Consider the following 72,089-nt stretch of genomic DNA (forward strand, 5'->3'; position numbering starts at 1 on the left):
AGGGGAGGCAGGAGAGGAGAAACGAGGGGAGGCAGGAGAGGAGAAACGAGGGGAGGCAGGAGAGGAGAAACGAGGGGAGGCAGGAGAGGAGAAACGAGGGGAGGCAGGAGAGGAGAAACGAGGGGAGGCAGGAGAGGAGAAACGAGGGGAGGCAGGAGAGGAGAAACGAGGGGAGGTAGGAGAAACGAGGGGAGGTAGGAGAAACGAGGGGAGGTAGGAGAAACGAGGGGAGGTAGGAGAAACGAGGGGAGGTAGGAGAAACGAGGGGAGGTAGGAGAAACGAGGGGAGGTAGGAGAAACGAGGGGAGGTAGGAGAAACGAGGGGAGGTAGGAGAAACGAGGGGAGGTAGGAGAAACGAGGGGAGGTAGGAGAAACGAGGGGAGGTAGGAGAAACGAGGGGAGGTAGGAGAAACGAGGGGAGGTAGGAGAAACGAGGGGAGGTAGGAGAAACGAGGGGAGGTAGGAGAAACGAGGGGAGGTAGGAGAGACGACGGAGGAGGAGGGAGAGGAGGAGGAAGAGAATGTTAATAATGCCCAACAGCCTCAAAGCCTGTGCATGCCTCGTGTTAATGAGAATGTGTTGAAAGTGGATGATGTTTTGGACCCAGACCAATATATCATTGTGTGATAGGAGAACAGCATAACATACTACAAAATGTATTGCATTAAAGTCTCGCTGAACGTTTGGCAATGAGTAAGGTCTGCCTGTACATCATTCTATAGATGCTATCGAATGAACAAAACGATGTTCATTTAAAAATTTCACGTTATCTTTTGGATTGCTGTGAAAATGACAAATTATTTGAGCAATATAATAACATGGTACAAAACACGGGTTTTTGAATACAGCCCTGAATCTAAAGGACAAAGTGCAAGTAAGACACAAAGTGCAAGTAAGACACAAAGTGCAAGTAAGACACAAAGTGCAAGTAAGACACAAAGTGCAAGTAAGACACAAAGTGCAAGTAAGACACAAAGTGCAAGTAAGACACAAAGTGCAAGTAAGACACAAAGTGCAAGTAAGACACAAAGTGCAAGTAAGACACAAAGTGCAAGTAAGACACAAAGTGCAAGTAAGACACAAAGTGCAAGTAAGACACAAAGTGCAAGTAAGACACAAAGTGCAAGTAAGACACAAAGTGCAAGTAAGACACAAAGTGCAAGTAAGACACAAAGTGCAAGTAAGACACAAAGTGCAAGTAAGACACAAAGTGCAAGTAAGACACAAAGTGCAAGTAAGACACAAAGTGCAAGTAAGACACAAAGTGCAAGTAAGACACAAAGTGCAAGTAAGACACAAAGTGCAAGTAAGACACAAAGTGCAAGTAAGACACAAAGTGCAAGTAAGACACAAAGTGCAAGTAAGACACAAAGTGCAAGTAAGACACAAAGTGCAAGTAAGACACAAAGTGCAAGTAAGACACAAAGTGCAAGTAAGACACAAAGTGCAAGTAAGACACAAAGTGCAAGTAAGACACAAAGTGCAAGTAAGACACAAAGTGCAAGTAAGACACAAAGTGCAAGTAAGACACAAAGTGCAAGTAAGACACAAAGTGCAAGTAAGACACAAAGTGCAAGTAAGACACAAAGTGCAAGTAAGACACAAACTCTTCCCTGAAGTCAAAAAAGGTAAGGATGATGAAATCCCAAGTGAAGTTGGTACTCTTCATCTTTTTCCACACCAAAGGCATTGGCCACTTGGAGTTCGTGCCACAGGGACAAACTGTCAATAGCCAATTTAGTTTGAAGTTCTTGAAAGGCTCAAAAACCAAGTGCTTCATGTCAGGAAGGATACCAATGGAAACTAGTGACTCCATCACAACAATTCACTGTCTGATACCACCTTCCTGGCCAGCTATGGTGTTGCAATGCTGCCGCAGCCACTATACAGTCTCAATCTGGTACCAGCAGACTTCTTTTTGTTTCCTTGAATAAACAGAAGCTTAAGGGACCATAAGTTTGCAATGGCAGGTGCTGTGCAAGCCACTGTGATGAGGTATCTGAAGGTGGTTCCTATCAACATGTTTCAGGTAGCTTATTAGAACTGGTAGAATCACTGAAAAAAGTGTATTGAAGCCCAAAGGTGTTATTTTTGAGGAACACAAACATCTGTACTCTTATTTCCAATAAACTGTTCTTTATGGATTTATTCAGCTTGTCCTCTGCGCACGCCCTGCATATCCTCATTTCCAAATAGGGATTTTTCTTTTAATCTTGATCTCCAGGATTTTCTTCTGGTTTTGAAAAGGTTGGAAGTAATTGCCCCAAACGGAATGATTACCTTTTCAGTTCATGTAAAGCAGAGGAGCTGTACAACAATCCAATCTCCGTTCATACCTTGACCCCACTTTCCACAAGTTGTAATCTGTTCCATACTGCTGGTTGAAACATTGCAGTAATATGGGAGAATGGTCCCACTCTTAGGCAGTTGAATTGCACTGTAATATGCTTCAGAATGAATTAGTGTGTCTTTTCTGATTCACAGTTACTCTAAATCTACATCCATTAGGACCCTATGAGTTGAATCATTCCTGCTAGAATTCAGAGCTTTGAGAAGTTATGTCACAATTGAGTAATCCCCAAGAACTTTTGTCATCTTAAACAGTTCAGTCTGGATGACATGACAGTTTCCACTGGTAATGTGCCACTCCTTAAGCACTTGACAAATGTTAGTGTGCCTGTTACAGTGTGTAACACTTCATGTACATAGAAAGGTGACACTTTTTTAGTACTTCCCTCCTGTCTTAACACTCAGAGGCACATTCTGAGACATGGTAAGTATCCTGTTCCTAAATTGAACCATAGACCTTGCCGTTGGTAGGGAGGCTTGCGTGCTTCAGTGATACAGATAGCCTTATCATAGGTGCAACCACAATGGAGGGGTATCTGTTGAGAGGCCAGACAAACATGTGGTCCTGAAGAGGGGCAGCAGCCTTTTCAGTAGTTGCAGGGGCAACAGTCAGGATGATTGACTGATCTGGCCTTGTAACACTAACCAAAATAGCTTTGCTGTGCTGGTACTGCGAACGGCTGAAAGCAAGGGGAAACTACAGCCATAATTTTCCCTGAGGGCATGCAGCTTTACTGTATGGTTAAATACAATAATGTCCTCTTGGGTAAAATATTCCGGAGGTAAAATAGTCCCCCATTCGGATCTCTGGGCGGGGACTACTCAAGTGGACATCGTTATCAGGAGAAGAAAACTGGCATTCTACGGATCGGAGCGTGGAATGTCAGATCCCTTAATTGATTAGATTAGATTAGATTAGAAAATTTAAAAAGCAAAATGGATAGGTTAAAGCTAGATATAGTGGGAATTAGTGAATTTCGGTGGCAGGAGGAACAAGACTTCTGGTCAGGTTATTACACGGTTATAAATACAAAATCAAACAGGGGTAATGCAGGAGTAGGTTTAATAATGTATAAAAAAATAGTAGTGCGGGTAAGCTACTACAAACAGCATAGTGAACTCATTATTGTGGCCAAGTTGGACACGAAGCCCACGCCTAATACAGTAGTACAAGTTTATATGCCAACTAGCTCTGCAGATGATGAAGAAATTGATCAAATGTATGATGAGATAAAAGAAATTATTCAGGTAATGAAGAGAGACGAAAATTTAATAGTAATGCATGACTGGAATTCGAGAGTAGGAAAAGGGAGAGAAGGAAACATAGTAGGTGAATATGGATTGGGGGTTAGAAATGAAAGAGGAAGCCGCCTGGTAGAATTTTGCACAGAGAATAACTTAATCATAGCTAACACTTGGTTCAAGACTCAGAAAAGGAGGTTGTATATGTGAAAGAAGCCTGGAGGTACTGACAGGTTTCAGATAGATTATATAATGGTTAAGAGAGAGATTTAGGAACCAGGTTGTAAATTTTAAGACATTTCCAGGAGCAGATGTGGACTCTGACTACAATCTATTTGTTATGAACTGTAGATTAAAACTGAAGAAACTGCAAAAAGGTGGGAATTTAAGGAGATGGGACCTGGATAAACTGACTAAACCAGAGGTTTTACAGAGTTTCAGGGAGAGTTTAAGGGGAAAATTGTTATGAATGGGGGAAAGAAATACAGTAGAAGAAGAATGGGTAGCTCTGAGGGATGAAGTAGTGAATGCAGCAGAGGATCAAGTAGGTAAAAAGAGAAGGGCTAGTAAAAATCCTTGGGTAACGGAAGAAATATTGAATTTAATTGAGGAAAGGAGAAAATATAAAAATGCAGTAAATGAAGCAGGCAAAAAGGAATACAAACGTCTCAAAAATGAGATTGACAGGAAGAGCAAAATGGCTAAGCAGGGGTGGCTAGAGGACAAATGTGAGGCTGTAGAGGCTTATCTCACTAAGGTAAGATAGATACTGCCTACAGGAAAATTAAGGATAGCTTTGGAGAAAAGAGAACCGCTTGCATGAATATCAAGAGCTCAAATGGAAACCCAGTTCTAAACAAAGAAGGGAAAGCGGAAGGGGGAAGGAGTGTATAGAGGGTCCATACAAGGGCGATTTACTTGAGGACAATATTATGGAAATGGAAGAGGATGTAGATTAAGATGAAATGGGAAATATGATGCTGCGTGAACAGTTTGACAGAGCACTGAAAGACCTGAGTCGAAACAAGGCCCCGGGAGTAGACAACATTCCATTAGAACTACTGACGGCCTTGGGAGAGCCAATCCTGACAAAACTCTACCATCTGGTGAGCAAGATGTATGAGACAGGCGAAATACCCTCATACTTCAAGAAGAATATAATAATTCCAATCCCAAAGAAAGCAGGTGTTGACAGATGTGAAAATTACCGAACTATCAGTTTAATATGTCACAGCTGCAAAATACTAATGCAAATTCTTTATAGACGAATGAAAAAACTGGTAGAAGCCGACCTCAGGGAAGATCAGTTTGGATTCTGTAGAAATGTTTGAACACATGAGGCAATACTGACCCTACGACTTATCTCAGAAAGGCAAACCTACGTTTCTAGCATTTGTAGACTTAGAGAAAACTTTTGAAAATGTTGACTGGAATACTCTCTTTCAAATTCAAAAGTTGGCAGGGGTAAAATACAGGGAGAGAAAGACCATTTACAATTTGTACAGAAACCAGATGGCAGTTATAAGAGTCGAGGGACTTGAAAGGGAAGCAGTGGTTGGGAAGTGAGTGAGACAGGGTTGTAGCCTCTCCCAGACGTTATTCAATCTGTATATTGAGCAAGTAGTAAAGTAAATAAAAGAAAACTTCAGAGTAGGTATTAAAATACATGGAGGAGAAATAAAAACTTTGAGGTTCACCGATGACATTGCAATTCTGTCCAAGGCAACAAAGGACTTGGAAGAGCAGTTGAACGGAATGGACAATGTCTTGAAAGGAGGATATAAGATGAACTTCAACAAAAGCAAAACGAAAATAGTGGAATGTAGTCGAATTAGGTCGGGTGATGCAGAGGGAATTAGATTAGGAAATGAGACAATTAAAGTAGTAAAGGAGTTTTGCTATTTGGGGAGCAAAATAACTGATGAGCTTCGAAGTAGAGAGGGTATACAATGTGGACTGGCAATGGCAAGGAATGTGTTTCTGAAAAAGAGAAATTTGTTAACATTGAGTATAGATTTAAGTGTCAGGAAGTCGTTTCTGAAACTATTTGTATGGAGTGTAGCCATGTATGGAAGTGAAACATGGACGATAAATAGTTTGGACAAGAAGAGAATAGAAGCTTTCGAAGTGTGGTGCTACAGAAGAATGCTAAAGATTAGATGGGTAGATCACATAAGTAATGAGGAAGTATTTAATAGAACTGGGGAGAAGAGGAGTTTGTGGCACAACTTGACAAGAAGAAGGGACCAGTTAGTGGGACATGTTTTGAGGCATCAAGGGATCACAAATTTAGCATTGGAGGGCAGTGTGGAGGGTATAAATTGTGGAGGGAGACCAAGAGATGAATACACGAAGCAGATTCAGAAGGATGTAGGTTGCAGTAAGTACTGGGAGATGAAGAAGTTTGCACAGGATATAGTAGCATGGAGAGCTGCATCAAACCAGTCTCAGGACTGAAGACACCAACACCAACACCAACAACAACAACAACAACAACAACAACTGGAATTATCTTAAGAGAAGTAGCTTGTGTTGGGCTTTCTGAAGCCTTTTTTGCTAACTGGGTTTTGTTATCCCCAGAGAGTACATCCATCCTGTTGGGAGCATTGCTTTGTTTTGAATGCATTTTTGTCGTTTTATGGCCAGCTATGGAAACAAGTGTCCACACAGACAGATGGTAAACCTTAAAACTGGGTTTTGGCAGGCTCCCCAGCAGTTGCTCACTGTTGTGCTTCAACAGTTATGCAACTCACTGGCATGCAGCACACCTTGAGATTTTTTTTTAAATTTTTGTATAATGGTTTGTATTATCCTTATGTTTTGGGTGGTAAACTGTGCTCCCAGTTCCCTATGACATACAATATTCCACTGATGTGCCCCATGATGCAAACTGAAGTATATGCAGAGCGTACTGTTACAGAAGGCTGGCAACACACACCAGTCCCCAGTTCAGGAAAACTGGGTTTGTCAAACCCATGCTGAGCCAATTAAGACAGATATCTCTGAGAAAGATTTGGGGAACACTTGAGGCTTTTAGAACATGACGGATGTTGCAAGCATTACCCCAGTGAGAATCTGACTTATCAGTGTGTTAATCATTTTCTACATGAGAACTGTGTGATGTGCAGTAGACAGAAGACGGGGAATCAACCTACATTTGTAGCAATACATCACCAATAGCACTTTGTGGCATGGCTAGTGTTATTTACAGAACATCTGAATGCAGCTGAAAACAATATGGATGAATCTCTCCAGTCCTATCAGCCACCACAAAAGAAAGGCTGATCACAAACAAATCAAGGATGAGGACCATTGACTGTGCAACTAAACTGATGAAGTGCCACATATATTGATCAGTCAGTCTTCAAGTAACATCCAGCTGATGGGCTCCCAGTGTAGCCAAATTACAGCCGAACTGTATCAGTGAAAAATGTGAGTAGTAAAAGTGATTTTTTACTTCCAAATAAGCAGCCAATAAATCAATTTTAAATGTGTTTCTCCATTTTTAGTCACTGTGGAGAATATAACTAAAATATGTATGCTACATTTGATGGCAATTGGGAGAACAATCAGAGAGCATGGTAGTAACAAAGGGAATATCATATTCACCATTTCATCATCAAGGAGAAAAATAATTAAAGCTGAAACACTGAGTATTGCAACCACAAATGCTCTAATTTGAGCATCGTTTCAGTGTCTATAAAAATGTCATCTTCAGAAGGATATTAGTGTCAGTTGGGTTAAATGTCACAGCAGGGGACACAAAAAACAGTCAAATGGGTCAGTATAATATAAAATTTCTAATACATGATATTAAAAATTTGCCCAATGTGGTGGTATTAATTGATTTATACTTCACCTGTGTACAGCTTACACACCAACATCACGTAAGTGACGCTTGGGCCAAGGAAAGCTTCCAGTGAAAGGGGGCACTGTTTTCAGAATTTTAAAATTCTTATCTGTACACATCTCAAAGGCTGTTTTTAAACATGACGTCTCTTTTTTTATGAAAACACAACTACTGTAATGAGCTTTCTTAAAATGCTGCAGAATTGGCTTTTTCCATAACTTCAGGAGGAATCTGATGACTTTTCCCAACAGGCTGCAGCTCCACAGCACTGGCACGACATACATACATCACGCACTACATACATACATCAGTTTCTGAATGACACACTGCCTCAACACTGGTTAGGGCACATGAAACCCCGAGACACTGTCTTGTATTCTTGGCCTCCAAGATCATCAGACATGACCTCATTAGATTTTTTCTTCACTGGATATGTGAAGGAAAGTGTGTTCATCTCCCCTTTACATTGTGACATAGAAGTAGTGAAGAACAGAACAACAGCCTCCGTAACTTCTGCAAAAGCAGGTCCATTGTGTAAAGTTTATGACAAATTTAGCTGTTGTCTAGATGTTGCCCATACTGCTGCTGGTGAACACATGGAGTATTTTTAATATCATAGCTATAACATCAAGATTTTGTGAGTATTTTGCAATTGATCCCATGTTTGTAGTATGTTATTATCAATAAATATCAAATTTTCTAATCAGACCATTCTTTTTGAATCACCCTATCTATCTACATTCAGTTTTTGGATTGCAGGCTCTTTTAATAACAAAACAAAACAAATTTGATCATTAACATTTTGCATTACATCTCATATACACCTCCACAGATTCCACATCATAAAAGACATTTTTATATTCTTGCAGAGAAGAGGATGAAACAGATGACATTTTTTTGCAAGTTCCAGATGACATGCAATTAATGTACCACTTACAGATGACTTTTTTGTGTGCCCATGTGCTCTCACTGTTCTCTCCATACAGGATGCAGGACACATTTGTTAAAAGCAATTATGATTCCACAGAGGGAATGGTTTAGAGCCACCTTAATTTGAGCTAGCTTACTTCATCACCACCTTGGTGCCCTCACTCACAGTGTGCTTCACCTGCTTACCCAGCAGCAGAAGCCACACAGCAGTCTGGATCTCATAGGATGTGATGATTAAGCAGTCACTTAGTGCACCAGGTATGATGTCTCCACTGCAGTGTGCTCAAAAATGTCATTCACGAAGCTGTTCATGATGCTTACTATCTTTGACAAGGTGCCAGTGTCAGGATGTGCCTGCTTTAGCACCTTGTAAATGTAGATGGCATAGCTCTCCTTCCTCTTTTGCTTCATCTTCTTACCTTTTGGAATGTTGTTCTACACCTTGCCAGCTTTCCCACTATTCTTTGGTAGCATGTCATAGGTACAAGCAACAGCAGCAGCTGTTCAGATTAGACAATAAACTCCTCCCTAAGTGGTGTGTGTGTGTGTGTGTGTGTCCAACACACAACACACACACAACACACACACACACACACACACACACACACACACACGCGCACACACCCCTGGTGGCTCTCTATGGTGTAAAGACCAATAAACAACATAAAATCAAATTCATCAGACAACTTGAGATCCTCAAGGCTGTTTGCGGATTCATTAGATGGTTTGGAGTGAAAGGGATTAAACTGCAAGGTCAATGGTCCTTTCATCCATTAAGTGGCAAACCAGGAGTGGTTGTCAAAGGAAGGAGGTGAAAGGCAAATCCTGGAAAGCTGAAGTGTAACTAAACAAAATTAATAAAAGAAAACATGCAGAGATAAAAGACCAGAAAAAAGACAGCAAAGGCAAGATGTTAAAAGATTAGTCAAGACAAGGCATTAAAATCAAGATATAATAAAAAGATTAGAAAGGTGGAAAGGGTAGAGACCAGGCTGGGCAACCAAGCAAGGGCCATCAAGGGACCCCAGGGGAGGGAGAGGTGGGGAAGGGAGCAGGAGAGGGGTGCCCTATCAATCTCTCAGGTGCTCAATGAGGCCACAAAGTCTTACCTTACAGTGATGAATACAAACCACCTTTGTGGGCAAAATGTAACACCAAGTCAAATGCTTTTGCATCATCTGCTAGCACCACGGGTAGCATGTCATGACTATTAATATGCCACCTCAAAGCAACCAAATTAGGGCAGAGTATGGGTAAGTGGATCAACATCATGTGAGGTCCACTTCAGCTGTGAGGGGGGATTCTCATATCACAGAATGTGGTGGACACAGATCATTCAAGGGTGGCCAATGCAGAGTTGACAGAGGACTGTGGATTCCCTGTGAGAAGCACACATGGAAAACTGCCACATGGTCATGGTCTCCTTAATTGTCCTCAGTTTGTTTTGGAAGATCAGGGCAGACCATTCTGAGTTTGAGACACCCAGTAATTGATGGCTTATAAATGACTGAAGGTTCAGTTCTCTGACCCCTATTTCCAAAATCAGCATCCAGGTGGCCAGCTTGGCCAAACAGTCAGGTCGTTTATTTCCTGAAATCCCAACATGACCGGGGGTCAAAACAAAAATGACTGGCTGTCCAGTTTGATGGTCAGAGACAAGATTCTGGATAGCCGTAACCAGTAGGTGAGGAGAGTAGCATTGGCCTATAACCTGAAGGCTGCTAAGAGTGTCACTACAGATTAGTGTACTCTTGCCACTGTAGAAATGAAAATGGCCAAGGGCTAGTTTAATGGCCATCAATTCAGCAGTGAAGACACTGCAGGCATTTGACAGAGAATAGAGTTTGCTGCACTATAAATGTGTATAGACAAAGCCTGTACATCTGTTGACTGTTGAGACATCAGTGAATACCACTTCTGAACCCAGATATGTCTCCAGGACAGAAAAGAACAGTCAACAAAAATCATGGTGTCAACAAAACTTTTTGGATCAAAGGAGACTTCAAGACAAATCTGAGGTTGTGGCATAAGCCATGGGGTCAGATGCTATGTCTCCCTGATGAGAGTTGACAGTGGGGAAGTTTCAGTTCCAGAAAGACACTGGAGATGTGCAGCAATTGTAAACTGAGCTCTGGGTCACTGTTGTGGGAGCTCGAGCTCCCTTCCAGGAAAGAGGACACGGCAGTTGGGATGTTCAGAGAAGCTACTAACACCTGTACCATAATTTAGCAGCTATTGTTGGTGCCTGATAGGTAATGGAAGGTCTCCAGCCTTGACTAGTAGGCTGTTCACAAGGCTGCTGTCACAAGTTCGACCCCACAATGATGAATGGGATCCAGTATGTGCAGTGCTAAGGGTGATGCTGAACCATATTCAAGACTCTCATAACCAAGACTTCCAAGGACAGACTCAGGGCTTTGTAGAGTCCAAAAAGATAGAGCATTTTGCACCCCAGCTAGTGTTACTCAGGCAGCAAAGTGTACTGAAGTGTCACCAGCACTTTTGATTAAGTTGGTGAAGGTGGAGAAAGTGACATCAGGTGGGAATCAAGGACCAGTCCCAAACATTTGTGTGTCAAAACTACTAGAAGTAATTGATTTTCTAGGTAAAGCTCTGGGTTTAGATGGGCAACAGAAATGCACGACATGAGTATTGGTGGCTGAAAACCAAAAGCCATGGGTGAGAGTCCATGACTGTGCCTTCTGTATGGCACCCTGTAGGTGACGCTCAGCAGTATCCATTCTAGAAGAGTAATAATAAAAGCAAAAATCGTCAGCATACAAGGAGGATGAAACCAAAAACTCCACAGTCACCACTACATCATTGATGGCCACCAGAAAGAAGGAGACACTCAGTACAGAGCCCTGTGCGACCCTGTTTTCTTGGATATGGGAGCTACTGAGTGAAGCACTCACTTGAACCCAGAATGTATGGTGTGACAGGAATTTCTTGACAAAAATGGGGAGTGGGCCCTGGAGACCCCACTCATGTAATCTAGCAAGGATGTGGCGATACCATATCTTGTCCTAAGTCTTCTATAGGTCAACAAAAACAGAAATGAGATGCTGATGATGCGCAAAGACTGTCTGGATTGTGGGCTCCAGGTGAACGAAATTTTCAGCAGTGGAATGGCCTTTGCAAGAACTCCCCTGAGATGCAACTGAAAGACCTAAGACTTAGGGAGCCAACACATGCACTTGTTCACCATGAATTCAAGCAATTTACAGAGAACATTGGTAAGGCTGATTGGGCAGTAACTGTCCATCTTTAGGGGTTCTTCCACAGTTTCAGTACCAGAACTACCATGCTTTCTCACCACTGAGATAGGAATTCATCCTCATTCCAGATCCAGTTGAAGAGGGCAAGGATATCATGCTGACAATCCACTACAAGATGTTTCACCATTTGGTTGTGGATGTGGTCTGACCCTGGGGCTGGATCAGGGCACTGGACTTGGGCAATGGATGGTTACCATTCAATTAAGGGAGCATTATATGGCTCCAAGTGCTGGGTAGTAAAAGATACATGCATTAGATCCATCCACTGTTTTACAACCTGAAAGGTGAGATGGTAGTTCTCAGACTCAAATGCATGGCCATAATGCTCAACAAAATATTCAGCAACAGCATATGGATCAGTATAAATGGCACCACCTATGGAAATACTTGGTACACCTGCAGGAGACTGGAGGCTGTAGAGGTGCCTGGTCTTTGCCTATACCTGTGATGGAGAGGTATGTGACCCAATGGTGGAAACATGTTGTTCCCAGGTTTCTTGCTATCATCACTTTAGGGGGTACTGGATGTGGGCATGGGGCCATTTAAAGGCAATCAGGTGTTCCAGTGAACTGTGCTGCTTACACCATTGGAGAGCCCGCCTATGATCTCTAATGGCCACACCAATCTGTGGGGCACACCAATGTACTGTCTTCTGACAGGAGATTCTGAGGAAGAGCGGGTGGTTCAGTTGGCTGCCAAAATAATGGTTGTGATTGTATACTGAACAGCTGCATCAATAATGGTTGTGATTGTATACTGAACAGCTACATCAATATTGCCTTGTGAAGGAGAGCTAAGGACGACAGCAGAGGTGAACCCATCCCAGTCAACATTATGGAGAAGCCAGGTGAGGGTCCAGGAGAGCAACGCTGAGGAAGGGACAGAATGATAGGAAAGTTTTTAGTTTCAATGTTCTCACCATGGCCAGTGGTTATTGTTCCCCCTCACAAAGGGTTATGGGCATTGAAGTCACTGAAGACTAGGAATGGTGGGAGGAGCTGAGAGAGCAATGCAGACAGTACATCCTCAGGCATCACATCATCAGGAGGGATACGAACATTACAGATGGTAAAATCCTGATGTGCCCTTAGCCTCCAAAGGTGTATCAAGAGAGGCCCACACACACACACACACACACACACACACACACACACACACACACACACACACACAAAAACTCCATGCAATAGCCCCTCATAGTTGGTACAAACCTCAGCAGCCACAGAGGGCCGGGGTCCGAGAGTTGCTTGAAACCACGTTTCCTGGATGACAATACAGAATGCAGGGTAAGTACTTAAAAGCTGCTGTAGCTCAGCCAGATGATGAAAAAATCAGTTACAATTCCACTGGAGTATCAGACTGACTGAATAATGTGGGTGCATGAAGTGACCATGAGGAGGGATGAGTAAGATCTAAGATCCTGCAGCACACTGCAAGGGGAGATCTGGCACCTCAGTGGCCACCGGGATCTCTACCTTGGGCACAGAAGGAATACATACAGAGTGTGGCATGGGGACCACTGGGGTTTCCATTGTCTTGAAGGACTTCCATTGTCTTAAAGGACTTCCTTTTGTCTTTCTTGTCCTCCTCCTCCGCCTCCTCCTCCTCCTCCTCAAAAGACAAGGGCTGGGAAGATTTCAGTGACGAAGGAAGAACACAAAGTTCAATGGCCAGCACCCTGTGGTTCCTTTGGCCACTGGCTGGCATCCAGCTGTGGACCAGCAGGAACTGTGGAAGGAAGAGTCCCAAGGGATGTCTTCCTAGCTAGAGAAGCTGGAGGAGGATGAGGCACCTCTGGCTGGAGAATGAGGATTTATGTCGAGCCAGTGCTCCTGAATTGGGTGCAGTGGAAGCACCAGAAGGGCCCCAGCCATTTGGGAAGGAGGGGGGAGGGGGCAGGTAATAGTTGTGGCTCTGAGGACCCCTTGTAAGACATGCAACGGAGGTAAGAACTGTCAACAGAGAAGGCAACAACATTGCGACCATAGTGCAGGATGGTGTCATTCTGGTCCAAGGTCTTATAATTCTGCATTTTCTTCTCCCACTTAAAAGTGGAGCAATCTGGTGAGCAGGAAGAGTGGAGCTTTCACCAGTTTACACGGCTGGGGGAATAGGTGCATGAATATTCGTGTGCAATGGAAGTCCACAATTCCTGCAGACAGGGGTAGCTGTGCAATGGAATGACTTACATCTGAACTTCATACACATGAACCATCTCATAGGAGGAGGAACATAGGGTTTCACATCATACCCACAATCAATCACTTTGTCCAACTCGGGCAACATACCATTCTTGAAAGCCAAGATGAAGGCCTCAGTAGCAACTTTATTTTCCCTTGGTCCCCTATGGATGTGATGGATGGAGTGCACACCCCGTTCTGTAACTGGGCCCACAGCTCAGCGTCACATTGCAGAAGAAGATCAAAGTGAAAAATTATGCCCTTGATCATATTGAGACTCTCGTGGGGAGTGAAAGTAGTGGAAATGTTACACAACTTTTCACAACAGAGGAGCACCTGTGACTGTGCAGGGGATGAATTTTTATCAGGAGGGAAATGCTCTTCATCTCAGGGGTGGCTGCAACCTCTCAATATTTGTCTTTAATGTGTTCAACAAAAAATAAAGGCTTTTGTGATTGAAAAGATGTTCTTGTCGAGCCTGGTAGACCAGGTTTTGGGGGAGGGAGGGGGGGGGGGGAGGATTTTTCTCCTTCTCTTCTGGCCCTGCATTGCTTCCATGGCATGTCCAGAGTAGGAAATGCATTGGGATCTTACTTTTTTGCATCATCCGAGTCATTTCCATTTGAAGAGGCTGCTGAGGCCATGTTATTACTAGCAGAAGTAATTTTCAGTCACTTGATGTGCAAACTATCATCCATGGTGCCACTCAATCTGATTGGGGGCTCTCCCCATGGGCACCACCCAGCCACAGCAATGGCTACCTGGCCAGTAGTCCATTGCTGGGAGTCTGTGTGCTCCATTCATGACAGGCACATGCTCCATAGCATAGTGCATATGGAGCATACAGCACAGCCACCAACAGTGTAATTCCTGCACAGCCAGGGGGCTACCACCATTCAAGTACTTGACAAGAAGTTGACAGGCAAGCCAGTGTTATGTTGAGTAACAGCATGCTAATCAAAAATAGTAGTAAACACAGCTTCTTTTGTTTTTATTCAGACCAACATATCATCAAGGTAAGAAACAGAAGGCTAGTCAGTACAGCACAGAGACATCCAGGTGAGCCACAGAAATTACCAGCCACCCCGCAAGTGTGGAGTGAGGGAGTGAAGCAAAGTGGCCAGTGCACGAGTCACTGGTGCGAACAGTGCCACCATGATGTGGGACAGGAGAAACCATAGGCATGTCCCCTGTACTCTAAGTATACTATGAAAGCTTGGGCTTCATTACATCAATTTTGACAAAATAGTGGTAACAAAGCAAGCCAATAAGGAAAAGCTATCACAAATCCAAGAAAATGCCTAAGGCTAAACAAGGATTTAAGCATCTTTTTGGTTTTGTAATCTTTTCCTTACTGTATATTTGTTTGTTGCACTACTGTGTGGGCAACGTAATTTGCTCTTGAATCTGGATTCATCATGTAGACTTTCCATACATGTGCTCATTTTGTTACTCATATTCCGTCAAGACTGATGTAATGAATCTTTAACTTTCATACTACACTTGGAATTTAGGCAGTGTGGTCTTTGTTTCTTTCATCCCATGTCATGGTGGTGCTCTTTGTCCTGACAACTTGTGTACCACACTCTTTGCTTCACCACCTCACTCCAGACTTGCTGTGCAGCCAGTAACTGCTGCAGCTCACCTGGATGGTTCTGTGTTGTAATGATTAGTTAGTAAGCCTTCTGCTCCTTGCTTCACTGATATGTTAGTTTCTCGTCCAGTGTTTCAGTCTTTGGTTATAAGTGCATCCTGGTTATATTGTGTAGGATGTTTTCAATTTCCCAACTTTTTATTCATTGACTATTCAACCTACAACACTATGGTAACCATAAAGATGAGGCATTCTATATTCTCTGCCATATTGTTTACCATGTTTTAATTTTTGCAAGTACACTTGTGCTTCTATTTATTCTCACAATTAGGTGCTTAAGGTTCTGGTATTACTTTGATGCATAGTGGTTCAGTCATAACCACTGTTTGTTTCTTGTCATTTAGATATGCACCTGATGATGTGGCTATCTGCCAGGAAACTAGTAATGCCTTAATAAAACTTCCAGAATGAGAGCGCCTGCCCGCGAAAGGCAAAGGTCTCAAGTTCAAGTCTCGGTTGAGCACACATTTTTAATCTGCCAGGAAGTTTTTTAATAGAACTTGTTCAAGATACCGCTGTTTGTGGCATTCTTGTATAAAATGTAATACCGTAGCTGGGGACATCCCAATCACAGAGTTGGTTGTGAATATGGCTGCTAATATTAGATCAGAGAAAATGGGCAGAATATACATTTCTTTAAAAAAAGAAAGATTAATCAGAAAACTCTAGTCTGCATGGTTTTCAGTGATAACATGTCAACAAATTAAATAAAATTGAGACACTCATCATTAAATATTACAACAAGTGTTTGCATTGCACCCCATTACAACTAACTTTCCTTTACATTTAAATGGTAGCTTAAGGTTATTTGTCAAACAGTAGTGAGCTAATCCCAATTATTTAAGACATTACTTGGAAGTGAAAAGAAAGGCTTACATGTACTTTTGCATCAGCTCATTTCTTAATTTTGCAATCTCATTTTCAGCTTTCATGTAGTTCAATACTTCATTTTTAGCTCCCTCCAGCTGCTGTTTGTCTCTCAGAACATTTTTATAGCTTTCCACTTTTATTTCTTCCTCTTCTTTGAGCTCCTCAACTTTCTTCTGGAGCTGTGTAATAGGTACCTGTAATAATTGAACTACAACAATTATCATTGAATGTATTTCATGATAAAAACTGATTTTGTCTTTTTTAGTGACTAGTCTGTGTGGTAATTTTGTATGAAGGAAGTGACAAACATTAGATGTTTTTCCGAGACCCTTATTTATGAATATGATTTAGTCACCTCATAACATTCAGTTTACAATTTGGCCAGCAGTAATACAATAAATGGTAGTCAATAATTTGAAAATTGTTGTAGTTCTAATGCTTCTGCTTTTTACTGTCTCTTGTCTATTTGCTGTAGCCCACAATGGCTTCCATAAAATAATTTTTCTGTAGTGGGTACTGATACTACAAACTTTTTTTTTCCAATATGAATTTTTGCTTTGAAGTTGAGTGTGTGTTGATTTGAAACCCCTGCCTGATTAAAACTGTCTGCTGGTTGGTTTTTTGAGACAGTTTAAGGGACTAAACAGCTCTGAGCTTCAAGAGATCATCCCTCTGCAGTTTGTGACATCTGCCCAAAATTTGATCAAATTGTGGTATAGAATGATGAAATTCTCTTTCATACCTTACAGGACTAGTACTCATTTCTCACAGATCTGGTAGTCCCATATGGTGCACAGGAGAAATTCTGTGAAGAAATTTTGGAAGATGAAAGAGGTGATGGTAGGAGCCAAGTTGTGTAGGTGGTTCATGAAACATGCTTTGATAACTTAGCAGCTAGAGCACTTGTCCATGAAATGTGAAAGTCTCAAGTGTGATTATCTGTCTGGCATGCAATTTTAATCTGTGTGGAAGATTCAAATCAGCCCTTATTTTCTTATGCATCTTCTTATTAGGAGGAACATGTAGTGCTTTTCACAGCTCTCAGTAATGTGTAACCACTACAAACCCATTTTCTAGAATTCCGTCATTTTCAGGTCTAAATCCTTTTAATAGTTCTGCAATATAATCACTTTTATGGACCTGTATTTTAATTTGAAACTGTGTGTGTCTGTTGTGTGAGACTGTTCTTGATCTGATAACTGGTACTGGCGTGAGCCCATGCAGAGCACAGGCAGAACATTTGATCTCTCAGACATTTCCAGCCATTCACTTAGTGTTGATTTTGGTTTCGACATGATGCGTGCTTTGGAGCAGTGACTAGCATAGTTAATGTCAGGCTATGACAAAACTAAGGCTAATGAACTCAAATCCTCATTTTATTACTGCATCATGGACATAAAGTTTATTGAATTGTGGCAACAGTAACTGATGCTGCAACTGTACATTTAGAAAGTTCAAAATATCACAGAAAGATCATCAACACTTCTTGTAACTATGTTGATGCTGTCAACACCAATCATTCTGATGTTTGGTGATTTGAAGCCAACTTTGAATGCAGATGTTCAACGGTTTCTAAATTTTTAAATGGTACTAACATTTCAGATAATCATTTACAGTCTGCTTTGTTATTCAATTCTAGAAGTAAACTATATGGGCTGCTCCACAGTCCCTGGGTCACTCTACAGTATTCAGGCTATTGTGAGGAGTATGAGCATTCTAAGAACTTAGCAGGTTGTCATTAGAAATCTTGCCTAGTTTGGTATCGTCTTATTTGAGAAGCAACCACATATAGTATCTTCTATACTACTTCCACCGAAAGTCAAAGAGTGAGTCAGTTGTATAAATCATAATCTCCTGACCTATAGTCTTTTATAATACTCGCAGTAACACAGCTTATACTTGTACTGACTGTTTAATTTATGAAGTGTTTGTCTTATTTTGTTTGGGCCAGTGTTCAGAAAGCCTGAACACAGTTTTATCAAAGTTCTTTATATAGCTTAGTCATATGATGGTCTGTCAGCTGCCTCACATGCATTCAACAATGACTAGTCAGCTGTCCAACATGCATCCACTGTTATCAATCAATTTAATTTACTGTTTTTGCATGTTCCATGGATCATACTTGCAACAACTCACCCTGTAGTTTCAAAGGAGTAAATGTACTTTCAGGCTGTTGTTAGCATGTCTAATTTTTTTAAACAGTAACTAATTTTCAATGATATACTTTTAAACAGTTGCCTACATGAACTTTTATGATGTTATCAGCATGTTTTTGTGCAATAAATACTTTTTGCAGCGTGGAATTGTCCTAGAAAATTATTCAGTATATCACCAGACTATATTTTTTTATGTTTTTATCACCAAATCAGAAACTGCACATAGAGTAAATGTTTATAATATTAAGCATTTGGAAATGTCTATAATATGTAATTTCCAAAATGAGTTCTGATCAGTACGCACACCCAGGAATTTTGGTCAGTTTTCTGTATTTCCATTCTCGCAAGCTCCATTGTTATTGATGGTGACATGTTACCTTATTATTATTATTATTATTATTATTATTATTATTATTATTACATCCAGGACAGAACAGTACAGTTATCTGAAAATTCAAAGGATATCTATAATATATATATGAGATTTTGTACATGTCGAACTGCCTTGGGAAGAACTGAATGAAATGAAATGTAACGTTTCTATTCCCTTATCTACAGGGTGATCAGATAGGTAAGTGACATTAACTACATTTCCACTTCCTAGTTCATTTAGGTAAATAAAAGATTGTTAACTTTGGTATTCAAGGCCTATAATACTTCGGTGCATGATACTAAATGCACATCCCAATTTCTCTAGTCTGGCAGTATTAGAGATTTCATTTATTTTAGTCTCTTCCAGTACTGCCCGTCTAGATGAAGAAGTTAACCTAAAAAATTACAGAAATTTTGTCATGTATGACTGTGGACCCCTTATTCTCTCGGATAACAGATCTGTCAACTATTTCTTCTCTTACTATTGACATGTATCCCAGTATCACAAACTGGGATTACTGTAATGTGAGCCCTACTTGAAGCCCACAACAACCCCACTCAATTCTCAATTAACTCACTTTATTGCTTTGTTAAAGTCTGATCATGTTGAGGGTGAACATCAATCAGACTCAACACCTTTGTTCATAGTTGCTGCTCCTAACATGTCTGTCACTAATGATACTATATGTATAATCTTGGAAAGGCTGTTACAGTTGGTGCAGGGTGGAAATTGCCTGTAAACAGCTTAATATCCTATACAATCTGCCCAAGGCTCGTACTTAGTTTCAAAATACCAGTGAGCAGGAGCTTAACATTTCCAACAACTGCTGGCCTATGCCTAATGCATGAAGGCTATCTAGCAGCAGGAATTTTCCTCTCTAATTTGATTTACAGTCCAAACAGATTTGCCTGTCCCCAGTATGCTGCAACCTGATTTCATCTACCGCTGGATGAGGCTTTTAATCTCCTACCTCAGGTAATATGTTAAGTTGTAGTCCACTGCTCAGTGTACATCCCATGCTGATGTGTCAGCTTCCAAATGTGTATCCTACATTGAGAATGACATTTGCAAATTCTGCAGTACTAGTGTACAGAAGTGCAATTCAGCGTATTAGGAATGTGGTTAGTTATTCCTAAATTGGTTTATGTAAAAATGTTAACACATATAGGACAGAAATCTGCTAATCTTATTAGTGGTAGTTATTGCACTAGTAGTATGCAACAGGTAGGAAAATGAAGGAAATTCTGTGTTGAGGGTTTCCACCAATTCAGCTGGCATGATTACCAATAGCACAAAGCTACATGTTTTGCTTACAAGAAATGTGGGCACATAGTTGCCATCTATCTATGTAGTGCAGAACCTGCACCTTGGTGCAGCATGTCCCAGGAGAGCATCAGGCCATCGAGTGTTGCTGTGGTATTAGCTGATGGTGAACTAATGATGCAACTAATTTTCAACAATTTGGGCGTCTGTTTTCATGTGGATACCCTAATTCATGCTAAAACATACTGTCATACTGGCTCATCACCTTTGGAGGCAATGAGGATTTGTCTGGTAACATACATGAATTGGGCAATTTCTTTAAAAGGACAAGTAACAGTCAATGTTATCTATAGAAATGTGTAGACTACTAACAGTTTTTGTAGTGCCTTCACCAACAGCAACTAACATTTTTGGTTTGGGTGAATGTGCTGGTTTTGTTTTTCAAATACAAAGTTCAGTTTAAATCTCTATAGTATTCTGTTTAGCGATTTATACATTTTATGCAAAGAGAACTATAATTCATTAGAATAGTACTTGGACTGTGCATTAACTTTGAAGCGTTTGATTAACAACACCACTATAAAGCTTTTTCTGAATTTCAGTCTAAAGAAACCTTTACAGTTAAGATATCAGATATATATATGAGTGTATAGCAGAAAACTCCAAACACACAAAATTCCTTACAATAATAATAAAGGAAAATATGAGTTGGGATAATGACATAGGACATGTAAGTGGGAAACTCATCTCAAACCTATTTGTGTTGCACAAACACAGCTACGTAGAAGAAAACAATATTATGAAAATGATATAGTATGCAGTAATCCATTTGATGTTTGGTTATGGATTGGAGAAGCATCTCCTGACTCCTAAAACAAACGTTAATGGACTATTCCAATTACAAAGAAGAGCAATAAGAATGATAACTGACCCTTAACCTGCAGAATCGTGTACACCAGCACTTAAAGATCTTAAGATACTAACACTATCCAGCATATACAAATACAAACTCCTACACTGGACAAAATTCAGATATGCTCTTGAAACTCCAGGTAACAAGATACAATGCAATGATGACACAAGGAAATGGAACCTCTTCCATGAGCCCATAGACAACATCGTGAAGTACAAATCAAAGCCATCCCATGCATGAAAAAAAGCCCTAGAAAAACCCCCTTTGAATTTGAAGTACATAATAAAAATATTTTCAAACCTCCCTCTAACCTTTGATAGAAAAATTTTACTACGGTGTAAATGATTTTATGAACACTAAAGTTCAATACAAATTGCAATGCAGTTGCTGCATAAAAAAAGAAATTTAACTTAAATGTACAAGTACACATCATAAGAAAAATTGTAATTAATATTAAACTGGCCTAGAATACTATAGTACAAAATCATAATGTACTAAATGCTAGTTAGTAAGGACTGTATACCTATCAGTGTATGTAATACAGTTTTACAATGGAACTTCCAGGATGGCACATAACAATATTATGAAAAGGATAGCTGCTATTCATCATATAGCTGAGATGCTGAGTTTCAGGCTGCTTAAGCCATGTGTATGCGAGTTGCATTTGTATGCATGAGTAGGGAAAACAGAATGATCATAGAAGCATCAGGTATTGTGACATGAATTACATCTAGTCATGCTCATGATTTTAATTATAAAGTCTACTGGCACAAGTTGGATTTGTGGTTATTTTAGAGCTACTATCAGTTTGCAATCTTACTTAAATTTTAATCCTCTTTTCTGTCTAGAATTATTACTGGCAAAGCTACAAGGTAACCAGCTCTGTTCCAAGATATTCCTGGATGATACTTACCTGAAAATACCATTAGACGAAGAATTAAAACATTTTATGGCAATCGATTAGATTAGATTAAATTTACATTCATTGCAATTGATCCATAGTGAGGGGGTCCTGCAGGATGTAGAACATGTCAGAAAAACAATAATACATGACAAATATTTACAACTGAAACAAATGAGGTAATGTACCTTCCACAGTTCCTAAGTGGAATGATCGTCTTTTTTTTTAATGAACATATGAAAGAATCATTTTACAAACACTAATGCACTGAATTCAAATTAAAAAAGTAGTTTTGATTTATAAGGTAATAAACATGTAATACAACTACTATAATTCTTATTTACAATGAAAACATTACTGCACTGAAATGGTGCGGAAGTTAGATTGTACTTACTTACACACACACACACACACACACACACACACACACACACACACACACACACACACACACACACACACACACACACACACACAAATCTGTGGGTTCTACTGAGAAATTCATCAATGGAGTAGAAGGAGTTGGCCACCCATAAATCCTTTAGGCTTCTCTTAAACTGAATTTCATTGGTTGTTAAGCTTTTTATGGCTGCTGGCAAGTTATTGAAAATGTGTGTTCCGGAATATCACACCTTTTTGTACAAGAGTGAGTGAGTTTAAATCCTTGTGAAGATTATTCTTATTTTAGTACTGATTCCATGAATTGAGGTGTTGGTTTGAAAAAGTGATACATTTTTAATGACAAATTTCATAAAGGAGCCTTTTGGGCTCTATGAGTATAATACATTACCACCCTCCAGCTGTATTTCATAAATGCTTATAGCAGCTGATACAGGTGATACCACTTGCTGCAAACTATCTAGATGATGATATAGTTACTGCATCTACCTAACAGCAAATCTTAACAAAAGAAAACAACTTTTAGTAGCCTACATGAAGCAAAAATGGTCTTCAGCCCATATTAACCCACACTGGAGCAACTCTTGATCTGTGTACACCCCTCAATCTTACAGTTATTCTTAGTCATGATAAATTTCCATGGTAAATTTATGCTCTATGCTGTACAGATATTGTACCTCTCAGTTCTTTTCAAAAAGAGGAAACAAATTTCATTTACACTGTTTGCCAGTCATTATTCACCTAACAAGTTGTTTGAAAGTCTGATTTCTGCCCCACTACATTTACTCCTGGTGGAAGATACTTTGCATGTTAGAATAGACAATAGGCTGTGAAATAAATCCCCCCTCCCTTCCCCAATGAACAGAACAACTGATTTCATACATGTCTGAAACACAGGGCCTCGAGTGAATAACAGTCATACAAGAAAGGAGACACTGTCTACTATTTATGGTATCGAATAATGCCATGTTTTCTTATATGGAACAAAGTTCTACCTGGTTATGGTCCACAAGCCACTAATATAACTCTCTAGGCACTGGGAAAACCTTGCAGATAAGGCAAAACAATGATTACAGTGGTGGGCACTGTTATTGAGCTGTTACTGTTACGAGATGAACTACTGGTCCACCACTCAACACACCAATGTTGATGGCCTGTTGAATTCAGAAATGAGAAATCATCATCAGTTTGATAAGCAGGAGGCACTGTGGTTGGTTGGTTGGTTGGTTGGTTGGTTGATAAAACATTGGGGATATGTAGGACAAGTTCTGCCATAAGGTGGTAGACACAAAGGTCACAACCTAATGCTCTGTTAAGTGGTGGTACCTTGTGTGTGTGTTTCAGTTAGCTGGAGCACCTGCCCAAGACTAAAGAACTGGCAATATGGAGGTATTTCTAATAGCTCCACAAATTTAGTGTCAATCGGGGGGTAATTCTGGTAGGTACAGAAATGTCAGAGTGCTGGGTGAAATCACCAATATGCTAACTATGCTTTCATATCATGTCCTAAGAATACTGTCTAACATCACAATCAGCTCTGCCCATGACAGCTAGACAATTCTTCTGATAAAACCTTTTTGTGGCCCAAGTAACCATTCAAGGCTCCCACAAGTGCTGGATATGCCTCTCAGCTGATCTCAGACTTCCACATGCTACATAATGAAGTCACTCACCTGAGCCCTCAACAAGGCAAAGGTTTGAACTATGAGCTATAGGCTACAGTTATGAGCCCACATTAGGCAACAAGCTCTGGTATACCTATGGAGGTCAAATTACAGCTCCCTTCCTTACCACCATAGTAAGCTCCTGAGACTCTGCCTACACCACCAATTGTCATTCACTTTTAATGAAGACTAAATCCACAACCTTGTAGTAATTATTGAACAAAGTCATTCCACATATGACTCTTAAAAACATTTATTGCACCTGCACATTTGACATTGTGTCATTTTTAAGCATAGTTGGATGTTGAAGCCCACTCTGCAACAATGAGTCACGACATGCTGGCACAGCAGTCTGAATCCAAATATAAATGGTACTAACTACTGTTTATTAAATTATGATTTTTTACAGTAATATTCTACAGTTATTTCATATTAATTACAATTTTGCTTCCAACATTAATGTTACATGATGAAGAGCCAAAGAAACTGGTAAACCTGCCCAATATCGTGTAGGGTCCCCACAAGCATGCAGAAGTGTCACAATATGACATGGCATGGACTTGACTAATGTCTGAAGTAGTGTTGGAGGGAATTCATACCATGAATCCTGCAGGGTTGTCTGTAAGAGTATGACAGGTTGGAGATCTCATCTGAACAGCACATTGCAAGGTGTCCCAGATATGCTCAATAATGTTCATGTCTGGGGAGTTTGGTGGCCAGCAGAAGTGTTTAAACTCAGAAGAGTGTTCCTGGAGCCATCCTGTAGCAATTCTGGATGTGTGGGGTGTTGCATTACCCTGCTGAAATTGCCTAAGAGTGTCAGAATGCACAATGGACATGAATGGTTGCAGGTGATCAGACAAGATGCTTATGTATGGGTCACCTGTCAGTGTCTTATCTAGACGTAAAAACGAGCCCTAATGACTCGAACTGCACATGCCTCACATCATCACAGAGCCTCCACCAGCTAAACAGTCCCCTGCTGACATGCAGGGTCCATTGATTCATGAGGTTGTCACCATGCCTGTACACATCCATCCACTAGATACAATTTGAAACTAGACTCGTCCAATGAGGCAACATTTTTCCAGTCATCAACAGTCCAATGTTGGTGTTGATGGGCCCAGGCGTAAAGCTTATGTCATGCAGCCATCAAGGGTAAACAAGTGGGCCTTCAGCTCCAAAAGCCCATATCAATGTTTTGTTTAATGATTCTCTAACACTTATCTATGTCCCAGCAATGAAAACTGCAGCAATTTGCAGAAGGGTTGCACTTCTGTCATGTGGAACAATTCTCTTCAGTTGTCATTAGTCCCATTCTCGCACAATCTTTTTCCACCCACAGCGATGTCAGAGATCTGATATTTTGCTGGATTCCTGACATTCACCGTGCACTCATGAAATAGTCATACAGGAAACTCCCCAATTCATCACTACCTCAGAGATGCTGTGTCCTATAACTCATGTGCCTACTATAACACTGCATTCAATCTCATTTAAATCTTGATAACCTGCCATTGCAGCCATATTAACTGATATAACAATTGTGCCAGACATTTCTTGTCTTGCACAGGCACTGCCAACTGCAGTGCCTTATTCTGCCTGTTTACAAATCTCTGTATTTGAATATACATGCCTATACCAGTGTCTTTGGTGCTTCAGTGTATTTACTCACACATTCAAGTTACATGAAAGGGACCTAGAGACTCTGGGAGCTTTCAGATTAATTTATATAATGGCAAGACATATTTTGGAACCAGATTGTAAATTGTAAGATCTCTCCAGGGACAGATGTGAACAATGACCAAAATTTTGTTGTTTTGAACTGTAGATTAAAGGTGATGAAATTGCAAAAAGGTAGGAAATTAAGGAGGTGGAACATGAATAACTTTAGTGAATCAGAAGTTGTCGAAAGTTACAGAGGGAGCATTAGGCAACAAATGACTATAACATGGCAAAGGAATACAGTTGAAGATGAATGGGTAGCTTTGACAGATTAAATGGAGACGGCAGCAGAAGATCAAATAGGTAAAACGAAAAGTATTAGTGGAAATCTTTGGGTATCACAGGATATATTAAATTTAAATGATGAAAGGAGACAAAAAAATGCAGCAACTGTAGCAGGCAAAAGGAATAAAAATATCTAAAAACTGAGATTGACAGGAACTGCAAAATGGTTAAACTGAAATGAATTTAATACAAAAGTAAGAATTTAAAAGCACATTTCACTAGGGGATAGACAGATACTACAAATAGGAAAATTAAAGAGACCTTTGGAGAAAACATATCAAGAGCCCGATGGGAAACCAGTCTTAAGCAAAGAAGAGAAAGCTGAAAGCAGAAAGGGATATACAGAGGGTCTGTGTAAGGGAGATGAACTTGAAGGCAATATTATAGAAAGGCAAGAGGACACAGATGAAGATGAGATGGGAGATGTGATACTGCGAGAACAATTCGATAGAGAACTGATAGACCTAAGTCAAAACAAGGACCCTGGAGTAGATGACATTCCATTAGAGCCACTAATAGCCCTGGGAGATCCAGCCATGGCAAAATTATTCCACCTGATGAACAAGAGATATGAAACAGGTGAAATACACTCAGACTTCAAGAAGAATGTAATAATGCGAAAATTGTCAAACTATCTATCTGACAAGTTGTGGTTGCAAAATACTAACATGAATTCTTTATAGAATAATGGAAAAACTGGTAGAAGCCAACCTCATGGGAGACAAACTTTAATTCCAAAAAAATGTAAGAAAATGAGAGGCAATCTGACCCTACAAGTTTCCTAGGTTAAGGAAAGGCAAACCCACATTTCTAGCATTGGTAGACCTAGAGAAAACTTTTGACAATGTTCAATGAAATATTCTCTTTGAAATTCTTAAGGTAGCAGTGGTAAAATACAGGGAGAAAAAGGCTATTTACAGCTCATACAAAAACCAGATGAGCGAGACAGTTGTAGCCTATCCCCTATGGCATTCAATCTGTACATTGAGCACACAGTAAAAGAAACAAAAGAAAAATTTGGAGTAGAAATTACAGGTCTTGGAAAAGAATAAAAATTTTGATGTTTGTTGATGACGATGTAATTTTGTCAGAGACAGCAATGGACTTGGAAGAGCACTTGAATGGAATGAGCAGTGTCTTGCAAGGAGGATATAAGATGAGCATCGAAAACAATAAAACAAGGACAATAGCATGTAGTAGAATTAAATCAGATGATGCAGAGGGAACTCAATTAGGAACTGAGACACTAAAAGTAGTGAATGAGTTTTGATACAGGGGCAGGAAAATAACTGATGATGGCTGCAGAAGGGCAATGGGAAGAAGAGTGTTTCTGAAGAGGAGAAAGTTTTTAATGTCAAATACAGACTAAGGTGTTCGGAGCTCTTTTCTGGAAGTACATGTATTGAATTAGCCATGTATCAAAGTGAAACATGGATGGTGAACAGTTCAGAGAAGAAGAGAGTAGTAGCTTTTCAAATGTGGTGCTACAGAATAATACTGAAGATTAGATGGGTAGAGCAGATAACCAATGAGTTGGTACTCAACAGAATTGGGGAGAGAATAAGTTTGTGGCATAACTGGACTAAAAGATAGGATCAGTTAATATGATGTGTTCTAAGACATCAAGGAATCACCAATTTAGTACTGCAGGTGGGTTGGGGGAGGTGGGGGGTAAAAATTGCAGAGGGAAACCAAGAGATGAATACAGTAAGCAGATTCAGAAGGTATAGGTTACAGTAGTTATTCAAAGATCAAATGGAGAGCTGCATGAAATAAGTCTTTGGACTTAAGACAATCAAAACAGCATGGTGTTATAACTACATCCATTCTTCCACAAAGCATTTGAGCATGACAAGCACAATAACAACAATTACATTGTTTGGTTGGTTTGTGGATTAAAGGGACTAAACTGTTTGGTTGTCAGTCCCTTTTTCCTTACCCACATAGATTTCGAATTAAAACCATACACCAAAGGAATTCTATCACCTGAAATCTAAGGAAGAAACAAAATTTGTAAAATGAACTATGTAACCACACTGAAGAAAAAAAATGACAGAGGGAAGCCAAAAGTGGAAACATTAACTAAAAGGAAAGAAGTGGTAGAGGGTGCTAAAACCATATAGCAGATGGCCTGGGCTAGCTGATTGCAAGAATAAAAAACAGAAGGGTCAGCCATACTGAAACACACGAATTGCTGGCCTAAAACCACCAGGCAAGAGAAAAAGAGATGGTTGAAAGATGACCAAGAAGTCAGATAGCACCAGGGGGAGTGAGGAAGAGTTAAAATGAAGGTAAGGTGAAGGCCTGGGAGAGGTGGTCACACACCCACCCTTAACCTGAGAGAGAGAGAGAAACACCCCTTAAGCTTAAAATCAGATCAGTCATTGAGACATTGTGAACTAACACTGTGGTAGTGTGTCACGAATGTTAAAAGATCACCTCAGGGTGGCTGTATTGAGACAGTCCAACTAGATGTGGACTACTGTCAATTGATAGCCACAGTGACACTGTGGTCCAGATGAAGGCTACTGAACATCCAAGGTTTTTGAGGGCATAAACTGATTCCTGGATAGTTATTACCAATCGATTGCAAGGGAAGCACTGGTCAAGAGCTTGTAGACTGCTTAAGGAGACACTACAGATGAGGAAGGACTCACCTGTGCAGGAGCAGATGTGCTCAACAGTATGAGAGATGGCTACCAACTGACTGAAGCCATCTGGCAAGGAGAGCTGTTCAGTATGTCTCGCATGAGCATAAGCAAATGCAACGTGACCATCGATATTCAAGCCATCAGTGTAGTCTATTTCTGAGCCCTGTCACTCGCCAAGAATGAAGAAAAATTGACGGTGAAGGGCCTCAGAAGTAACAGAGTCTTTTGGCCCTTGCAGTAGGTCCAGATAAAGTTTTTGCCAAGGCATGTACCATGCAGGTATACATAAGTCGTCCCAGAGGAAAGGTGGTAGAGGAGTGACCAGACAAGGACTGCAATTGTAATCTCCAGTTTGGGCCATTGTCGCAGGAGATCTATCACCTTTTTAGGGAAAAGTGGATGGTAATTTGGATGTTGAGGCGAGCTGCAAATGTGTATGATATAATTTGCCCGCAGCTGTTGTCACCTGATCCACAATAGAGGAACCCCAGTTTCCACAAGTAGACTGTTCACTGGGCTCATTTGGAAAGCTCCCTTCCCAAATTGAAATCCACTGTGGTGTATAGGGTCTAGCATCCACAATGCTGAGGGTGATGCTGAACCATATGCCAGGCTCTCATAGCCAATATGCAACTGTACAAGGGCTTTGTACAGTTCCAACAGTGTAGGGCAATCAGTACCCCCATTGGTGTGACTCAGGCATTGTAGAATGTTAATACGTATATGACCAGCACTTTTCCTTAAGCTGACAAAGGTGGGTAAGCCCAAGTTATGTGGGAGTCGACAAGCAGACCTAAAAAAGCGACAAGTCTCCACTACATTACGTAGTTGGTCATTGAGGTAAAGTTCTGGATATAGGTGGAAAGTACGATGATGATAGAAGTGCATGACAAGTCTTGGCAGCAGAAAACTAAAAGCCATGGACAAGGGCCCATGATTGTGCCTTTCATATGGCACTCTGCAGTCACTGTTCAGCTACACCAAAGTAGATGAGCAAAAAGTAAATACACTGAGAAATTCCCACTCTCTGAATGGAGTGTTATACGGCTCAACGTGGTGTGTAGAAAAACATGGGTGTTGTTCCACCTGCTGTTTCAGGGGAAGAAAGGCAGGGCGTTAATTCCCAGATGCAGGAGTTAGAGCATAATGCTCAGCAAAATTATCTGCAATTGCATCTGGGTTGGTTTATACAGCTCCATGTGCGGAAATCCCCAGTATACCTGCAGGGATCTGATATACCTGGGAAGAAGTAGTTCACATTCCATTGGTGCAGATGTATCATTCCCAGCACTCCTGCTTCCATCTTTTGATTAGTTTATGGGTCCAGGCACGGAACTGTTTGAAGACGACAAGGTGCTCCATTGATAGGTGCCACTTCTGACATTGTAGGGCCCACCTACAATCTCTAATGGCTGCAGCAATTCCCAGCAACCACCAAGGTACTGTCTTCCACCAGGGGCAACCTGAGGAACAAGTGATTGCCAATGCAGCTGCAGAACAATGGTTGTAGTAAAATCCTTGATCACCACATCGATGTTACAAAGCAATGGAGATCCAACAGTGGTACCAGAGGTGAAAGCATCCCAGTTGGCCTTGGTAAGAGCCCATCTAGGCAAGTGACCAAATGGTGACACTGAGGGAGGGACAGGAAGAGCAAAAGTAGTCAGTACCACAGAATTCGTCACGAGCTCTCCAGGGGGTAGAAAGAAGGGAGGCCAGGACTGCAAACTGTGAGAACAATGGCCTAGTATGTGCCACATGATTTAGGAGGCAATGATTGAGCCGAGTTAGTAGATGCTCGACATTTTTACCATAGCCAGCAACCTTTGTCCAACACCACAAAGGATTATGGGCATTAAAATCACCCAGAAGTAGAAAAGGGAAGAGGAGGCGTAGCAGGAGGAAGAGGAGGCGTAGCAGGAGGAAGAGGAGGCGTAGCAGGAGGAAGAGGAGGCGTAGCAGGAGGAAGAGGAGGCGTAGCAGGAGGAAGAGGAGGCGTAGCAGGAGGAAGAGGAGGCGTAGCAGGAGGAAGAGGAGGCGTAGCAGGAGGAAGAGGAGGCGTAGCAGGAGGAAGAGGAGGCGTAGCAGGAGGAAGAGGAGGCGTAGCAGGAGGAAGAGGAGGCGTAGCAGGAGGAAGAGGAGGCGTAGCAGGAGGAAGAGGAGGCGTAGCAGGAGGAAGAGGAGGCGTAGCAGGAGGAAGAGGAGGCGTAGCAGGAGGAAGAGGAGGCGTAGCAGGAGGAAGAGGAGGCGTAGCAGGAGGAAGAGGAGGCGTAGCAGGAGGAAGAGGAGGCGTAGCAGGAGGAAGAGGAGGCGTAGCAGGAGGAAGAGGAGGCGTAGCAGGAGGAAGAGGAGGCGTAGCAGGAGGAAGAGGAGGCGTAGCAGGAGGAAGAGGAGGCGTAGCAGGAGGAAGAGGAGGCGTAGCAGGAGGAAGAGGAGGCGTAGCAGGAGGAAGAGGAGGCGTAGCAGGAGGAAGAGGAGGCGTAGCAGGAGGAAGAGGAGGCGTAGCAGGAGGAAGAGGAGGCGTAGCAGGAGGAAGAGGAGGCGTAGCAGGAGGAAGAGGAGGCGTAGCAGGAGGAAGAGGAGGCGTAGCAGGAGGAAGAGGAGGCGTAGCAGGAGGAAGAGGAGGCGTAGCAGGAGGAAGAGGAGGCGTAGCAGGAGGAAGAGGAGGCGTAGCAGGAGGAAGAGGAGGCGTAGCAGGAGGAAGAGGAGGCGTAGCAGGAGGAAGAGGAGGCGTAGCAGGAGGAAGAGGAGGCGTAGCAGGAGGAAGAGGAGGCGTAGCAGGAGGAAGAGGAGGCGTAGCAGGAGGAAGAGGAGGCGTAGCAGGAGGAAGAGGAGGCGTAGCAGGAGGAAGAGGAGGCGTAGCAGGAGGAAGAGGAGGCGTAGCAGGAGGAAGAGGAGGCGTAGCAGGAGGAAGAGGAGGCGTAGCAGGAGGAAGAGGAGGCGTAGCAGGAGGAAGAGGAGGCGTAGCAGGAGGAAGAGGAGGCGTAGCAGGAGGAAGAGGAGGCGTAGCAGGAGGAAGAGGAGGCGTAGCAGGAGGAAGAGGAGGCGTAGCAGGAGGAAGAGGAGGCGTAGCAGGAGGAAGAGGAGGCGTAGCAGGAGGAAGAGGAGGCGTAGCAGGAGGAAGAGGAGGCGTAGCAGGAGGAAGAGGAGGCGTAGCAGGAGGAAGAGGAGGCGTAGCAGGAGGAAGAGGAGGCGTAGCAGGAGGAAGAGGAGGCGTAGCAGGAGGAAGAGGAGGCGTAGCAGGAGGAAGAGGAGGCGTAGCAGGAGGAAGAGGAGGCGTAGCAGGAGGAAGAGGAGGCGTAGCAGGAGGAAGAGGAGGCGTAGCAGGAGGAAGAGGAGGCGTAGCAGGAGGAAGAGGAGGCGTAGCAGGAGGAAGAGGAGGCGTAGCAGGAGGAAGAGGAGGCGTAGCAGGAGGAAGAGGAGGCGTAGCAGGAGGAAGAGGAGGCGTAGCGGGAGGAAGAGGAGGCGTAGCGGGAGGAAGAGGAGGCGTAGCGGGAGGAAGAGGAGGCGTAGCGGGAGGAAGAGGAGGCGTAGCAGGAGGAAGAGGAGGCGTAGCAGGAGGAAGAGGAGGCGTAGGAGGAGGAGGAGGAGGAGGAGGAGGAGGAGGAGGAGGAGGAGGAGGAAGAGGCTGTGTAGGAGGAGGAGGAGGAGGAGGAGGAGGAGGAGGCAGAGGCATGTCCCCCAACCATTAAGGGGGCAGGCGTAGTCTGGTGTCCTTGGGTGCCCAATGCAAGAGGCATAGTTGTTGAGGACACTGTTTTCATAAGGGTGATGATGTATCCACAGCTTTATGAGGACGTCATGTGTATAGGGTGAAGACTTGTGATTCTCTTTGCCTCTGTGTAGGTCAACCTGTCTAGAGTCTTGTATTCCATTATCTTCCTCTCTTTCTGATGAGCGGTGCAGTCCAGCAAACAGGAGGAATAATGCTTGCTGTAACTGATGCAAATGGGAGGAGAAGCACAAGGAAAGTTCGCTTGTGATGGACGTCCACAGTCCCAACATCCCAACATGTGGGCCTGGCATTACATCAAGGGGACATGTGCCCAAATTTCCAGAATCTAAAGCACTGCATAGGTAGAGGAAGATAGGGTTTAATATCACACCAGTAGACCATCACCTTGACTTTTAAAGGCAGTGTGTCATCCTCAAAGGCTATGGCTGGTAGGAACTACATTATTTTTACACACCTAACTAAGTGAACAACTTGTCACCATAGGCTGGTGTGCAACTCATCATTGGACTGCAAGAGGAAATGTCTGGAGAATATTTAGGCTCTCATGGGGGATGGTGGAGACCAGTACATCACCCAGCTTGGCACAGACCAGCAATGCAAGTGACTGGGTAAGGGATGCTGTTTTTATCAGGATTGACCCATTCGACATTTTGGATATTCCCACCACTTCCAAACTTATCCTCTACGTGCTCGACAAAAAGCAAAGACTTTATGACAACAAAAGATTCCTTATCTGATTGTGCACAAACTAAGTATTGAGAATATACCTCTACTTGATCTTTAGTCCTGTGTTCTTCCCATGGTGTAGCCAAGGAAGGAAAGAATTGGGGGTCATATCTCTACACATTATATTGCACCTTACCTCTCAGAGACTACTGGGGCCATTCAACCACCACTATCAGACAACTTCATCTGCTTCATTGCGAGTCATCCACCCTGATGTCACCCATTCCAGTCAGGAGCTCTCCCCACTGGCACCACACAGCCACAGCAAAGGACATCTGGTGCGATGGCCATTGATCGGTGTCGTGATGCCCCAAGAAGACTGGCATCTACTCCTTGATGTACATGGGGAGTTTGCAGCTCAGGTATCAGCAGTGTGATCCCTGTATTGTCAGGGGAGCTATGAACAAGAAGGTACACGATTACCCCTCCATGATCGACTGGCCATTTTGGTGGATATCTGGTGCCAAAAGAGCCATCATGATCATGGGTGCAGTAGAGGACAGCGGACAATGGGTGTACATGATGCCCCTGTAAGTTGTCATTGCCCAAATAGCTGGATTACAGGTGGAATTCCAAGGCCATGACAATAATAGCTGCAGAATATTCCACACATGATGGACCATGTAAAGTGTCCTTCCCCAAATAGCCTGCACTTCTGTAGAATTTGGAAAGGTGGAGGCCAAATCCTGAAAGGGGACCATAAATTAGAAAGCCAAAAAATGGAAGAATAAAAATGAAAACTACATCCACAGCTTGCACTGAAATTTATTGCTCATGTAGCCAAATTGGTGCTTGTAATCCAACCACCACATGAATACTGTGGATACAGTGGTTATTTTTATGCAAGCCGATTGCTGATATTGTGCTGTTTAATTTTAAATTGTCCCCTCCACTCTTGCAACTAAATTGAAACTGGAGACATTAATACGAAAGTTCTGACTTCCTTTCACTGTGGATTTCAGGCACAGACGAAGACTTGAATGGGTTTCTGCTGATTGCCCCAAAGCTACATATTTGTACTGCACAAGTTGCTTTAACAGAGGTTAAGATGCATTCATTAAGCCTTATACTAAAATGGGAAGGGATTTGGTGAAATACTTATAGGCATGTCAGTGGAGTCAACATCATGCACCTGTGAGAATCTCAGAGGGGCTGTTTTGTTAAGTATAGGTCACATGTCCAGCAAGAAAGTTCAAAATAATTTAAAAAGTGTAACACTTCCTGGAGTTGTTAAGGAGGTTAATTACATCAGAACATAAGTAGTTTAATAAATAATGTATAGTTTTCTTCCTTTGAAATTAGCCAGTTGTTCTGATGATGCAAATATTCTGTACCATTTTATGTTTAGTAACTAGTCAGAAAGTAATTAAATGTGCTATGTAGTTATATAGTGTTATGTGATTTATAGAGTGAATATTGGAAAAGAGGAGTTTCTTTTACTTCTAACTGTAAATATCATATTGCTGGAAAACTGTAGTGTTAAAAAGGGATTTTGTTTCATTGTTTTGTTTCCTGTTGAACAAGAAGAAATGACTGACAGTTTGTTAAGTTTTAATGTCAGTTACCTAAAAGGATTGACAAGTAGAACACAGAAACACCATCTGTGTGCTGCAATCTCATTTACACACAAACTTTCTATCCTGTGTGAAGTTAGACGGAACAACTTTAACAAAGTCTGAGATCAGAAAAGGTGATAAAATGAATATTCTGTTGTCGAAGTACCATCAGAACAAGAAGGAAATCGATAAGAAGAAACAACTTACTGAACATTCATGCAGGAAACTGACTGACTACTAGTATCAGTTGCTGCAAGAAGTAAATACAAAATGTTTAAGTATAACCAACTACTAATGTGAAATTTGATGTACTTGCTTAATGAGTGGGATTGTATGACAGGAGATTTCCTTCAGAAATAAGAAGATATTTTAAAAAAAAGTAATTAAAGTCCATGAGAACCTTATGCTATTAAAATAACTTATACGTGAATAAAGTGAAATTGTTTCCATTCCAGAAGGTAATTTAATGACCCTGTGATAGTTTCACAGTACAAAAATTACTGCAGTGAATTAAGTTGTTGTAACATGTAAAAGTATGTACTTCAACATTCATATACGTAAATCATAATTTGAGTTACATAAATAAGAGTAACAGTTATACATTTACTCAGTAAATGTTGCAAGCCTTAAATAACACTAACTCCAGGTGATATTTTTGTGATCTAATTAACATTAAAAAACCAAAGGAATTAATGGTGTTGCATATTACTGGCTTCCATCATACTTAGAAGAAAGAACGTAAAATGCAGTGTTGTTCAATTTTCCAACTGAAGAAATTGGAGAACATCTGTAAGGGTAGGAGGGAGTCTTGCTGTATTTACCCTCAGATTCATTATTGTTGCCTGTACATGTGAATGAAGTATCATTCAGCAAGAGTTTTTAAACCTTCTCAAATTGGAACAGAAAGAACGGTCATTTGTTTTCAACGAATGAAGCAGATATCTAAAAATGTACTTTCCCACAATTTTGAAAAAAGTGTACTCATACCTGTACCAACAACTGTGTTATTAAACAAATAGAAATACTGTGCGTATTCTAAGTTATTTAATAAGGCAGAATGGACATGTCTAAGGAACATATTGATAAGAATTAGCTTCTAAACATATTTCTGGTCTTCTCAGACAATTAAGTATGCCAGTTTCTGAAAGAAACAATTCTCATAATACTTTTTGCATTCTTCCATTCAGTGTACTAAAGCATAAAATTTAATAGTTATTAAGACCTTTAGAAAGAACATCTGTTTCACCAAAGCACAAAGTAAAAATACCTATTCTTCATCCATCATTATATTTGTAGGCTCCTCTTCAAGGAATCAGGCATTTTATATCAATAAATTTATGCAGGGAGTGGGTGGGAGACAGTGTTTCATTAGAAAGTTGTACCGAAATATTTTCATGATATTAAGCTGCTCATATATCATAGGTTCATTTGATTCTACATGATAAATTTCATCACATTCAACACAGCTTTGATTTAGAATCTTTTCTATGGTTTATAGAAATTCACTTGTGGCAACATCACTGATAGAATTTCCTTTCGGTTTGGAGAAACTGGACACACAGCTATAAATATTAACACAAACTGCTGCAACTTCCTAGGAGTTTCTGCTCATAGGCATATGTGAAGAGTGGTATGTATCATTTACCACAAAGTCTCTTCACTATTACCATTTTCCCCAATGAATTCCTTATCCTTACCAGAACAGTAACTATTTAGTGTACAGGGAGCAGATGGTTGAAATACTGCTCCTGCTACTCTTGAGACAGATGGAAGTGAGGGACACTTTTCTTTGTTTATGGAAAAGAAAGACAGTTATTCTTGCCATAGGTTAAAATTTCATCAAGTGTTAAGTAGAAAAAACAGCAGCTTAAATCAGTTTTACATAACATAATCTTAAATTGTTTGAAAAATCTTTGGCATAAACTCAATCATCTAATGCAAAAATATTTTCACTGTGTTGACATATTAACGAGACCAATGTTGTCCCAGATATCAACTTCTGTTTTCATGCAGAGAGAAAACTTTTGGAATAATGGATCCTATCTCTACATCCAACTGTGCAACATCTCAGTAGGCATCAGCATGTGCTAGTGGAAAGGTTATGCTTTCAGTCATTAGCATATACACTGTTTCAAAATGTGCGCTAAAAGAGAAGTCCAGGAACTAATGTGGTGGTTGTTGGCAAATAGTTACGTGGCATCTGAAATTCATTATGGTATTTGTGTTGCAGTGATGAGTGAACGTGTCTTATCAGGTGTCACTTGTTGAAATGGAAGGGTTAACATCTAAGGCAATTAACTAAATGACCAGCTATTTGTAGTCAGTGAATAATCTACTCAGAAAATTCATGTAAGTTTGTGAAAATGAATTTTTTTTCAATTTATTAAATTTGGTGGTGGGAGAGGGGAGGGGGGGACAGGGATATTGCTGAAAACTAAGGTTACGTTAATTTCAGAACTACTTTCTGAGAACAAAAGATGACTAGATAATCTCTTCCTAGCACTTACATTTGGATAATAATGAAAAAGGTGAGTGAGTGGGTTGGTTGGTTGTAGGTTGGTCAGTTGGTCGGTTAATTAGTTCATGTTCCATAGATCTGAATGTTTCTTTTATTCAAATAATGTGGAATGAGTCAGTTTATAGGATATGTATACATGGTTAGTGTTAACATTAATGAACACACAATTATTTTTAGTCCTACTCATACAACTACACTTCCTTTTTTACATGCTACCAATTTTTAAGCAGAAATTTGTCAATGGAATAGAGGGAATTGTCTAAGAGAAATGATTTTAAATTAGATTTAAAATTTGCTTTGCTACCTGCCAGGCACTTGATGATATTAGGCAAATGTTCAAAAATTTTTGTTGATGTATGTTAATCCCCTTTCTGAACCAACAGCAACTTCAACAATGGCTAGTAAAGGTAATTTTTCCCTCTCTAGCATTGTAGGTATGGACATCAATGTTGTTCTCAAACTGTGAGGGATTACTTATCAGAGATGTCATTAGCAAATGTATGTATTGTGATGCTGCAGTTAAAATGCCTAGTTCCTTAAAGAGGTTCCTACAGGACATCAGTGGGTGAACACCACATATTATTCTTATTGCTCGCTGTTCTGCAACCAATACTTTATTTCTAAGTTATGAGTTACTACTGAAAATTATTCTGTAAGTCGTTATTGAGTAAAAGTGTTCAAAATAAGTCTGAAAGTTCAAAATCAGCTGAAAATAATTGTTTGAGAAGCTGAGCAATATGATGCTTCCAGTTTGAGTTTTTGTCAGTATGTACACCCAAAAATTTGGAACATTCTACCTTATTTACTGACTTTTTCCTATGTGCCACATCAATTTTTGGTGTGACTATTTGTTGCAAAGAACTGAATGTAGTGAGTTATTTAAAAATTTAAGGGGAGTCCATTTTCAGAGAACCACTTAAGAATTATTTGAAACTATCATTTACCAACTATTCTGTTGCTTTCTATGAAACAGTATTTATTACAAAATAGTATTTTCTGCAAAGAATACCAATTTTGCTTGTTGAATGTCAAGTGGAATGTCATTCACATATAAAAGGACAGGAGTGAACCCAAAATTGAATCCAATGAGATTTTTTTTTCCCCAGTCGCTAAAATATACTGTATTTGCAATACTGTCTGAATTATTGTGCACAACCCTCACATTCCATTTGTTAGGTAGGATTAAAACGAGCTGTGTGTAAAGCCATAAACTTCATACAACTTGAGTTTTCCTAAAAGAGCAACATGATCTACACATTCAGATGCCTCGGAAAGATCACAAAAATATCAACTGACAACATATTATTATTTACAGCTTGTACTATTTGATAAGCAAATGTTTAAATAGCACTCTCAGATGAGCAACCCTTCTGGAATTCAAACTGATATGCTAAATAAATTTTTTCCACTGAAGTGTGCAGCTACCTTTGGGTATATTACTTTTATGAATAATTTGGAACAAAATGTCAAGAAAGAAATTAGATGATAAGTAAGTCTGTCTTGCCACCTTTCTTATGAAGTTGTTTAACAATTATTGCAGATTTTAACCTGTCTGGAAAAATTCCCTGTGCCAGTGATGCATTGCATATATCACTAAGGACTTTACTTATTAAGTCGGAACAACTTTTCAGAATTCTGTTTGAAATTCCATCAAACCCATATGAACTTTTTTTTACAGTTCTTATAACTATATTAATTTCAGTGAAGAATGTTTGTGCTACTTATAGTTGACTTTTTGAATGACTTTTTTAATATATTCCCTTACTTCTTGAGAGCGGTGTGCTGACCACACGCCCTTCCTATCTGCATTCTCAACTGAGGATGATACGGCGGTCGGATGGTCCCGATGGGCCATGTGTGGCCTGAAGACAGAGTGCTCTTGCTTCTTAAACTGGACCATTTAATCTTATGTTTGGTGGTAAGCTTAGAAAGTAATTATTAAAAATACATGCAACTTGTGAATTATCGATCACAACACTATCATATAGCTGAACTGTTATGGGAACCTTTACAATGACTGGCTATCCTGTCTCCCACTTGACAATGTCCCATATTTCATCTCCATTATTTAGTTCTGTCATGACATGCATACTTCTGGACATAGATATTAGGCTGGTAACACCACATCTTGACTTACCCTGGCCCTTACGTACGTTTCCCCTCTTCCTCTTGCACAAGTCTTTAATTCCCTTAATTATACATTGCTCACAATTTTTACAGATCATATGTATAATTTTTTAGCAAAGTAACCTTCAAATACTGATACAAATTTACTATGGAATAGATTGAATTCAATATTATCATCTCTTTCTACATATTGTCACAAAAGAAGCTGAGTAGCAACATGGTGTAGTGCTTATGATACTAAACTGTTGCATGGAGAGTCGTGAGTTCAAAACTCACCTGGACTGTACAATTTTAATTTCTATATTCAGTTCAAGTACATTCTATAAGTATCCACAGATGTCAAGAATCATTTTACTGGAATGTTCTGTAACTGTACATATATTGTATGTGTTCTGGCTGGAGGCAGTTTGTTCCACGCTCTTGTATGGGCAAGTGCTGAATAAACCACCTCCTACATGACATTACTTTGGTGGAGACACTGGTTATTGAAACCTGTGATGGCACACATTATCGATGACACAGTGGCTCCCTTCAGGCCACAACAGAGCCGCAGTTTACATGGCGAGAAACCTGAGTTCTAGCCATATTCAACAGATCACAATCTATCGGAGACAAACGAAGGAGAGAATGTTACGATGACAGCAACTGTGTGCCACCACATGAGACATCCTTCCGGGTTCTCTGGTGGTGATGACCAAGATCCAAACAAGTGGCTGTAGGTATATGAGCATATAGCCAAAATTAACAAATCATTTTAGCCGATGCCAACTCTGGGACGATGAAGACGAACAGGAAGATGTGGGTGCAGGACGATGTGGGTCACAATCACTGCAAGCTAGCTGCTGGGGAGGATGCTCCCCAACACGCTGATCAAGGTCTCCATTGTCGTTTAGAAGCTCCAGCCGATCACCTAGCTGCCGCAACCTGGAAAACTAAAGGGTGTGACCTTCCTTGGAAATGAGGCTGCCGAAGAGAAAAATCCTCCGCCATTGATCACTACAAAAATGATAGGAAACTATGTCAATATCCTCATGGATGGCCAACCAGCCCATCCTCTTGTGGACTCTGGATCATCATATTCAATCATTTCTGAGAAGTACTGTCACCAGTTGCAGAAAACTGTATTCCTTGACAATGAAACATCTCTGCCGAAGGTGGCTAATGGGAAATATGTAAAACCTACAGGAAGATGTGCCATTCATGTGGGTATAGGTGGCCATACACAGCCCTTCGAATTCATTGTCTTACAAGAGTGTAGTCATGACATTCTCGGATGGGACTCTGAAAGCTTCTCAGGCAAGTATAGATTGTGGTCACTTAAAAATTATGCTAGATGAGATGAGATATTGTGGAGAGGAAGATGTGCGTCCGAGTGTGTGGAGACTATGTGTGCTGAATGAAGTGACGATTCCTGTAGCCAGCGCTAGAAAGGTAACTGTCACGTGTCATGCCATGCATCAACACATGGATCTTGTCATGGAATGTAAGATGAGCATACCACTGAAGAATAACTTGGTCATCACAACTTCTGTCATCTCATTTAAGAATGGATTCAGTGAATTGTGGATATTTAACTGTCACCGAGAACTGCAGATCCTTCGAAGAAGTGTGCAGCAAATGCTGAGCCATTAGTTGAAGAACAGCTGAACATCATAGAAACCTCCCATGCCAAGTCTGTGGGCAAAATTAGCACTACCGCTATGAGACAAGATCTTCTAGCAAGACTATCACCAGATCTCACTAAGGAACAACAGAAGAAGCTACTTGACATTCTTCAAGAGTTCTCCAAATGCTTCAATCCACAGGTGAAGAGCAAATTAGACAAATCAACAGTGAAGCACCAGATTAGCACTGGAGATCATCAGCCAATAAACCAGATAGCATACCATGTGTCAGCAATGGAATGTTTAATAATTCATGATGAGGTAGAGAAAATGATGAAGAATGACATTATTCAGCCTTTGCAGAGCCCATGGTCATCTCAAATCGTCCTCGTCAGGAAGAAGGGTGGCAGTTGGCACTTTTGTGTTGATTACAGGAAGCTTCATAATGTAACTTACAAGGATAACTTAAAAGGACATTTACCCCCTTCCACGAATTGATGATACACTAGATTGTCTGAAGTGGGCTAAGTTTTTCTCAACCTTGGACCTTATACAGTTGTAAGACAATTGTCTGATGTTACTTATGAAGTTGATTTCGACACCGACACAAGATGACGAAAGATCAGAGATACGGTCCATGTCTTTCAAGAAAAGCCTTATACGGATCCTGCAGCCCAGGGTAAATTCAAAGCTCCAGCGACAGGCAAAAAGTGGGAAGGTGATGAAGAGCATAGTGGCAAAAGAAGTTCTAAGAAGTTCTAAGAAGTTCACTGCCAGGGGGAGAATCAGTCATCATGAGTCTGAGTATGCGGGACCGATGACTCATTCCTGGACTAGGAGGACGTAACACTGAGCTGCTGTTCTCTTAAGGAGGGAACAATGTTGCAGAAGAAACTGAGTAGCACCGTAGTGCAGTGGTTATGATACTAAACCGTTGCATGGAGGGTTGCAAGTTCAAAACTCACCTGGACTGTACAATTTTACTTTCTACATTCGGTTCAAGTACATTCCAGAAGTATCCAAAAATGTCAAGAATCATTGTACTGAAATGTTCCGTGTGTGTATACACACACACACACACACACACACACACACACACACACACACACACACACACACACACACACACACTGTATGTGTTCTGGCCGGAGGCAGTTCACTCCCCACTCTTGTGCAAGTGCTGAATAAACCTCCTTCTATTTGACATTATAGTTCATCCTATACCAGCCCTTTTGCTTACTTTTAAAACATTGTAATCTGTTCTCATTAATAAGCCTCACTGCCTTTAAGGGCCCACCCCAAGGTTGTAAGTTTCCATGTTTATTTCCATTAATTGTGCATCATGATCAGATAGTCCATTAGCAATTGGGTACACATTAATTGTTTCAGCCCGGACACTGTCCGGTATCATTGTCCTACTACTTTGCTGCACACAATCTGGAGAACTGTTTACTGAAATGTGATTGAAACATCCAAATAATAATTCTAGTTAATTTTTCTTGTCTGTATATTTTAATAAATCTACAATGAAATCTCTGCAAACAACTAACACTTTCTTCTTCTCTGACAATTAGCTCAGTAGTGCATCTAGATTTCTCATAAATAACTGAAAAGTTTCCTAGAAGGGATCTGTAGACTGTTACAATTATCAAACAAGTATTCTGCAGTAACAACTCACAAGCACAAGCACATGCATCAATGCAAAAAACTATCTGTTTCAATATTTTTAATTTTGTGTCCAACTTTAACACATGTTTCAACTTCTCATTTTCCATATTAACTTTATACAAAAATGATTCAAGTCTATAATCCCTGATATTTGACTTCTTCATCCCTGTTATTAATGATGTTAATGATGTTCAGACAGGTGCAGAATCTATATTAATTCGATCTTGTTTTTTAACTCCCTAATATTCTAATGACACTTTAATATTAATATCTTTTTCCAATGGCGAGACAAAACATGAATGGTTAGTTGTCACAGCACACCATCAAACAAACCAAACAATGACCAAGGAATTATCTGTTGTACAGGAAATGGCTAAAGCTTTGTGGGATGTGAAAAAAATTGAGTACATGTATTTTATGGAATATGGTAAAACTATCACTTTGAGAGTATACTGACATTCCCAACCACAAATCCTGCCCTTTCTCTGGTAAACAGGTAAGAAAGGTTCTGTCATTTTAAATCTTAATTTTTTTAAATCCATTATCTATAGAATCCAGATTTAATTACAAATTATTATGTTCTATACCCATAAAAGACTGATTACAAACATTTTGAGGCCAAATCAAATTTTAGACACCAACATATGGCTGACTACAATCTTAGCTGGCAAAATTTTACAAATAGTAATTTTTAAATGTGTAGTGGGGCAGGTCGGGGTTGGTTGTTTGTGTTATTGTTAACGCTATCATTCAGTCCACCTACTTTGGTAGGATTCTTGCCAATGTCCCTTCACTTTGTGGTAGCAGCTACATGTTAGGCAGTGTAAAGCATCATTGATGAAACCACTACCCAATACCTACCACACAAAGGCCATGTAATTCTAGTTAAAAGTCAGTTCCTGAAAGTTCATTGGGCATTAGGGATATTCAGTCCACTTCCACAAAAGCATTTAAAATTAGATTAACTCTGTTTTTTATTTATATTGAAACACATGAAATGGCTATCAAGTCTGTAGGATGTAGTCCATCATGAGACGGGCACCACACTGACACTGGGACAGATCCTCACACTGGATGATGCAGGGGTCAGCCAAGTGGAGCCAATGCAAAGCCAACAGAGGACAGCAAATGCACTGTGAGAAGCATGAAGGGAAGTCAGCCACATGGTTGTAGTCTCCTTTATGGTCTGCAGTTTATTTGGAGTAATCAGGGGACACCAATCCACACTCAGAACTTCTAGCAACTGTCAGCGTAGAGTTGACAAAGTCCAGTTCTGGTAACCCCCCCACATCCCCCTCCTCCCAATCTCCTAAGCCAGTACCCTGGTAGCCAGCTTGGCCAACTAGTTAGCATGGCTGTTCCCTGGGATGACAACACGATCAGAGGTCCATACAAAGAGAACCAACCATGCAGAATAGTGGAGGTCACACAGGAGACCCTGGATGGTCATGATCAGGGGTGTCAAGGGTAGCACTGGTCAATAGCCTGAAGACTACTCAGAGTCACTGTAGACTGAAAACATCTCACTGGTGAAAAAATGAACATGACTGAGGACTCCAGCAATGGCTTTCAATTCTGTAGTAAATACACTTCATCTGTTCAGCAGGAAGTGTACTTAATGGCACCTTGCATATATGTAGGCAAAAATGGTTCATCAGTCAGTCGAAGAGCCATCACTGTATAGCACATCTGAACCCAGAAATGCATCAAGGACGTCCAAGGACAGGCAGCAGAAAACCATAGGGTCTATTGATTCTGTTGGTCCAAAGGGGAGGCTGAGGCAGATCTCAGTATGGGGTGCACCCCATGTGGACACAAGTGACAAGAGGTGACAGTGGAGAAAGATGGATTTCAGTGTAGAGACTCCATATGCAAACTGCAGCTGTGACTCCAAATCTTGGTCTCTGTTGTAGGAGGTGCATCTTCTTACCAGGAAGGAGGACACAGTAGTTATGACATTAAGGGGAGCAGTGAATATGGGATGCATAGTTGAGCAGCAGTTGTTGGCATCTGATTTGTAGGGCATGCCAGGTACTATGAGTAGGCTGTTTACAGGGCTGGTCCAAAAGCTATCTGTCTCAAGTCAGACCTTATGATGGTGCATCAGGTCCAGCACCCACAATGCTGAAGGCAATGCTGAGCCTTACACCAGGCTCCCATAATCAAGGTGCAACAGAATCAGAGCTTTATAGAACCATGAAAGTCTAGAGCAGTCTGCACCCTAGCTGGTGTTACTGAGACAGCGAAGAGTGTCTACGTGTGACCAGTATGTTTGCTTAAGCTGGTGAAGATGGGGAAGCCATGTCAACTGGGCACTAAATACAAATCCCAAAAACAAATTTGCATCCACCCCATTGAACATTTTGTCATTTAGGTAGAGTCCTGGTTGGGAATGAACAGTACACTGGAGACAGAAGCACATGACAGATGCCTTGGCAGTGGAAGACCAGAAGCAATGGCTGAGATTTCAAGACTGTGCCATTTGTATGGCAACCTGCAGCCAGCGTTCAGAAATTCCCACAGTTGAGAAGCAGTGGTAGCTGCAAAAAATGTCAGCAGACAGGGGAGGTGACACTGTAGCCCCACAGTTGCAGCTAGACCATTGATAGCCACTAGAAAAAGGGGCACACACAATAAAGAGCCCTGTGGGACCCCATTATATTGTATATGAGTAGTACTGTGGGAAGCACCAACTTGAACCTGGAAAAAAGCTGAGACAAGAATTTCTGGGCAAAAATCAGGAGTTGGCTATAGACATCCCACTCATGGAGGGTAACCAGGATGTGGTGTTATAAGCTGAATGCAAGTTGAAAAAGACAGCAATAAGATGTTGATACCAGGCATAAGCTGACTGAACAGTGGATCCTATGCAGACCAAATGGTCAACAGTAGAATGGCCTTGCCAAGTACTACCCCAGGACAGAACCAATAGACCCTGAGACTCAAGGTACCAACACAGCCATTAGCTCACTGTATATTTGAGCAACTTGCAGGGAACATTAGTGAGGCTCATTAGGTAATAGCTGTCCATCTCAAGGGGGTGTTTACCTGGTTTCAGTACACAGAGATGGGAACTTGCCCTTGCTCTGGATATAGTAGAAATGGCATGGATGTGATACTGGTAATCCACTGACAAGTGTTTGAGCTAGGGTCTAGGGTCTAGGGCACCCACTCACTGAATGCAGCATCATCAGGTTCTAGGTGACATGTAGTACATAGTAAAGAAGTCATTCTACAAGCTATTTGGGGAAACGAATTGCTGGATAATGATTCTCAGATGCAGAGGCTCAAGTATAATGAAAAGTAAAATGTTCAGCAACAGCATCTGAATCACTGTAGATATCACCATTCACAGAGAGATCAGATACATCCACAAGATACTGGTTCCCACAGAAGCTTCAGATCTTCACTCAGACCTGTGAAGGAGGGGTACGTAGTCCAATGGTAGCAACATACTGCTCCCAGGATCCTCCTTGCTGTCAGAAATGGTCACAGAGTCATTTGAAGGCAATGAGATGCTCCATTAACATGTTGCGTATAGTGTTGGAGAGCCCACCTGCAATCTCTAATGGCTAGAACTATTTCAGGGATACACCAAGGTACCATCTTCCAATGGGTGGATCCCATGGAGGATGGGATCACTGAGTCAGCTCCCAATAGAATATGGCTGCAGTTGTGCTCTGGATAACGGCATCAATATCTCCAAGTGGCAAGGTGCAAAGAGCAATGCCAGTGGTGAAAGCACCCCTGTCAGCTTTGCAGTGAGCCATTTGGGTGGACACCTGATTGATTGATGCTGAGGGGTGTGTGCCAAAACAATCAGGAAATGATCACTGTCAGACAGGTCATCATGGACACACTAATGGATGGATGGGAGAAGACATGGGTAGCAAATGGAGAGATCAATGGCTGAGTAAGACCCATATGCCTCACTGAAGTTTGTGAGAATGCCAGTATTACAAATGCAAAGATCAGGTTTTGTGAGAAAGGTTCTTGACAGCTTTAGCATGGCCAGTGGTTGTAGTTACACCCCACACAGAGTTGCAGGCATTGAAGTCACCCAGTATTAGAAAGGTTGGGGAAGCTGAGGAAAATGTGTAGATGATGCATTCTGGACCATTCATAATTGGGAGTGAGATACACATTACAGATAGTAAATTCCAGAGATGTCTCCACACATAAATCCACAGCCTCCAAAGTCATACTGAGTGGCACATATTTGCTGTAGACAGAGCCCAGCACATACATGCAAATACCACCTAATGCTTTTTCATAGTCAGTGTGATGCTTAAAATAGCCCTGACAGCCACAGAAGGTAGAGGTCTTCATTACTGGGAAACAAGGTTCCTGGGGAGTGACGCAAAAAACAGGGGAAATACACAGAAGACATCATAGCTCAGCCAAGTGGTGGGAAAACCATTGCAGTTCTATTGGAGGATCATGCTATCAGTACTGTGGAGACATAAAGGGACCAAGGAGGCATGTCACATCTCAGCACATCTCAAGCGTGAGGGGGTCTGGGGCCAAAGGGACCACCAGGAATGCTCTCTGGGATATAGAGGCAGAACATGATCAGTCTGGTGGCGCAAGTGTCACCATAATCACCATCTTTTTGGAGGACTACTTTTTGTTCTCCTTCTCCTTAGATGATTTAAATATCTGCAAAGGGCTTGTCTGTCCCAGATGCTGGGGCAGGAGGAGGAATCTGAAGTCTTATAATAGGCAATCTTTGGCTCCTTCAGCCATCAGCTGGCATCCGGTTGTAGGTCAGCAGAGTCCTGAGAAGGGAGCATCCCAAGAGACATCATCTTGGAAAGGGATATCAGAAGAAGGCATTGCTTCTTTGGCTGTCTGTTGAGGATTGACATCCCTGGTGGATAGGGGATTGATGCTCCCAAAATGGATGTTGTGGAACAGTAGGAGGAAGACCCACAACCACCAGAAGAGCAGGTTTAGTCAAGTAGCCCTGAGTGCAAGACAGAAGATACAGAGAGTGATAGCACAGAGACTATAGAGGATAACATCATTATAGCAGTAGCATAAGCCATTATCGTACATATAGGATGTAGGTAATCATATTTCTTCATTTCTTCTTGGCCTGTTGACATGTGAGGCAGTCAGGGATCTTTCTCATTCGAAAGTGGTTCAGTCTGGTGAACAGGGGGAATGGTTCTCCCCACAGTTGACTCACACGGGGGATGAGTAAAAGAAGCATTTGTGTGCAACTGATGGCCACAGCTCCTACAGATGGGGCTGGCATTTCAGCACAAAGATGCACATCCAAATCATACACATCTGTAGCACTGCATGGGAGACGGAATATACAGCCTAACATCACAGCAAAACACTATCAGCTTGACCACCTAAGGCAATGAGTAAACTTCAAAGGCTAGGATGAAAGCTCCAGTATCCACTCTGTTGTTGTTTGGTCCCTGCTGGATATGATGGACAAAATACAAATGTCATGAATCCAAATTAGGACACACGTCACCATCAGTTTGTAAAAGGAGATCTCAGGGAAAAATGATACCCTGTACCATATTCAGACTCTTATGGTGGGTTATAGTGACAAAAACGTCACCCAGTTTGTTGCTGGCAAGCAGTGCATGTGATTGAGTGGAGATGACTATTTTAAACACAACATAGCCAAGTTTTGAAACTGCTGCCACTTCCTGAAACCTGTCTTCAAACTTTTCAGTGAAGAACAACAATGTCTTTGTAATTAAAAATAAATTCCAGTCCATCCTAGAACAGACCAAGTATTTGGGTGAGTGTTTCTCACCTTAACCGAGTGCTATGTTATTCCCATAGCGCAGCCAGGAAAGGGAACATTTAGTCGTATCTCTCTGCATTATAATGTCTTGTTTCAAAAGAGACTGTTGGTTCCATGCAGTAGAAGAAAGTTTAGTTTGCCTTACGAGTGAATCTTCTGCCGTGGTGCCACCCACTGCCAATGGAGCTCTCCTTATGGGTGACACCCAGCCACAGTAATGGTTATCTGGCCAGAAAACATTGTCCAGAGTCCCTGTGACCTGGCCATAATGGGCACATACTTCTTAGTTTGCACAGTAAGTTTCCAGGTGAGGCACCAACAGTGTGACCCCTGTGTGGTCAAGGAAGGGGGGGCTACCACCCTGCAGATACTTGACGGCCCCCCTCTCGACAATTTAATGGATACTGTACTGGATTTTGGGTGTAGTACAATTACAATAAAGAAGGCTGCAAAGGTAGGAAAAGTGGTATATATGCCATGCTGGGTGACCTTTCCTGTACGATCCGCACTTCCGTAAAGTTTAGAACAAAATTAGCAAATCAAACCTATTAAGGGGGCCATATAATTAATAATGAAAATCTGTATAAAGTTAGAGGGTAAGGAAACAAGTATCCAATGCACAAACCAGATCCAAGCACAGTTGGCACATTGAAGACCATCCAATGGAATGGCAAAGAGGAGGAAACGAATAGGAGAAAGATAGACTTGCAGCATGGAAAGGGAAGTAATGCTACATGGGCTAGGGTCCTATGGTGGCTGAAAATGTACTACTAAAAAATAAAATTAAAAAAAAGTGAGGCCCCCGAGGAACCAAAAGAAAATGCAAGATTTTCACAGCAAAGAAAAATGATGAAGAGTCATAAATATCAATCCTCATCCGCATCAATTGTTGAAGGTAAATATACAAAAACAAAATTAGTTTTGTGCCTTAAAACTTGAGACATTGCAATAATCACATTTCATTAATTAAGAAGATTGCAAATTATAATTAAAATTTTGTTTCAATATTAACAACAGGATGGTTACAGATTATAGGTATCCCTGCCATCAACTTATATGGTGGAAATGGTTGATGAACATTCAACAAAACAGTGCACAGTTCTGTATGCTGTAGACAATGTCTGAATAGTTTGTGGAAAATTCCGCAGATCAATGTAAAAATGTGCCATCACTATCCAAATCCCTTCTTTCCATTGCCTGACCACATTAATGCTGAACATATCTGGAATGCCATCCAGATTGGACCTACACCCAATTAATGACTGTAAATTAATTGTGGCTTGATGGGTCATGAATCATAATGACTGTTCAATGCTGGTGACTCATGCAGTCCATTCCACAATCTGGTGCCATCATTGGTGAAAACTGAAATGCTATCTGCTACTAGATACATGTATGTAGTTCAAATGCTCCTGAGTATATAGTTCTCTCTATATACCGTAATAGTGTTTGCAAGAGCAAGACATGAAAGCTGTAGCAGTCATCTGGCAAATAATCTTATACCATACTAAAAATTAAGGACAAAGGCAATGGTGTGGAAGTAGCATTAAGCTCTGCATCTCTTTACATGCAAGAACTTGTAATTAATTAACACTGTAACAGTGACTAGTTAAGACGTTTCATATTGTCAATGCACAATTGATGGAACACTAGGGGGGCAATGTATTGTACTTGCTAGTTACCATCTTGTTCCATTCTTGTATTTACCATTTTTTTGAGAACATTTTCATCTCTTATACTGTTCACTTCCAAACAGCCATAGTTAAAGCCCAATAGTCACGAAAATAATATTATAAATGTGTTTTGTTTACAAACCAGATATACAACTGTTTTACTAACACTAACATGCCTGGAAGGGTTCAAAGATTTTGAGACTAAATGCAAAAGTTCTAGAAAGTTAAAAATACCTTAAATCTTGATGTTCCTATGATATCTTCCAGAAATTCCAGTAGTCCTGTGTCATTTTCATTTCTGCCTTTGGGTTTCATTAAGGCTATGGATTCTACTTCACCCTGTTTTGCAAAGAGACATTAGAACATAAACCAGATTACGTAATATAAAATTTCCACTAAGCTGCCACCATACGAAGTTGCTGTCAAGACATGTAAGGTCTTACTAATGCAGATTATTTTCATCATGGAAACTCTTTGCACAGAACCAATTTCCCTCATCATCTGAATATCAAACAGTTATAAACACTGAAGGAGCATCAGCCTACATTATTTTAATTTGTGCTTCCAGTCACGTAAGAAAATTTTCATTTTTGTATATACACGTGCAATGTACACTGTATAGTTGTGTAGCAATATATACAGGGTTACAGATAAGTACCTCTGATGTTTTAGGTGATGAGTTATCAACAACTACAAGACATATATTAACAATAACATGTATCAGAGGATAGAGCATCTCTCCAGGTATCAGTATTAATAGACACTGTGCCATAGTTCCAGGGTGTGCCACTAGAGGGGAAAAGCATGTCAGAACATGTAGAAACACCATCCAATCCATATTCTCACACTAAATTAGTTTACACCTGCAGATAGGTGACCCAATGAACAGGTTTCCAAAGTGGGCTGCTGTCATTGCATCTTTCCAGGTGGCAGCAGCGGAGGCTTCTTCTTCTTCTTCTTCTTCTTCTTCTTCTTCTTCTTCTTCTTCTTCAGTTAATCGGATGCACATACTCTTCTGTTCATATTGAAGGTAATCTTATCACAAGCAGTGCCCATATTGAGCATCTGCAACATGAATTAAAAATTTCGATAGATGCTCTATCCACTGATCTATGTTTTTTCTGTACGTCTTGTTTTCATGCAGACTACTTCTGAAACCCCAGTGGTTACTATGAATAATCCTGCATTGATTTTATTTTTATCTGTGTCTCTCTCTTAAGGGCCAATGTACTTTTAATTTACAAGAGTTTTTTCATTATCTGGATTACTAAGGTTCTCTTATTCGTTATGATCAGTTTAGGTTGTCTGTAAGATCAGTCACTAGATTTTATATTTTATGTATCATGTGAAGTTTAACTGCTGACATGGACCAAAAGTTATGATAATGGTATCAAAGAGAACTGAAACCATTATAATACTCAACAAGAACTCTTATGGTCCATTTAGTGGAAACCCTGTTGTAAATATATTAGTTTTCTGTGCAGATGATTGATATTGCAAACTATTAAACATACCTGAAGTATGAGAAAGTGTTGTTGCGTCAAATGAATTCCATTTTTATGCAGATATTCCGAAATTTCTTTGAATTTAACTTGGTGATTGTTTAATATGTAAAATGATGTATTATTCTGAAAAGCTATTCGACCAATGCTAAACTCTGAACCTTCAATTACATCATTTCCATTACCAGTCTGAAAAAGAAAGAAAATTGTAGTAATTAACTGACAACAGTAGGTGAGTAATTAATGTTATTTAGACATGTAAGTATTCAAAACCAATGGATGAGTATTCAGCTCTTGCTATGTGGCCTGTGGACAAAATGCCGATGAACTGTTGTGTTGTTCCAGCAAGATCTGCACTTGCCTTTAGTTTTCAATGGATGGGCTAGAACATATTGGAGCTTAAATTTTTTGGAATCTAATGCTACATCATTTTCAGTGACAAACTGCACAATGTTTCTGCACTAGTATTCTTGATTTCTTCAAGCACTATTTACATAGATTAAAATCACTAACTTTACTATATTTGGTTTTTTTTCATGTCTTGTAAATGCCTTACATAATTTCTTAATCACCACCATCTGCTCTTAATCCTGTTATTTCATTGCCCTTCTGCACTTAAGATTAACTGTGCCAATACAACATTTAAAAAGATGAAAAGGAAGATTAGTGTTTAACACCTTGTCTTACCATTAGGTGAAATGAATGGCATGTTCATACTTAAAGTTACTGTAGATTCCCCATCAGAAAATGAACCACATGCCATTAAAATGTGGTGTACTGAAATGAATGTGCCACAAATACCATTGGCAGGTGGGTCCTGTGAGCCGAGTAAAAAGCTGCGTGTCAGAGGAAGAAGAATGCCATCACAGGATGTTGGCTTCCCCAGCCATGGCTTTTTTTCAATCACTATTACCCAGTCTCCTTCCCAATGCCTTTGACCTAACCCAGCACTGGAAAAGTGTATGTTTGCAGGCTTTTGTGGCCATTGTGACTAAAGGTAAAATCTTGATTGACTATGACATGTTTCTTCTAGAGGATAAATATTTCAGTCCCTCTGCTTTGATCTTGTGGTGTTCACAGACAACTGAACACTGTCAAGATCAGTGTCACATTGTTTAATAAAAGGGAGTTTTCCTGCACTTATTCTCAAGAATTGTTGATTAAAATTGCTGTGTCTACCACTGCTAGGCCATCTTTATTGGATAGAGAGGAAGATTTTTCACATTTGTGGTGAAGAAAAGTTATTGATTAAAATCTTTCCTACTACTGTAAGTGACTAATTGTTGTTGTATAGAAGCAAAGTGAGCAGAGCAAGAGAGGGAGATTGGTTATCAAAAATATTATTGTCTGTAGAGGAGACTTCCTGTATAATGTTTGTATTCCTTTCCCTGATGGTGGCAAGCCACAAAGCTGGAAGTCTATAGCTTTCTTCTCTATTTAAGTTACGTATCTCGGAATCACTCTAGATAGAACCTTGAGCTACAAAGAGCACATCACCAATCTTTCTCATAAAGTTGCTGCAAGGAACAACATACTACATAAGCTCAGTGGTACCACCTGGGACCTCTGCTGACTGACTGTGTTTAACTGGCACCAGTCTTGTGTACTCTGCTGCCAAGTACTGTGCACCTGTCTGGTTGGAAAGTGTGCATGTGAAGAAGATAGACACAAAACTGAATGACACAATGTGCTGCATTACTGGTACCATCAAATCAACCCCATGCCACTGGTTACCTGTATTGAGTCACATCCCTCCACCTCACTTAAGGTGGAAAAAAGCTCTACCACTGCACCAGGAATTCTGTCATCCGCCACAGCAATGATTGCAATCAAGAAGACCAGCAATGCAGAACAACTCATTGCGGATGGTTTTGATCTAAATGAAAGCTGGAAGCATGACTGGTCAACAAAAACATTGGGAACAAGAGCCCATCACCTTGATCCCACAAAGAAGCCAAAAGGTTTTGACCTACCGAGGAACCTCTGGTGCCGCCTCAACAGGTTAAGAACTGGACATGATTGTTGTAGCTACTTCAGGTACAAATGGGGCTGGATCAGTTCACCAATGTGTGAATGTAATCAAGAAGAGCAGACAATTGAACATTTAGTCCAACGCTGTCTGCTTCATTCATACCCTGGAATTCCCAACAACTCTCACACCCAGCTTAATAAATTGGTTGAAAAACTTGGACTTGAAGGTTTAATCTTGTCTTATATCATAAGAATATTGTACAAAATCACCATACGATTAAATAAAACAGTCATTTTTGGAAATTTCAAAAAGTTTTCTTCCGTAGATGTTGGTTTCCATGGCCAGCACACACATGTTGTTGAAATCAATGTCTTGGCCACAGTTGTCTTGATGCTCCACTACCACAGACTTCATATTTTGTTTTATCCCGGTGTGGGTGAGGTCGTGTGTGACATACCCAAGGTGTTTTGTAGTACTGACTATTAAACATCATTGTTGCCACACAAATCTTGCTGTCACAGTAGCTGGAGGTAAGGGAGAGGGGGGGGGGGGGCAAGATGTACTGTTGAGTTTATTGTTGTGCCAGCGTCAGAGGGAGCTACATGTGTGCAAAGGTGGCTAGGGTACGTTACAGCCGACCTCATAGTTGGTGTTACAGTTTTGAACTGCCAGCAAGTTTATGAGATATACAGTTATTTATAGCATTCTTTAATTTATTTTTAGATTTTATATTTCTCAAGGTGACTTCTGAAGAAAATAAAAGTCAGGTACAAGAACTACTACACCAAGTTCTAGAAAAATGTTCAAATGCTAGTTCCGGTGACTCTGAGAGCACTGAAGATATTGACAAAGCTTCTCAAAGAAGTGAAAAAGTGATTCGGAGCAAGAGGGTATTTTGGATGATTTGGAAGGGCCAAAATCTGCGTTAGCGGCTCCTAGTCAGTCACCTGAGGTATGTGGGATTTTTTAGAGGTCCAAAGATGGTACAAAATGGCTGAAGGATTGTCCTAGGCAAAGTGTTCATTTTCATTCAGAGATTATTATTACCAATTCTCAAGGTGTAAAAGGTGCTGCAAAACATGCTGAAACACAGACTGAAAATTGGAGTCTTTTTATACAAAAAGTATGTTGAATACTATATTTACACATACAAATAATCAAATAAGGACTATAAGGGGAAAATAGCCAGAAAATAAAGAGCAGTACCACACCAATGATAGAACTTTGGAGGATTTGAAGACACTTATGAGACTTTTGTATATAGTGGTCCAAAACCACTCAAATAGACAAAATGTGAATGATGTGTGGTGTACAAATGGTACTGGAGATGCAATCTTTCAGACTATTACCGTATTTACTCGAATCTAAGCCGCACTCGAATCTAAGCCGCACCTGAAAAATGAGACTCGAAATTCAAGGGGAGAGAAAAGTTTTAGGCCGCACCTCCAAATCAAAACAAAGTTGGGGCATTGTAATATGAGACACAATTTAGGTCGAATGAAAGACGATACAGCTACAGTAGTTTGGTTCGAGTCGTAAGCTTAGCAGTTAAGCTTTACCAGGTAGCCATTGCTATGCGTCAGGCGCTCCGTCCGTATTTATACGGGTACCCTTCCTTTTTCACGTGCTTCGTCTGGTTTGAATCGATTGCTTATTTTGCTTTGATCTGATAAGTGGCGTTTTCTTTGTTATAGGTGTTTATGTCACTCTAAGCTGAAAATGTGTTACTGTACTGTGTCATGCATTGTTTGTCGCATTTTGATAGTGCGTGTTTACGGCCTGTCGCCGCTCGCGGCATGACTTGCTTTTGTGCCCGCTACCGCCGCTTAAAAAAAAAGAGGAATTGCCTCATTAGCGAAACATTGGCAAGAGACTGCTATTTGTTGTTACTTACACTGCTGCTTTCTTTGATAATGATCAACAAGAACCAAATAATAGACTGCGTATGATAGAACATGTTCTGAACGAGTGTTTAGCGAAAATTTTTCTCCGTTTGAAAATCTTTGCGGCCGCTTCTTTAGTACATCAAATTCTGCACAGAAATTAGTCATCTTACATTTAAAATCTAGTCAGTTGCCGTGCTTCATTTCTGACTATCACTATTAGGCATAAGATTAATACGAATATAAACATGACACGATACGTATATTCTTCCGCGTTTGCTGTTGTCTCACTCTAGTTTCGTAGTTTATTATGCAGACAGGATTTAAACGAGATAGCAGCAAACACGAAAGAATACATGGCAAAATGTTTATATTCGTATTATTCTTATGGTGAAGAGAATACTGCATGTGATTCACATTTCATCAGGTTCCTATTAGCAACCATCTAACCATCTCTTCTCACAGGTAGGAATAAAACTCTGAACGTAGAGTTGACCATATTGACAAACATCCCTAACAGTCTTGCCAGTCGGATTTTCGTAGTACCTTGAAATTCTGCTACATTCGAAGATGAACAATACGGAATTTGTATTTACTTCGTTGGATAATGTATGAAAATGCAGTGGTCGAAACTCGGGCGGAGAAAAAAAAAAGCTCGTCTTCTAACTTTTTTTTAATTTATTTACTGATGCAGAGGTTTTGGCGCCAGTATTTATCTTTGTGCCCACAAAGCATACTTGTGTAGCGCTACATATATTCGACGACAGAAGTTAGTTGTGGCGGCACCTATCAACATTTTTCAGAACTTCCGCTTGCTTTGCACTCGATTCTAAGCCGCAGGCGGTTTTTTGGATTACAAAAACTGGAAAAAAAGTGCGGCTTAGATTCGAGTAAATACGGTATGTCATTGCAGAGGTTTTACTTTCTCCAAAATTGTTTGAGATTCAATGATAAGAACGCCTGGGACAAAAGGAAAAAAGAGATATTTCTAATAATTTTGTTGAAAATATTCACGAACACTATAAGCCATCTGAGAACACTGATGAGATGGTGTTATCTTTCTAAGGGAGTTGTCCTTTCCATGTATACGTGCCAAACAAATCAGGCAAATACGGCATAAAAATATATGCTCTTGTAGAAGCAAAGACGTTCTATATCCACAAACCAGAAGTTTACTTGGGAAAACAACCACCAGGACCTTACCAGTTTAGTAATGAAGCATATCATATTGTAAACCATTTAGTGGAGCCAATAACAAAAAGAAACAGGAATTTTACATTCGATAACTGGTGTACTAGTTACCCTCTTACGATCCATTTCTTGAAAGAACATTCATTGACTTCTGTCAGTGTACCTGATATTTCCAAAAAGGTACAGAAGTCTATAGATCTCAAATTGGGTTCCACAATGGTGTTATATTGGCGTCCTACATACCTAAAAAAGTAAGTAAATAAATAAATAAATAAAGTTGTGCTGGTTATATCCTCTTTACACCATGATAAAAACATGGACCAACTGACAGGTGATAAAAGAAAACCAGAAATGATTACTTATTACAATGCAACTAAAGCCAGTGTCAATGTCACAGATGAACTGAGTGCCACTATGATGTTGCCCGCAACAGCAAACATTTGCGTCTGACAATTGTTTATGGTATACTCAATATGGCTGCCACAAATGCCATCACAATCTACAGAGGAAATAACAAAGGTGACAAAAAATGCATGAAGTGCTCTGATAAATGACAGTCTTCACATTATTGTTGTTCAGAGTGTGAGAAGCCAATATGGGTGTAGCAAGCAATTTTTATGTTTGGAGAATGTGCCGATCTGTAGGTGTAATAGTGGTGCTTAGCTAAGTAATCTCATAAGACCTTTCATTTTCTTTTTCTGTTTTATAATTAGATGATAATATCATTATGTTAACTGAGCAAAGAAACTAATTTTGTTTGAATTTTGTATGCAAAATGTTAAACTTATGAAACTTTTACTTTTTCTGAGAAAATATTCACTCTTCATTATTTCACGAAAAAGAAAAGGTTTTATATCTTAAATATAGTATTTTACTTATCTTGTTTCATAGACACCATCATTAATATTCCAAGTAAAAAATACTTAATGCTCGATTATAGTATCAAAAATTCATCATCAAAGTTTCGGGGATCTAATACCCATCTCATAGCTGGTGTAACAATTTCTCACCTCATTCACATTGGGTTAATCATATGTGGCACTCATGTTCATTAATACATTCTTTCACAATCCATACTGTTTCACCTATATACACACTGCCATGCAACCACACACGATTTTGTAGAATCTTAGATTGTGGAAGTAATCAGATGCGTCCATTTTGCATTGGAAAAAGGCTTGTATTTTGTTCTGACTGAAGCATGTGGTCTGTGGGTAACTGAACAAAAATACAGTCAATGGTACAACAGTGTGTTCTTTGGTTTGATGTGGGAGGAGACTTACTGGAATTGTAACACATGAAATATTAGTTCACTTTATTATAATATAGATAAAAAGGTTTACTTAACTTGGGACAATCCACTTCCATAGGAATGCTCTGAGTATTTACAACCTACCATGCATATTAAATAACACTTATACAGACAAATTTACAAGACTCTTCACCTGAAATATAACTGCCCTATGAGGTGTGGCTACATCAGCATTTCTCATTCATCAGTGCAGTATGCTGCGACTCATTTTCTGTGATTTTGTTGCAAGGTGCTAACCTTGCTTTGGTATCCTGTTCTTTGGACAACACCACATCTGTATGCCATTTTTCTGTAGAAAATTGTACTGAAACAGAGGATGACAGACTAAAGGTCGAAATACTAAATGTCTTTTTCCAAAGCTGTTTCACAGAGGAAGACTGCAATTTAGTTCCTTCTCTACATTGTTGCACAGATGACAAAATGGTAGATATCGAAACAGATGATGGATGGATAGAAAAACAATTAAAAACGCTCAAAAGAGGAAACGCCACTGGACCTGATTGGATACCACTTCGATTTAACACAGAGTACGCGAAGGAACTTGCCCCCCTTCTTGCAGCAGTGTACCGTAGGTCTCGAAGAGCGTACCATTCCAGAAGATTGGAAAAGGGCACAGGTCATCCCCGTTTTCAAGAAGGGAAGTCGAAAAGATGTGCAGAACTATAGGCCTATATCTCTAACATTGAGCAGTTGTAGAATTTTGGAACATGTATTATGTATGAGTATAATGACTGTTCTGGACACTACAAATTTACTCTGTAGGAATCAGCATGGGTTTCAAAAAAGAAATTGTGTGAAACCCAGCTCAAGCTATTCGTCCACGAGAATCAGAGGGCCATAGACATGGGTTCCCAGGTAGATGCCATGTTTCTTGACTTCCGCAAGGCATTTGATACAGTTCCCCAAAGTCGTTTAATGAACAAAGTAAGAGCATATGGACTATCAGACTTATAGTGTGATTCAATTGAAGAGTTCCTAGATAACAGAATGCAGCATGTCATTCTCAATGGAGAGAAGTCTTCCGAAGTAAGAGTGATTTCATGTGTGCCGCAGGGGAGTGTCATTTGTTGCTATTCACAAAATATATATATATATAACACCTTGTGGATAACATCAGAAGTTCACTGAGGCTTTTTGCAGATGATGCTGTAGTATATCACGAGGTTGTATCAATGGAAAATTGTACTGAAATGCAGGAGGATCTGCAACGAATTGATGCATGGTGCAGGGAATGGGAATTGACTCTCAATGTAGACAAGTGTAATGTGCTGCAAATACACAGAAAGATCATTTATCATTTAGCTACAATATAGCAGGTCAGCAACTGGAAGCAGTTAATTTCATAAATTATCTGGTAGTAGGCATTAGGAGTGATTTAAAATGAAATGACCATATAAAATTAATCGTCGGTAAAGCAGATGCCAGACTGAGATTCATTGGAAGAGTCCTAAGGAAATGCAGTCCAAAAACAAAGGAAGTAGGTTACAGTACATTTGTTTGCCCACTGCTTGAATACTGCTCACCGGTGTGGGATCCGTACCAGATAAGGTTGATAGACGAGATAGAGAAGATCCAATGGAGAGCAGCGTGCTTTGATACAGGATCATTTAGTAATCGCGAAAGCATTATGGAGATGATAGATGAACTCCAGTGGAAGACTCTGCAAGAGAGATGCTCAGTAGCTCGGTAAGGGCTTTTGTTGAAGTTTCGAGAACATACCTTCACCGAGGAGTCAAGCAGTATATTGCTCCCTCCTATGTATATCTTGTGAAGAGACCATGAGGATAAAACCAGAGAGATTAGAGCCCACACAGAGGCATACTGACAATCTTTCTTTCTACAAACAGTACGAGACTGGAATAGAAGGGAGAACCAATGGGTACTCAAGGTACCCTCTGCTACACACCGTCAGGTGGCTTGTGGAGTATGGAGGTGGATGTAGATGTAGATGTGATCAGTGAAACATGAAGTGAATGGCAACCTAACATAGATACTAGGCAGTTCCACATCCTCCCTGTTAGCATAACTAACACTTCATTTAAAAGCACTTTCTATTGACAAACAGTCATGCTGATGTTCTCCATTTTATTCTTTAAAAAATCCAACTCAGATTCCAAGTGGCTACTGTAACTGACATCCACTGCTTGTGGTGTCATGGTAGTGTTCTCACTTCCTGAGCATGGGGGTCCCGGGTTCAATTCCTGGCAGGGGTCAGGGATTTTCACCTACCCCGAGATGACTGGGAGAAGTCGTGTCGTCGTCGTCGTCGTCATCGTCATCCATCCCCATTACGGTTGGAGGAAGGCAACAGCAAACCACCTCCATTAGGAACTTGCCTAGTACAGCAGTGTGGGTCTCATGCATCATTCCCCTACTCTCTGTCAAGAAGCATGGGACTTCATTTCAACTGCCATTGATACAGAATGTATCTGAGGACAGTGTGTCCAGCAATAATTGCTTCTGGGCTGGGTTGTAGTGCAAAGTGACATTCAGATACGTATTTTTGTTCATAAGCTTTCTATACAGTCTTTGTCTGAGAGTGTTGTCAGATATTCTACACACCAACACACCTAGGAATGAGGGACTAACCTCACACTTTACCTTTAAGGGCAAAGTTTCTTTTGGGGTGAATCTTATTTCAGAAATTGCGGAATCTGTGAAGCCCTTCTTTGCTTTGGGGACATATAACAAATGTATCATTCACATAGCAGAACCAACAAGAAGACTTTAGTGGCACATTAATTAATGCCTGTTGTACAGAATGTCCCATAAAAATGTCAACTGCTGGTGACAAGGGTGAGCCCATGGCAACAGCATCAGATTGTTCATAAAATTCTCTGTTATATTTAAAATGCCTCATTGGCCATGGTAAGTCTGAGAACACTTGCCTGTACAAGCAACATATCATCTGGCACCCCCTACATTTTTACACACAAGCAATTTATCATTTGGCACACCAACCCCTTCCCTCCCTGCCTCAGACATAGCTTGCTATTCTTTGGGCTATTCACAAGACCTTTAAAAAGAAATCTAGTGAGCTTGGAAATAGTTTTTCTTTTTTTCTAGTGAGTATGATAGACTGTGTAGAAATTTTTTCTGGGGGTGCATCTGGAACCTCTCTCCAAAGGGCACCTTAAGTGACAGTTTGTATCACTTGGGCCTTAAACCAGTCATGAAGATGGCCCACTGATTAGTAGCAGGAAGAATTTTAACCAATAACTCTTCTTCAGCATAAGCCTGAATAAATTTCCTCTCTATCCAGTGATGATGACCCACCAATGATAGCCTCAGGAATTTTACCCAATAACCCCATTTCTTTAGTATAAGTGCACAGAAACTTCCTTTTATAAGAGAATGTGGCACTGGTTTTGACAGTGTTCCACTAACTGTAACTACTGGAAGATCATAAAGAATATCCCAGAACAGGGGTCAAAACAGCTATTGTGCAGATAAAACACAAAGCAGCGAAACAATCTAGAAGATTTTACCTTCACTGAAGAAATGGGTCACACTTTTTTACAGTCTGCCTTTGAATGTCTTCCTTAGTTACAGACACCCTCCGGAATTGTTCTGAAGTTGGATGTATCCAGACATCAACAATTTACTACTTCCTTCAATCTATTTTGTAGCAGGCAATGAACTACAAATGTGACCTGTGGATCACTGAGTTTGTACGAATTCATATTATGAGATGTGTTCAAAAAATGTGCTGAATAATTTTTGTAAAAATGAAGTAATAAGCTTACATGGAATTTGATTTAATCTCCTTCAAAGTACCATGTCTTTAGCTAATGATGCAGTTACCCCAATGTTGAATTCATGACTGGAAGCATTTCTAGAAGAATTCTTTTGGAAGAGCATTCGGCTGCTTTTCTGTGGCCTCCTTAGTGTTAGTGATGGTGTCAAAATGTCCTCCTTCAAGCACAATTTAAGTTTTGGAAAGAGCTAGACATTGTATGAGGCTAAATCTGGTGTGTAAGGTGGATGGGGACAGACAGGAACTCTTTCTCCAGCAAAAAAACTCACAAATCAAAACTGAGGTGTGTCATGGCACATTATGATGAAGGAGGGACCCATTGGCCCATTTTTCTACATAATTTTGCAATCACTGCAGTATGTCCTCATAAAATTTGGCATTTAGGGTTGTTCCTCTTGTAACAAACTCTGATTGCACTGTGCCCTCAATACTGGAGGGAGGGGGGAGGGGGGGAGGAGGAGACAATGAATGTGACTTTGATCTTTGATTTTGACTGATGTGCCTTTTCTAGGGCAAAGAGTTTCTCTGGTTTTCCGTTAAGAACTCTAAATTTTTGTCTCAAGGTCATACCCATTAGACCCATGTTCGATCTCCAGTTACAATTTTGGACATGAAGTCCCAATCTGAATGAAGACAATGCTTCAACTCTACACAAATCAACACATCATTTTTTGCATTTAGTAGTTAAAAGTATGCAAGCAAGTTTTGCGATCACTCGTCTCATTTGCAAAATATTCGTTAAAACACTTTCACATACCCATTGAGAAGACCAGTTCTTTTGTAAGCTCTTTAATAATTATTTACCCCTTTGAACAAATTATTTTTCCCACCTTTTGCACTTTTTCTTCCGTTTTTCAGATTAATGGCTGTCCTAAACATTCCTCATACCACTTGCCAACAGTCTTCAGAGTTAGAGCATTATCACCATACAGCAGTTTAAACATTTCACGAGTTTCTTTGGCACTTTTTTTTTTGCATCTTGAAACAGAACTTAACATTCAAATGTTGTTCAAAATCCATGATGCATGAAAGATATGGTAAACAAAACCTCACTCTAGAGTCTCTGGGCACTGACTGCCAATTCAGAACATATTCCAGCTTGATGCTGCGTGTATCGGCAGATCAGGCTATTGGTCAAATTACATAAAATGGTGGTATTGTCAGCAGTTGCTGCTAAAAATAGTTTCATTCACTGTATGTTTTGATCACACCTCATTTGTAATTATGATTCTACCTGGAATAACAAAATAGCACTGTGATGCCAGATTAGGATATCGGGACACATCATTTAGCCAAATAACTTCGATAGTAGGGATTCTCCAGTGATACGTCTAGTTAACACTTGGTATCCAGTTGATGCTGCTCACCATGAGACTATCAGTAACCAAGGGGTCACAGGCTCTTATGCATTATGTGTCACGTGTATGTATTCTAGTAGGCAATGCATAGCAATTTCTGTGTTGTCTTTTGGAGGCAGTGTTTTTAAGTTGTGTACAGGAGCCACCTGCTTTAGGGGGGTAGCGGAAGTAAATTTTAAGAATTTTATTGAGCATTCACATTTGTTTGCTATGAGCGGAGATTGTGTACCAACTCCTCATAGCCTATCAGTTTCAGCACGCACTTCAGACCTTTTACCATTCAAATGGCAGGGATTGCTGAATGAGGGACAAATTTAATGGACTTTATTCACAATCCCTGGCCAATGTGGATATAAGAGAGGATTACACGATGCTCTGAATTCAGGTAAATACAGGATGGAGCACAGTCGCTTCGTGCTCTTGTATGCTGGCACCTGACCAGTTACCATGTCGTCGTCCTTCCACTCTTCCACGACATTGTTGGGTCTTTGATTGTAGTGGCCACCTTTCCCAGCAGTTGGTTGCTTCCCTTGGTGCCTCAGAAGTACACCCCTTTTCAAGAATGAACCCTCCAGGGTTCTTTCTTGGAATTTGTCATTCTATCATTTCAATTAACCACTACGATCCAGACGTCTAGAACAGAACCCAATCCTGCCATCCTGTACAATCTGGTGTCACATATGTGGGATACTTTCTCATCCTTTGATACAGCACAGTGTTATTTTTGCCGCTGGTTTTCGTGACTACCCAATTTTAGCATGACCACACAAACACCACTGAACAACTTGACCATTCCAGGGCATAGATGGACTCCTGGATGTTTGCTACCAAAGGATGGTGGCAGTAGCAATGGTCGATAGCTTATATGCTGCTCAGGGAGTCAGAACAGAGAAGAAACGACTCACCAGAACAGGAACGGATGGTCTGAGGTGCACGAGACATGGACACAAGCTCTGCAGTGAATACACTACAGCAATGGGCAAAGAATGTTGTTCAATATGGCCTCTGTGGACATAGGCGAAGCCAAGAGTACCATCAGCCATCGAGCCATCAGTGTAAACAACTTCAGAGCCCAGGAACATGTCAAGAATTGAGAGGAAATGTCAGCAGAGAGCGGCAGGGTTAATGAAGGGGTCTGGGTCTGAGCACTGTGGGACTTAACAGCTGTGGTCATCAGTCCCCTAGAATTTAGAACTACTTAAACCTAACTAACCAAAGGACATCACACACATCTATGTCCAAGGCAGGATTTGAACCTGCGACCGTAGCAGTCGCGCAGTTCCGGACTGCGCGCCTAGAACCGCGAGACCACCGCGGCCGGTAGGGTTAATGAAGTCCTTAGCGCCATGCAAAAGGTCCAGACCAAGCTTTGGCTGAAGTGTATGTGAAGTAGAGGTGGTAAAGGCAAGGACTCCAGTTCGGAGCGAAGGGATCGCACGCAAACCGCAATCTTAAGCCCTGACCTGGGCTGCTGATGCGAGAGATTAACTGCCGCGGATGGGAAAAGGAGACAATAATTCAGATGCTCAGTAGAACTACGAATGTGTGCAACATAACTGGTGAGCAGTTGTGCACGTCAGATCTGCACTGGATGGACTTCGGCCTCCACCAGGATACTGGTCACCGGACTATTTCTAGAAACTCCTGTCACTAGGCGAACACCACAGTGGTGCACTGTGTCGAGTAAACACAAGGTTGATGGCACCACCAAGCTGTAAACGTGTCTCAAATAGTCAAGGCGGGCTTAAACAAGGGTTCTACACTACAGTGAGTGGATCATCATTAAGATCAAGTTCTGGTTCCGGATGAATGGCACGCTGCTGACAAATGGATGACTTGCAGCTGAAAACTGGGAGCTGTGGGCTAGAGCCTATGACTGTGCCTTGTGAATGGCTCCCTGCAGGCACTGCTCAACACCACCAGTTGGTTGGTTGGTTTAAAAGAGGGGGGGGGGGAGGGGGGAGAAGGGTTGGTTTGTTGGTTTAAAGGAGGGGAGGAAGGAACCGAACTGTAAGGTCAATGGTCCTTGTTCCCAGCAAGATAATTACGCAAGGGAAAGAAGGAAAGAAAGGAGACATTCAGCACAATAACAGGAGAATGGAAGAACCAGAAGAATGACAGAAGGACAACCAAAAGTACTATGGACGAAACAGGAGAGAAGCAAGAAACAGGTAGAAGGGATGAAAACAAGAGAGCAGATGACCGTGGCTGGCCGATTACGAGAATAAAAAGGAAAATCCAGCTACTCTGCGACACATTAAAACATCCAGCCTAAAAGTATTAGAGTGGAGAACACAAAGGGCCGAAGGACATGCATGAAAAGCTATATAGAATGATAAAACCCACCGTCATGTATAAAATGTAAAATTAAATTAGCCGATGAAGTGTTGTGAGCTAAAATTAATGGCAACAAGTTTGGTAACGAGCTGTCCAAGGGCAGCCAAAAAAGGACAACTCACAAAGATATGAGCCACTGTTAACTGGGTGCTGCACTGACACTGAGGTGGGTCATCATGGCACAGGAGGGAGCCGCGTGTCACCTAAGAGTGGCCAATGAGGAGCCAACAGAGTCCCTGTGAGAGGCCCGCATGGAGGTCTTCCACACATTTGTAGTCTCCTTAATGGTATGCAGTTCGTTGTGCATGCTGAGGTTATGCCATTCCATCTCCCAAAGCTGCAAAACCTTGTGGTGTAGTGCTGAACGCATGTCAGTTGCAGAGAATCTGATCTCCATAAGCGGTTTCCACGTAGCCTGTTTGGCCAACCTGTCGGCAAGTTCGTTGGCTGGGATTCTGATGTGACCTGGAGTCCAGACAAACACCACTGAATGACTGAACTGTTCCAGGGCACACATGGACTCCTGAATGGTCGCTAGCAAAGGATGATGAGGGTAGAACTGGTCGATAGCATGTGCTCAAGGAGTCAGTACACAGAAGAAATGACTCCCTAAGGCATGAACGCATGTGCTCAAGAGCATGAGGGATAGCCACCAGCTTAGTAGTGAAAACACTGCAGCCATTGGGCTAGGAAAGTTGTTCAATATGTCAGCCATGGACATACGCAGTGCTGACGTGATTATCAGCCATTGAGCCACCGGTGTAAATCACTTCATGGCCTCGGTACATGTCAAGAATCGAGAGGAAGTGGCAGCGTAGAGCCGTTGGGTTAACTGAGTCCTTAGGGCCATGTGAAAGGTCCAGGCAAAGCCATGGCCTAAGTGTACTTGATGGATGTGTACGTGAATGGACTTCGAGTACAGGTGGTAACGGCGAGGACTCCAGTTCAGAAAGAAGGGATAGGCCACAAACTGTAATTGGAAGCCTGACCTGGGCCACTGATGCGGGAGATGAACCTCCATGGGAGGGAAGAGAAGACTAATTCGGATGTGCAGGAGAGCTATGAATGTGTGCTACGTAACTGGCCAGAAGTTGTACACGCCTACCCTGCAAAGGAGAGACTCCGGCCTCCACCAGAATGCTGGTCACCGGACTCATGCTAAAAGCTCCTGTCACTATGTGAACACCACATTTGTGCAGTGGGTTGAGTAAACACAATGCTGAGGGCGCCGCCAAACTAAATAACACGCCCATAGTCCAGGCGGGATTGAACAATGGCTTTGTACAGCTGCAGCAGTGTAGAGCTATCTGCAAACCAGTTGGTGTTTCTCAGGCAGTGAAGGGCCAAATTGAGGTGGTGCCAGCACTTCTGCTTAAGCTGATGAAGTTGAGGTAGCTGAGTCCATTGGGTATTGAAAACCAGTCATAAGAATCGATATATTTCCATTACTGTGAGTGGATCATCATTAAGGTAAAGTTCCCGTTCCAGATGAGTGGTACAACACCGACAGAAGTGCATAACACACAACTTTCGGGCCGAAAACTGAAAACCGTGAGCTACAGCCAATGATGCACCTTGTGGATGGCTCCCTGTAGGTGCCGCTCAGCAACAACAGTACTTGTGGAGCAGTACGGAATGCGGAAGCCGTCTGCATACAGAGAAGGTGAGATGGATGGCCCAACAGCTGCTGCTGCTAGACCATTATTGTCGACTATAAATAGAGATACACTCAATACAGAGCCCTGAGGGAGCCTGTTCTCCTGGATATGGGGGGAACTATGGGAGGCACCAACTTGGACACGGAAAGTATGAGGCAACAGGAAATTTAGGATAAAGATCGGGAGGGGGCCTCTGAGATCCCACTCACATAACGTGGCAAGGATTTGATGTCGCCAGGTGGTGTCATATGCTTTTCATAAATAACAAAAGATGGCAACCAGGTGTTGTCATCTGGAAAAGGCTGTTTGGATGGCAGACTCGAGAGACACTTGGTTATCAGTGATAGAGCGACCCTGGTGGAAGCCATACTGACATGGAGCCTGTGGGCCATGTGACTCCAGGACTCAACCCAATCACCGACCTACCATACGTTCTAGCAGCTCACAAGGAACGTTGGTGAGGCTGACTTGCCAATAGCTATCCACATTAAGCAGGTTTTTGCCTGGTTTGACACTAGTATGTTGATGCTCTCCCACCAGTGCAATGGAAAGATGCCATCGCACCATATCCGGTTGAAGTTGATGAGGACATGTCGCTTGTAGTCAGATGAGAGAGATTTAATCGTCTGCCTGTGGATCCGATCTGGCCCAGGAGTTGTGTTGGGGAAATGTGCTAGGGTACTGAGGAGCTCCCACACTGTAAATGGGGTGTTGTAGGATTCCTTGTGGCATGTAGTGAACGAGAGGACTTTCCCTTCCATCCACCGTTTTAGAGTGGGATTGGCTGGGGGCTAGTTCTCTGATGCAGAGGCTCGAACATAGTGCTCAGCAAAGTGCTTAGTAATCACGATTGCACCGGTAGATAACACACCTTTTACGTTAACACTGAGAACACCTGTTGGGGGCTTGTACCCGAAAACATGTTTGATCCTTCCCCAGACGTAGGAAGGTAATGTATGGCACCCAATGGTCGAGACGTATCTCTCCCAACACTCATGCTTCCGTCGTTTGATAAGTTGCCGAACGCGGGAACGGAGCTGTTCAAAGGCTATAAGTTGCTCCAGGGGAGCGTTCTGGTTATGCCGCTGTAGAGCTCGCTGACCATACTTGATTGCTTTAGCGACTTCCGGCGACCACCAAGGGACTGCCTTTCACCGGGGCACCCTAAAGAGTGAGGGATCACGTTTTCTGCCACAGAAAGTATTATTGTACTCACCTGCTCAACCATCACTTCGATGTTCCCATGTGGGGGAGATTCAAAGGTGACAGCAGAGGTAAAAATTCCCGAGTCCACCTTTTTTAAAGCCCATCTGGGTAGGTGCCATGTGCCTGACACTGGGGCAGTGACAGGGTGATGTGGAAGTGGTCACTACCACAAAGGTCGTCATGTGCTCTCCAGTAGATAGATCGGTAAAGTCCTGGGCTGCAAATTGATAAATCAATGGCTGAGTAACTACCGTGAGCCACACTGAAATGTTTGGTGGCACCAGTATTTAGGAGGCAGAGGTCAAACCAAGACAGTAATGTTTCGACATCTCTGCCTCTACCAGTAAGCATGGTGGCCCTCCCCAGTTTTCTTTCTCCTGATAATGATGTCCTCTTGAGTATTCCCCGTCCGGAGATCTGAATGGGGGACTATTTTACCTCTGGAATCTTTTACCCAAGAGGACGCCATCGTCATTTAACCATACAGTAAAGCTGCATGCCCTCGGGAAAAATTACGGCTGTAGTTTCCCCTTGCTTTCAGCCGTTCACAGTACCAGCACAGCAAGGCCGTTTTGGTTATTGTTACAAGGCCAGATCAGTCAATCATCCAGACTGTTGCCCCTGCAACTACTGAAAAGGCTGCTGCCCCTCTTCAGGAACCACACGTTTGTCTGGCCTCTCAACAGATACCCCTCCTCCATTGTGGTTGGACCTATGGTATGGCCATCCGTATTGCTGAGGCACGCAAGCCTCACCACCAACGGCAAGGTCCATGGTTCATGGGGAGGAGTCCAATACTAATAAAAGCTAATTGCATTGGTACACATAAACTATACAACGTTCCAATACTAATAAAAGCTAACGAGATTACATTTATGTAAGGAAATTTTCTAAGTGAGTGAAAACCAGATTTGAAGTTGTTGCAAACAGTCAGTGATCATACTCACAAAGGTGTGGTGGTTAATCTGTGGACTACATTATGTATCATTAGGGGAACAACAGATATTATGGGCCATTTAAGGAGAAATGTAAATTACAAAATATATTTGTTGCTCAACTCAGTTAAGAACCATACCAATATCATAATGTTTAGAATTTGAAAACATTGTTTTGAATAAAATGTTTTATTGTTTAATACTATACACAATGTATAACATATTATAGCTCATTTACCCTATGATTTATTTAGCTTACAGTGATCACAAAAGTAAAAAACTACGCCATCGATGTCCGCACGGAGTTCTTGTGCCCAGCCTTCACACTTGTTGCACTGAATCCAATTTTCCTCATAGCTTTCTCCACACACAATACATTTTACATTTACAACGTCTTGAGAAGTGCTTGGTGTTGGACTGTCATTATGAAAAACTTTGATTTATTCATGGTTCTTCTTCTTATCGATCGTCATTCATTCTTGTTTTGGAACTTTCATTTGTCTCTTTTTCTGTTGTGCTTTTTAATTTTGCTCTTCTGGATCTATCTTGTCTGTCAGCATATTTTTTTATTGGAGCTGGTGTCAATATTTCACTTCTCTCTGCCTTTCTTTTCCAACATGTCAACCTCTTTTCGTTCTTGGAGGGCAAATGCAACACCTCTTTGAAACACTTGCAAAATCAGAATGTCCACACTTGAGTGTAGTGCATTGGAGAAAGTGGTGGTGTCTCCAAAAGTGATTGTAGAGTCTGCCTGGGAAGCAAGCTGAGGAGGGGGAGGGGGGAGGAGGTTATCACAGCTGTTGGTGATATCGATGTGGGTGTCACAGATGTAGCAACAGCAGTCCCATCAGACATTATACGTCATCTCAGGGAAAGGTTCCTGTACAATGTTGGTAACATCACTGCCCATAAAGTCCATATCAGTTAATTTCTCTGAATTTGTTGGGTAAATGCCAGTGCATTTAAATGCATTTTCAGAAGTATCTAGTACACGCACTTGCTTGTAGGCATCAGCTACCAATTTTGCAACATCAAAGTCATTAATTCTTGACCCTGGATTAGCCCTCATCCACAAACTGCAAGCAGTGTTGTAGCAGTTTTTGAAAGGTTTCATGAACGTCTTATCTAGAGGCTGCAACTTACGAGAAGTGTGTTGGGGAATATTTAACATACGGATATGGTTTTCCTGAGCAAACATGATGATGTCCAAGTCCTTGTGACTGGCATGCCCATCTACAATCAGCAAAACAGGATCTCCTGCTGAGGGCTTTGTGAAGGAAACAAAGTGTTTAAGCCACTTAAGGAACACCTCAGCTGCCATCCTGCCTCTAGAAGTTGGAAAAACTAATGCTTTCAGTTGGAGCACCAATCATGAGGTGTCATTCATTCATTTACTTGGACAAATAAAAAGTGGAGGAATAAATTGTCAAGTTGCACACATGCAAAATAGAAGTGTAACATTACACCCCCTCTCTCCAAAAGTAATTTTCCCCACCTACCATTTACCTTTCACTGTAATAACCTTGTCATTTTCATGCACACATGATACACCAGTTTCATCTGCATTAAAAATTCGGGATGGATGAAAAGAATGCTTTTTTAAAGGAGTTTCAAACTGGCTGAAGAAAATTTAGACCTGTGGTTTATTAAACTCTACACACCACATCATACTAGCTGATTGGGGTTTTCTGTAGGTCAGATTTGGGTGCTTCTTCATAAAGCTGACATAAAAATCTTTTGCTGCTATTTTTGTCCTTTTACTGAATCTGTGACTCAAATTTAAATTTTCTGGCAGGTCATAGGGCAGTTTCTAAAACCCTGTTTTGGACAGGGACACCAGTCTCAAATCTAAAATCAATCAAATGAGCTACCAACAGTTTTTCACATCTTTCATCAAAGGTTGCCTTAAAAGACCCCATTTGTGGTTTCATATCAGTTGACTCATTATTCGCTATAGCTTTTAACTTCCTTTGGAGAGTGCATCTCGGTACATAATATCAGTCAGATGTGGTTCTTTCAGAAAGTTTATTTTCCAGTATGTTTCCAACAGCATTTTTCATATCATTCTCTGACCATTCTCCCCAACCTTCACCTGGTTTTTTCTTAGATGTTGGCATAGTATCTTAGAAACGTCCTGTAGCCCATACCTTGCAAATGTCACATGGTTCATACTACTCGACTCACAGTGAGATGAAAACATGGTAGTAAGCAACATTGTTAGAGCAAATGAAATGCAATTGTCAGTGTCTTATATTAATAGAGCAGTCTAAAAAACAGCTCTAGTTTCGTAAGTATATTCTTACCTGCAATGATTCAGTGTGAAGTTAAAAAGTATTTGAGGCAACAACTTGTAGGAGCACAAACAAACAATAATCACTCTCAGATGATACGACACAGGGAATCAAATAAACTCTCAACAGATGGAAAAATGGCACTGGCAGCAAAGATTATGCTGTGTACCATGCTGCTACATAGTAGTGAATAGCTGATATACCAACTGGTGCATACTACCCACCGTTCCCCTATTTATGTAGCAACGTTAGACTACACAGAAAGAAATAAAATTATTGCTTCAGTTATCTATATTTTGGTATAAATATTGTCCAAATATGAGTTTAATATGAATTGGTCTTTGCACTCACTTCATATCCGAGATGAATGTTAAAAGCTGAAGTCATTGCTTGGGAGTGCAACTGCAAGGTAAACTTACAATTTAGCTTGACATAATATAAACAGGTATCATATTGGAATAATTTAGGTGTCTTGCTTTGGACAATAGGGAGATAATGCGTGTTGTTGCTGTATTCTGCTAGTCTCATCATTGCTGGTAGATAGCGATTGTCAGTGTGATTTGGATATTTCTGTGTATCTATTTGTGGTGTAGTAACATTGCTGTGCGGCCTCAGATTTTG

The 72,089-nt window shown here is 41.2% G+C and overlaps 2 protein-coding genes across 2 annotated transcripts; one reads left to right on the forward strand and one right to left on the reverse strand.

Annotated features, from left to right (window-relative positions):
* The first annotated feature begins 791 nt into the window (after nt 1-791).
* Nucleotides 792-1,619, forward strand: LOC124555850. Its single transcript, XM_047129915.1, has one exon. It carries the CDS (start codon nt 792-794, stop codon nt 1,617-1,619), a length of 828 nt encoding a protein of 275 aa, XP_046985871.1.
* Nucleotides 1,620-16,357: 14,738 nt separating this feature from the next.
* On the reverse strand, nt 16,358-32,374 carry LOC124555851 (probable GPI-anchored adhesin-like protein PGA55). The gene is made up of 2 exons (XM_047129916.1): nt 30,551-32,374; nt 16,358-16,549 (listed from the first exon to the last, which is right to left on the reverse strand). Exons 1-2 carry the CDS (start codon nt 32,372-32,374, stop codon nt 16,358-16,360), a joined length of 2,016 nt encoding a protein of 671 aa, XP_046985872.1.
* Between the last annotated feature and the right edge of the window lie 39,715 nt (nt 32,375-72,089).

This window comes from Schistocerca americana, chromosome X (genome assembly GCF_021461395.2).
Source record: "Schistocerca americana isolate TAMUIC-IGC-003095 chromosome X, iqSchAmer2.1, whole genome shotgun sequence".
Taxonomy (NCBI): domain Eukaryota; kingdom Metazoa; phylum Arthropoda; class Insecta; order Orthoptera; family Acrididae; genus Schistocerca; species Schistocerca americana.

Bases quoted from the DNA above. Each gene is read 5' to 3' on its own strand.
- LOC124555851 (XM_047129916.1), bottom strand. From the start codon at position 32,374: ATGGTTGGGGGACATGCCTCTGCCTCCTCCTCCTCCTCCTCCTCCTCC. The intron at 16,550-30,550 runs GTGATTTTAATG...CAATTATTACAG, and splicing joins CTTCCCTTTTCTACTTCTGG to GTACCTATTACACAGCTCCA.
- LOC124555850 (XM_047129915.1), top strand. From the start codon at position 792: ATGACAAATTATTTGAGCAATATAATAACATGGTACAAAACACGGGTT.